Source organism: Capsicum annuum, unplaced genomic scaffold (genome assembly GCF_002878395.1).
Source record: "Capsicum annuum cultivar UCD-10X-F1 unplaced genomic scaffold, UCD10Xv1.1 ctg1184, whole genome shotgun sequence".
Taxonomy (NCBI): Eukaryota; Viridiplantae; Streptophyta; class Magnoliopsida; order Solanales; family Solanaceae; genus Capsicum; species Capsicum annuum.
This window is the reverse complement of record NW_025816951.1, coordinates 412413-484501: the sequence shown is the minus strand read 5'-3', so window position 1 is coordinate 484501 and position 72089 is coordinate 412413. Positions and strand designations below refer to the sequence as shown.

Sequence of the window (72089 nt, the reverse complement as noted above, 5' to 3'; positions counted from 1 at the left end):
CTTATAAATATTTATGATGATGATGTTTATACAACTGCATACACCCTCATATACTCGGTTCTTTTCCATGGTACTGACCCACATCTTCGGATGTGGGTTGCATTTTCTCGGAATATAGGTTTAGGTGCTCAGTTCTAGGTTCGACAGTGATTCTTCGGGCATGTTGTTCTACATCCTCTGTTGTGGTGAGTCCTTATGTTTCGAGGACGTGATGTATGATGTTGGTTTCACGGAATTGTTTACATTTGATAATTGAGTATGAGTCAGTTGGGGCATGTCTCAATGGCTCGCTGGTTTTATTGATTTTCTTAGAGGCTTGTCAGACTAGTATAGATGTTGGGAGTTGACTAATAAGTAATATTTTGTTATCTTTCTAAAAAAAAATTATTCTTGGATGATGGTTACTCTGTTGATATTTGAGGGTTATTTATGGAAACCTTGTTGATTTGGGTTGAACTGAATGAAAATGGCTCAAAGGGTTATCTTGGGGCTACTCGTAGCCTCAAGCACCATGTGACGCTCTGAGACCTATTTTCTGGGGTGTTATAGAGATAAGAGTCCTGAGATTACTATTTCATAGATGTTGAGGAGACGTGCTATCCCTATGCGAGGTATGAGTCCCGAGATTAGGCTCGAGAATCCTACTCCTATTCGTAGATGACCTAGAGTTTTAGGACAGTCTCGTGATGTGTCTCCAGCTAGGGACTAGGATAGGCCGTCTTCCCCGAGACCTATCCCTGCCCCTGAGCTAGATATTCCTCTGCCATAGCCAGTGGTGGGCCAGGGACCAGCCAAAGCTCCACCAGGTTTTATTCCTTCTTCATTGCTCAAAGATTTCCTGGTTCAGATGCTGAGTATAGTAGGTGGTGTACCGCCTGATGGTGCATATAATTTTGGGAATGGGGCACAGCCTGCAGCTGCAGCTCCTAGTGTTGAGATTCCTCTTGTGCTGGTAGTCATTCAGCCGGTAGCTGTGCCTCCAGTTGTGACCCAGCCTACTATGTCTGTCGATAAGCAGAAGATGCTTGATAGATTTTTGAGGTTGACTCCACCTAGGTTTTCTGGTGCTCCTAGGGAGGATGCATTTAAGTTTCTTACAGCTTGTGAGGATAGACTTCGTTCTTTAGGCCTTGTCAAGACTCGTGGTATGCATTACACCATATTTCAGTTGGATTTGTCTGCTCGTCACTGGTGGAGGGGTTTTGCTGATTCAAGACCAGTTGGGTCTTCTTCCTTGTCATGAACTCAGTTCTCCAAGATGTTCTTGGAGAAGTATATGTTGCGTAGTATTAGAGATCGACTGAGAGATCAGTTCTCTAGACTAGAGTAGGGCTCCATGACAATCTCCTAGTATAAGGATTGTTTTCAAGAGTGGGCCAGACATGCGACTTCTATTTTGGACACTGAGTATGAGAGAGTTCGATGCTTTATCAGAGGGTTGAGACTCCTTCTTCAGATGGCTACTCAGAGTCTAGTTGCTGCGGGTAGGACTTTTGCGGAGGTTTTTGATCATGGTAGAGTGATGGAGGAGATGCACAGAGAGAGTCATGAGGGCCGTAATAAGAGGCCTAGATTCCAGGGTATATTTGGTAAGAGTCGTGGTAGTTCCCGATTGAGGAGTGGTATTTCTTATGCTGGACATCCTCCGTATCCATCTTTTTAGCCTCAGAGTCTGTCTAGTCGATTGATTTAGGCAGCTCTCTAGATCGCTGGTGGGGATCAGTTTATTGCTAGTGGTTGCCCTAGTAAGGGCGGTGATCAGTCTTTGAGAGGTTCATCTGTGGGCCATGCTAGGCATGGTAGCTATGCCAAATCAGTCGGAGTTGTGAGTTCTAGTTTTTCTCGTGAGTCTTGTTTTACTTGTGGTATTCCTGGTCATTTATTGAGAGAGTACCCTAGTCATGGGGCTATTATTGCTTCATCCCAGGGAGCTACTCCCATTAGGGCTGTTTCTCCTTCAGGTAGAGGTAGTTCGCGAGGTCGTAGAGGTGGTTACCAGAGTGCTCGAGGTGGTACTCAGGCAAGCAGGATAAGAGGTCAGTCAGGTGCCCAGTCAGGTGGGGGGCGTGGTTAGTTATATGCAGTACCTGCTAGACCCAAGGCTCAGATTTCAGATGCTGTAGTGACAAGTTCAATTTTGGTGTGCCGTAAGTCGACTCTTATTTTATTTGATCCTAGATCCATTTATTCTTATATATCTTCTTATTATGCACCATGGTTGGATTTTACTGATGATTTATTATCTATGTCATTGCATGTATCTACTCCTGTGGGTGATTCTTTAGTTGTGGATCGAGTGTTCAGATTATGTGTCGTGATAGTTAGTAATGTTGATACTTATGCTGATTTTATTATTCTGGATATGTTGGATTTCGATGTGATACTGGGCATGGACTGGTTAGCTCACTATCATGTGTTCGTGGATTGTTTTGCAAAGATCGTTACCTTAGCCATGCCCGGCATACCCCCAGTCGTGTGGCAGGGAGCGATTAGCCGAAAGCCAACGGGGATTATTTCTTATGTTTATGCTAGGAGACTTATATCGAGAGGCTGCGAGTCTTATCTCACTTATATATGCGATACCCGTGTAGAGAGTCCAATACTTGACTCTGTTCCTATTATGTGTGAGTTTCCTGATGTATTTCCTGGCGATCTTCCTGGTATTCCCCCTGACTGTGAGATTAAGTTTGCTATTGACCTTGAGCATGGCACCCGACCTATTTCTATGGCACCTTACCATATGGCTCCTACCAAGCTTAAGGAGCTGAATTCTTAGCTTCAGGATCTTCTTGGTAAAGGTTTTATTAGACCAAGTGTGTCCCCATGGGGAGCTCCAATCTTATTTGTAAAGAAGAAGGATGGTTCGATGCGTATGTGTATTGATTACAGGTAGCTTAATAAAGTGATGGTGAAGAACCGTTATCTAATGCCTCACATTGATGATTTGTTTGACCAGCTTCAGGGTGCAGTAGTGTTTTCTAAGATTAACTTGAGATCTGGGTATCATTATTTGAGATTCAGGCTGAGAATATCCTAAAAATAGCTTTCAGGACCCATTATGGTCACTATGAGTTCTTGGTGATATCTTTTGGGCTGACTAATGCCTCTGCCGTGTTTATGGACTTGATGAACTGTGTGTTCAGACCCTATCTAGACTCTTTTTTCATTGAGTTCATTGATGATATTCTTGTGTACTCAAGGAGTAGTAAGAAGCATGCACAACACTTGAGGATTGTGCTCCAGGTTTTGCGAGAGCATGTGCTTTTTGCCAAGTTCTCTAAGTATGAGTTTTGGCTTGAGTCGGTAGCTTTTCTCAGACACGTGGTATCCAAGGCGGGTATTATAGTAGACCCAACTAAGATTTCAGCAATTTATGATTGGGCTAAGCCTACGTCTCTGACTGAGGTCCGCAGTTTTATTAGTTTGGCAGGTTACTATAGGCACTTTGTTAAGAGCTTTGCTACCATATCATCCCCTATGACTAGATTGACTCGGAAAGATGTTCCTTTTTGATAGTCCGAGGAGTGCGAGTTGAGCTTTAGGAAGCTTAAGGATTGTCTCACTTCTGCCCCTATGTTAGCTCTTCTGGTTTAGGGCGAAGGATTCTCAGTGTTTTGTGATGCTTCTGGTGTTGGTCTTGGATGTATTTTGATGCAACAAGGTTGTGTCATTGCCTATGCTTCTAGACATCTTAAGGTGCATGAGCACAACTACCCCATACATGATTTGGAGTTGGGTAGCGGTAGTTTTTGCTCTAAAGATTTGGAGGCATTACTTGTATGGTGTGCATTGTGAGATTTTCACCGATCATCGTAGTCTTCAGCATCTTATGACCCAGCGGGAGCTTAATGCTCTCCATCGTAGATGGATGGAGTTGCTAAAGAATTATGATATGTCTATCTTGTATCATCCGGGTAAGGCTAATATGATGCCGGATGCCTTGAGTCGCAAGGCAGTGAGTATGGGTAGTTTGGCATATATTTTAGTTTCTCAGAGGTCGTTGGCATGGGACATTTAATCCTTAGCCAATTTGATGGTTCGCCTTGATATTTCGGATCCAGTGAAAGTTTTGGCTTGTGTAGAGGCAAGGTCTTCCCGGATTAAGCAGATTCATGATCGTCAGTATGAAGATAGCAAATTGTGCTTTCTCCGTGACCAGGTGATTAGTGGTGAGTCTAGGAGGCACACTATGGATTTTGAGGGTATTCTAAGATTCCAGGGTCGTATTTGTGTTCCTCGACTTGATGATCTGATCTAGTGTATTCTGCATGAGGCTCACAGTTCTAGATATTTTATTCATCCCGGTACAGCTAAGATGTATAGAGATTTGAGGCAGTTGTATTAGTGGAATAGTGTGAAGAGAGATGTGGTAGACTTCATAGCTCGTAGCTTGAGTTGTCAGTAAGTTAAGGCCAAGCATCAGCGTCCCGGTGGATTGATTCAGAGATTGCCCATTCTCGAGTTGAAATGGGAAAGGATCACCATGGACTTCATTAGTTATTTGCCTCGTACTCCCCGTGGTCACGATAGTTTCTGGGTTGTTATGGATCATTTGACCAAGTCAACACATTTCATTCCTATTCAGATGACCTTCAGTGCCGAGAGATTAGCCCAGATTTATGTTCAGGAGATAGTTCATTTGCACGGGGTTCCTGTGTCTATCACATCAGATCGTGGTTCTATGTTTACTTCAAGGTTTTGGAGAGCATTCCAGGAGGAATTGGGTACTCGAGTGGATTTGAGTACAGCCTTTCATCCGCAGATGGATGGTCAGTCAGAGCGGACTATTCAGGTGCTTGATAATATGCTCTGAGCTTATGTTATAGACTTTGGAGGTCAGTGGGATCAACACTTAGCTTTGAAAAAGTTCACCTACAATAACAGTTATCATTCGAGTATTGAGATGGCCCCTTATGAGGCATTGTATGGTAGGAGGTGCCGTTCTCCTATAGGATGGTTTGAGACATCCGAGGTTAGACCCCGTGGTATGGATTTGCTTCAGGACTTGTTGGATAGAGTCAAGGTGATTCAAGATAGGTTGAGAGCAGCCCAGAGTAGGAAGAAGGCCTATGCCAACCGTAGAATTCGTGCCTTGAGATTCTAAGTAGGTAGTCGTGTGTTCCTTCGAGTTTCACCTATGAGAGGTGTGATGAGGTTTGGAAGGAGGGGTAAGCTTAGCCCTCGCTATATTGGTCCTTTTGAGATTCTTCGCATAGTTGGCGAGGTGGCCTATGAGTTGGATCTACCTCCAGACTTTTTCGTTGTCCATCCGATTTTCCATGTCTCTATGTTGTGGAAGTATATTCCGGATCCTTCTCATGTGCTTAGATGGGACTCAGATCAATTGGACGATCAGTTGACATTTGTGGAGTAGCCCATGCTTGTATTAGCTAGTGATGTGAGGCGACTGCGTACTAGAGAGATTCCTGTCGTTAAGGTTCAGTGGAGTCACCGCCCAGTGGAGGAGGCCACTTAGGAGTTAAAGAGCGAGATGCGAGCCCAGTACCCTCACCTATTCAAGACTTCAGGTACTTTCTTATCTTCAATTTTTGGGGGTGAAAGTTCCTTAGTAGTGGATGCTGTAATGACCCTTCGGTTCAGTGTCTGTGTCTTGCTTATTTTCATTGATAGAGATCCTCCATAGCTGTCCCAAGTCATTAGTGAATTGTTGGAACCGATAGTTAGGTTGCCTGACAGTTCGTTTGGTTTATAGAACCACTTTTCCAATTTAAGCCTTCGTTGATTCCACATGGTCGCCGACCAAAAAATTCTATAAAATGACTTCGAATGCAAATTTTAACTGCACCAGCAGCTATATAATATCGATTTTAGGATATATATATACCCTTGGTTCAGATCCCACAGCACCTCATTTCGACCCATTAGTCGAAAAAGGTAAAAATTTAAAATATATGGGCATGAGACCCACAAGTGGTCTAAATGACCTCGGATGGAAAATTCAACTTCACCAATGTGTCTGGAATGTCGAATTTAGTGGGGTTACATAATTTGTTTGCGGAAAACGAAGTCCGAATGAGTTTGAAAGGTCAAAAACAAATTTTGACCCTGCAGGCCCATTTAAAACTGTATAAAAGGGGTTTTTTGACAGATTTTGAGCATTCTTCACTCCTATTAGAACCCTAGCAGCCTTAAGGAGATTGGTGACAAAAAATGAGTCTCATGGGTTGATTGGAAGCTTAACAACTTGTGTAATTCACCCTTTTTACTACAAATCCTAGGTAAGAATTCTTCCAATTTGATATTAATTTCATGGTTTCTTGACTCAAAACCCTAAATTATTATGGGTCAATTGTAGCCCCAAAATTGAGTTATTGACTCAAATTACTTGAGGATTTTAACTCCCTAAACATAATTAGGCTATGAATTGGTCTTGGAAACTCCTTTCCAAGGGTGAAATCCAATTGGGGTTTTGGTGTCCATTTGAAACCCATGGCACAATGGTGCTATAATGGGTATTTTCATTCTTGTTGTGACACTTAGGTTGTATTGTTGATAGCATTGCTTGTGGAAAGAAAAGCTTCTCAGAAGGGAAAGAAAAAGCTCTTTGATTCGTGAGTTGCTTGGATTCAAGGTAGGTTAGGATTACCCGTAGTATAGATTGAGCTTGTTTGTAATGTAATCATTGATATCTTGAGAGATTGGGCGGGTAATTTAGATGATAGTTGATTAAATTATTACATGTGAGCTTCAAGGTTCCTGCTCCTTCCACTGGTTTGTTTTCCAGCAACAATGATTCAGATAAGCTGATACATTTTACCATTAATTAGCACAAAGTAATTATTAAAAACTTAGATATCTCCTTGATGAAGAACCAGATAGAAAAGCCGCATACATAAATCAACTATAAGGCTTTATATATAGGTACATTTGCTAATAAACAACGAGTAGGAGACCAAAAATTTCTCCTTAATGAAAACCAATAAATTCAGTGACAGTTTTATGAATTTGTTTGGGTTTTTCCAAGGGTTGTGATGTTGAAATGCCAATGCTCTTAGTGCTTGATAGTGCACACCTGTATGCTGTAATGTGAGTGCTTGTAATCTGCGTGGTAATGTTTGTAGAAAGAAAAAAAAGGGCATAATTTATGTGTTTCCTTGTTATAAACATCTTGTTGCTCAATTGCCTACTTCTTGGGTTATAAAATGTCTTAACTCATTTATTCTATATAAAAAAATATAAATACTTTCATTTTTGATAAATTAGATGTCACTAATTGGTGTACACGTAATTTAGATGTCACTAGTTGTTTTGTCAACCCCTCAAAAGATTAATATTCATTGCACATCAGTGAATATTGAAGCTAACCTGTAGTGGTAGTTTGTGAGATCTGATTCTCTTTTCTTGAGTGTCGAACTTGAACGTCCTAGCCTAAATAAGATTGTTCCTCAGTTTGTTGTATAAGAACTGTTAGCATACCTGCTGCGATATCAGCTATATCAATTGGTTCATAGTTTAAGACTCCTCAAAAGTAGGTCGCCTCAGCTAGTGGTTGCTGTAGATTACTACGCACATATTTAGTAGATAAGATATTGCAAAGAACAAAGTCATTCAAATGATGTTGGACTATTAAATATATATATGTATGTGAAACTTGAATTATTCTTGAAGATGCATATACAAGAACTCGTGAATGAAAGTATTGTGGTAGATATATAATATGATTCAATTCATATAGAGAAAAGCTTAGATGGACCATATTATTTATATAGAAGAAGGGAATATTTTAGTGAAAATGGCATTTGATTCACATGAACAACTTTAAGCAGACGCAATTGACACTCAACATAAACTGTTGGCATACAGTATTGATGATATACACAGACTATGTACTATGTACTTGATCCTACTGTTTAAAGTGTTGGAACTTCATGCTAGTTGTATTGTTGCATGCAAATGTTTACTATGACATCTTTTTTGAGATTCCACTAAACTTTGTCGGTTGCTCTGCCAATACTGAACTAATGTACAGTAATGTAATACCTTGATAAGAGTGAAGTAGTTTGGTTGATATCTTCTTACTGGTTTAGTGATCATGACTCGAACACCCTTGTTAAGTGATTATTGTGCATGTTTGGTAAATATTCATGCTCTTATTGATGCTTATTTTACGTGTAAAGCTTATTAGTAAGGTAAAATGGCAAGTGTTATTCCTACTTCCCTATTTCTCTATATATTGAGCTTTTGTGCATGCTTTTTGGTTTGGCTATGCATGTGTATTTATGTTGTTGTATCCAGAGGAATATGTGATATTATAATAATGTCCGATTTGAGTCTAGAGGAATATGTGATATTATGATGATGCCTGGTTCGAGTTTGGAGGAATATGTGATATTATAATAATGCCCGATTTGAGTTCGGAGGAATATATGATATTATGATGATGTCCGGTTCGAGTCCGGAGGAATATATGATATTATGATGATGCTGGTTCGAGTCCGGAGGAATATGTGGTATTATGATGATGCCCGGTTCGAGTTCAGAGGAAAATGTGATATTATGATGATGCCCGGTTCGAGTTCGGAGGAATAAGTGATATTATAATGATGCCCGATTCGAGTCCGGAGGAATATGTGATATTATGCTAATGCTCGATGAATTCGGGGGAATACATTGATATTGTGATGATGCCCAGTGAATCCGAAAGAGGTAAGGACATTATGATGCCGTGTAGGAAAAATTTACTTATATGCATTGATATTTGTAAGGTTAGGCAATGTGGGGCCAACCGCCTATTGATTTGACTTATGAGGTCTCTTTTTGGTAAATTGATAAAGAGTTGTGATTTATTTATTATTAGCTGTGTTCTTTGGTGTACTCTCCGGTGGTATGGGACGCCGTGACGAGTTCTTTGTTGTGCTCTCTTTCATGTACTTTCCGGCGGTATGGGACGTCGTGGTAAGTTCTTGTGTTTGTGCTCCAAAGGTGTTGATGACTATTATGGCAAGTATATGCCTTGCGATTGTGTATATGGCTTTACGTTTTCTAAATGATACTCAGTTGTTATGGAGATTATGAAGTATATAGAGATAGTATGTTATGTTATTGTTTTAGTAGTATAGATGTTGTTATAGTGGTATCAAAGCAGATTCAGGTTTGATCCTATCCCTTGACTTTAAGATCATTGTCTTACTTTATATCCTCTTTACATTATATTTGAGCTTAGTCGGTCGATGATGCCTACTGAGTACCCCGTGTTTTGGTACTCATACTACACTTCTGTACTTTTTTGGTATAAACCCAGGTCCTAGTTGCCGCCGTTGAGCTAGTTTGTGCGAGTTGACTATTCAGAGACAGGGTGAGCTCTTGGAGATCGAGTTTCCCCCTTTCCCTTATATCCTTATTTGTCTTTTGCTTTTGAGACAAATGTATGAGACTATTTAAGATATTTTAGGTTCTGAGATTGTAAATTCCTCTTGTCAAATTTAGAAGCTCTTGTATTAATACTATCAGGTCGTGGGATTTGTGTTTGAATATCGGTTGTCCTTAGTTGTATAAATATTATTATATATTGTATTTATACATAGAGTCCATGTTGGACGTTCTTACTGAGGTAACCCATTTTCATAGCTTCGGGGTGCAGTATCGGCTTACCTACTGGAGGGATGTGGTAGGTGCCACATGACTCTAAATGGGGTCGTGACAGGGACCTAGTAAAATCAGTTCAGTTTAGTTAGACAACATGATCAGTAACAGTTCGGTCCAGCCAGTACAGTTTAGAAATCAGTTCAGTGTTTATTCAGTTGGAGTAGGATTTAGCATCGAGTGAACCCTTGGATGGGGACTCACCTGCCAGTAGAGGGTGTGATCCTTAGAAGCAGTCATTGCATTCTAGAACTACGTAGCCAGCATAGGTTGAGACATCAAACTGCCAGTTGAGGGTTGATGGGGTGTTCTACCTGCCAGTTGAGGGTACCATCATTCTCATTCAGAGCACCTTCCAGTGAGGGTGACTCAGCATTTGTCTTTACCCATAGCACGGTACTGCTACCTTTCCAACTGGGATTACGGGTTGGACTCCAAATCAGTTCAGAAAAGGGGATGTCGGTTAGATGATTATCTCCCACAGTTTCATTTTCAGTCTCAGTATAGAACTCAGTTCATCTCTACAGAATCAGGACTGTCAGACATAGTCACCCAGCTCAGTATAGAACTCAGTTCAGTTCTAAAGAATCAGGACTGTCAGAAACAGTCACCTAGCTATCAGTAATATAGTTATCAGTAAACTCAGATATCATTCATTCAGTTATCAGAACTCAGTATTCAGTGTTACTATGATCTCAGACACAGTATATGTAGATATGTTCACAGTATTGCATAATCAGTGTTTCATTAGTTTCAGTTATACATGTACTCTTATTCAGTTGTATTCATGTTATTCAGTCAGTTATTATTCATGCGTATGAACCCTTGCATATCAGCCTACCTCACTTAGCATACCAGTATATTCAAAGTACTGACGCATACCTCTTCTTTTGCGCTATGATGTTTTATATCATAGGCTCAGATGCACAGGCTCCTGGCCGTACTTAGAAGCACGAACTATCAGCAACAGACCTAGTGGTGAGTCCTTATAGTTCGAGGATAAAGTTATCATATAATTTCAGTATTTCAATATTCAGTTTATTTCAGTAGTCAGGGTTAGTTGGGGACTTGTCCCATCAACTCTATTTTCAGACAGTTCAGTTAGAGGCTTATCAGACTAGATTATTTCAAACAGATATTTAGATTTCAATTTTTCCATTATCAGTATTTGATGTTCAAATGTTAACCTTATGGCAATATCAGCCCATTTTCCATATTTTATTATTACTATTATTCAGAAATTACAGCAAGTACCAGTCATGGGTTATCTTGTGATCCTTTGGGATTATGAGCATTGTGTGACGTTCGGGGTCAGACTCGAGGCATTACAAGCTCCCATTCCCCCAGATCAATTCATCTACGCAATGTAGGATTCTAGCCTAATTCATAACAAGTTAAGAGTCGCCTAAGTCTTGATTTTGAAGACCCCTAACTACAAGAAGACAAGTTTCATCCATCTTCATGGATTCAGATACACTTCCGCATCTAGTTTTATATTCTCAATAATTTGGCATGATAGTTCTTGACAAAAGATGATCATCTTTGTCACTAAAGTTTTGGTTCTAAACATAAACAAGTGTATTTCTTACTTATTTTTCGGTTTTTGGTTGGTAAATGGAAAAAAATTTCCCCTCTTAATAGTTTCTTGTGCTCCTCCCCCAAATCCTCACCTCAAACCTGCTAACTAGGGATTGCATTTTACAGCTTATAATTAGCAAGTATTCTTTATTATCTTTGTTGCAAAGATAGGCGAAAGAACTCACAGAGTTTTTTATTTTTGGATGACCGTGGTATCTGGACCATTCTCACACCTCAACTAATTCCAAGGGATATCTTAGACCTCCGACTAGCAACACAACAGGTACTAGGTATAACTCAGTCCACGAAGACCGATACAAATAAGAAGAAATCACCTGATATTTTTTTGTGTCTAACATATCTAGCAACGGTTGAAATCCGTCACTTATTTAATTGTTGCTACAACGTATCAAAGCAAAAAAAGAAATTATCGAAGGTATTATTAATAGCATAGGAAAACGTAACTTGAAAATTTGATAGTTAACTTGTGGAATCCAACAGTTATTTTATCGGTATCGTTAAATCTTAGTGTAAATTTAGGTGGTTAGTGAATGGGTAATTATTGTCTAGTGTAAGAAAAACAAGAATATGAATGGAAATTGAGAATACAACTTTCTGCCGGAATTTGATAAAATGGTCGGAGAATAGTAAACGCTTTTGTAAAAACAGAGAAGGGAGAGTGATCGGGTGGGGGAGAAGGCTAAAAATTGATAGTATTTGGGCTTAAGTATGTGCGTCTCATGTAGCCAGCTAACAATGAGTTAAATCCCACAACTTATATTATATATATACTTGAGATAACATTTTTTTCTTTTACTTACCAAATAGTAAAAAATAAATAAGAAAACCAACTTGTCTCACAAGAAAGCATTTTTGTTTTTCCCAGATCAATTCATCGATGCAATGTAGGATTCTAACCCTAATTCACAATAAGTTGAGAGTTTCCTAAGTCTTGATTCGGAATATTCCTAACTGCAAGACGACAAGTTTCATCCATCTTCATGGATTTAGATACACTTCTGCATCTACTTTTATATTCTCAATAATTTTTCATGATAGTTCTTGACAAAAGATGATCATCTTTGTCACTAAAGTTTTGGTTCTAAACATAAACAACTGTTTTTCTTACTTATTTTTCAGTGTTTGTTTGGTAAATAGAAAAAATCTTCCTCTCTTTGGTTGCAAAGGGAAAAACAATTTCTAGACGGTAATAGTTTCTTGTGCTTCTTACCCAAATCCTCACCCCAAACCTGATATAGCTAACTAGGGATTGCATTTTCCAGCTTGTAATTAGCAAGTATTCTTCATTATCTTTATGAAGATCATTCTGAGGAAACAATTTGTTGGACAATTTGCTAGTTGTTCTACCATATTGTTGCAAATAAACTGGACACTTACTAATCTATGACGTCAGATATCTGAAAGAAATCACAAAGTTTTTCATTTTTGGATGACCGTGGTGTCTGGACCATTCTCACACCTCAACTAATTCCACGAGATTTTTGAGACCTCCGACTAACAACAAAACAGGTACTGGGTAACTCAATCCACCAAGACCGATACAAATAAGAAGAAATCACCAAAGTATTTTCCTTCAAAAATGCTTTCTTGGGAGACAACTTGGTTTTCTTATATATTTTTTACTATTTGGAAAGTAAAAGAAAAAAATGTTATCTCAAGATATTACCAAATATAAATTTAATTCATTTATATTACCAAATCCCACCACTTACATTATATATAAATACTTGAGATTAACATTTTTTTCTTTTACTTACCAAATAGTGAAAAATAAATCAGAAAACCAAGTTGTCTCCCAAAAAAATATTTTTGTTGGAAAATATTTACTTGGTACCAAACCCACCCAAAATCTAATTAAAAATAATTTCTCACATTTAATTCATTGTTAGCGGACTCCATGAGACACACATAATTAAGCCCAAATAATATCAAATTATTGCCTCTCTCCCCCACCCGATCCCTCTCCGTTCTCTGTTTCTACAAAACGTTTACTATTCTTCGGCCATTAGCATCAAATTCCGGCAGACAGTTGTATTCTCAATTTCCATTCATATTCTTGTTTTTCTTACACTAGACAATAATTACCCAATCACTAACCACCTAAATTTACACTAAGGTTTAATGATACCGATAGAATAACTGTTGGATTCCATAAGGTAACTATCAAATTTTTAAGTTCTGTTTTCTTTTGCTATCAATACTTTCGATAATTTCTTTTTTTGCTTTGATAAATTGTAACAACAATTAAATAAGTGACAGATTTTAACTGTTGTTAGCTATGTTAGACACAACAAAACACAAGGTGATTTCTTCTTATTTGTATCGATTTTGGTGGACTGAGTTACCTGATACTTGTTATGTTGCTAGTTGGAGATCTTAGATATCCCGTGGAATTAGTTGAACTGTGGGAAACCACAAACATCCAAACATGAAAAGCTGTGATTTCTTTCAGCTATCTACTATCATAGATTAGCAAGTGTCCTGTTTCTTTACAACAATATGGTAGAACAATTAGCAAATTGTCCAACAAATTATTTCCTCGGAATGATCTTCATAAAGATAATGAAGAATACTTGCTAATTACAAGCTGTAAAATGCAATCCCTAGTTAGCTATATCAGGTTTGGGGTGAGGATTTGGGGGAGGAGCACGAGAAACTATTACCACCTAGAAACTGTTTTTCTCTTTGCAATCGCCGAAGAGGGGAATATTTTTTCTATTTACCAACCAAACACCGGTAAATAAGTAAGAAAAACACTTATTTATGTTTTGAACCAAAACTTTAGCGACAAAGATGATCATCTTTTGCCAAGAATTATCATGTCAAATTAGTGAGAATATAAAACTAGATGCGGAAGGGTATTTGAATCCATGAAGATGGATGAAACTTGTCATCTTGAAGTTAGGGCTCTTCCAAATCAAGACTTAGGCTACTCTCAACTTGTTATGAATTAGGGCTAGAATCCTACATTGCGTAGATGAATTGATCTAGGGGGAATGGGAGCTGTATTAGGGAAGTGGAGTACGCGTCACCAGAGATACGAGTGAAAGTCGGTCGCAACCACGTGAATTGTGTTATTAAATAAAAGGATGACCGAGATTAGAGAATAAAACAGTTATTCATCCAATGATTTAGATCAAATCAACTAATTTCAGCTGGTTATATAACTAATTAGACTGAGCCGGTTGGGGAAAGTAATTACTGGTATTTCTCAGATTCTCTCTCAACTTTTTATTCCACACTCGTCTTCTTCCTCTCAACACTAATTCTCTTCTCGATTCTTCCATTACTGGATTTCCATGGCGATCAAAAGGCTGAGCTAAAATCGAGTTCATTTGAATGTAACCTTTCCTTTTCTGAATTCTCAGTGAATGTAACAGTAGATTAATCAATAAATTGCCTAATTCCATTTTTCTCTTTTACGAAAATTCCAAGTACATACAACGATGGGATATCAGAAAAGAAACCTTATGTATGATTTGTGAAAAGGTGTCTTTAGTGAAAGGTTGTGTCCTTTCATCATTTGGTTATCCTATTTCTATTTAAATCCCACCACTCGTGATTTTAACGTATCTTTACTAAATGCGTTTATAGAAAAACTTTTGTATCTTCACTATCATTGAGAATAGACATCTTCTTCTCCAAAACGATCAAATTTCTAACTTCTTGCTTTCCAAAAGAATTTCTTCACTGTTTGCTTTGTGCAGAATTCAATAGGCTTGTCATATCTACTAAAACTATTTGCTTATTATATAATCCTATAGCAATCTCACAAAGGAGAGGAAACAAATATCGTTTTTAGAAAAATATTTTGTGCGTGTTTCAAGCCTTTAACTATGTGTTTATTGTTTAGATTATTAAGTCATCATCTTTGTTTTCTTTTGTATTCATGAAACATATTTTCCAACACTTCATACTTTCACTTTTAGTGAGAAACTTTTGTTGCCAAATAATTATGTCATGGAATGTTTAAGACCCTAAGTTTTAAAAGTGTTATAACTACAATTATTATGACATTGTAACAAAGGTATCGGAGAATTACTTGATGATCTTGTTTCATAAAGTGATAAGAATATATACACATACATAGACACCTAACTATGGAAAGAATCAACAAAAAGAAAATCCTATAGATCTAATCCTATTCCTATAATTATGATACAATCCTTATAATTAAGCTAACTACATATTACAAGAAATTTTCAACGCTCACTCTTAAATTGGAGCATAGATATTAATCATATCCAACTTGTTACAAAGGGAATAAACTCGAGTCCAACTCACTGCCTTTGTGAGCAAATTCACTAGTTGCTCGTCTGGCGTAGCTAGTTGAAATCAAGTTGTTGAATCTCCTCCCGAATAAAGTGACAATCAACCTCAATATGTCTAGTTCTTTCATGATAAACTGGATTTGAGGCAATATGAAGTGCAACTTGATCATCACACCAGAGTTTTGCTAGCATATGATGCTTCAACCCAATTTCAGTCACAAGATGATGTATCCATATAACCTCACACGTAGATTGTGATATAGCTCTGTACATATTCAGTACTGGATTGAGATGCAACACTTTGCTTCTTACTCCTCCATGCTACCAAGTTCCCTCCAACAAAACACAATAGCATGTAGTGATCTTCTATTAATTTTGAAACCAGCCCAGTCAGCATCTGCAAAACACTCAATACGAATATGATTGTGATTGATATACAATATGTCAAGTCCAGGAGCTCCTTTCAAAGTAACATAGAATCTATTTCAAAGTTGTCCAATGGTTGATCGTTGGTGTGGACATGAACCGACTAACAACACTTACTGCAAAAGCAATATCTGAACGAGTCACAGTGAGGTAGATTAATCTTTCAACTATCCTCTTGTATCTCTCTGGATCATCAAAAGGGTTGCCATCATCTTTCAAAAGATGCACATTGGGAACCATAGGAATACTGTAAGATTTGGTTGTCAACATCTCAATTTCTGCAAGTAGGTCAAGAATATACTTTCTCTGAGACGGAAGAATTTCCTTCTTGCTTCTATTTACCTCTACTCCCAAAAAGTATTTCAACCAGCCTAAGTCCTTTGTATGAAATATAGTATGAAGAAAAGACTTTAGGAAAGAGATCCCCTCGAAATCATCTCTTGTGATGAAAATGTCATCAACATAAACAACAAGAAGGATAGTGCCAGCTGTAGATAGTTGGTAGAAGACAATGATCGCATTTGCTCATTTTCAATCCAAATTTCTTAACAACCTCACTGAACTTGCCAAACCAATTACGGGGACTATACTCAAGCTGTACAAGGACCTTTTCAAATGACAGACTTTCCTATACTTTCTTTGAGCAATAAAATCAGGTGATTGCTCCATATAAACTTTCTCTTGAACATCATCATGAAGGAACACATTCTTGATATCCAGCTGATGTAAAGGCCAATTCTCAAAAGCAGATAAAGAAATGAACAAGCAGACAAAAGTGAGGTTGACAGTTGGAGAGAAAGTGTGAATAATCTACCCCATATGTCGAAGCATATCATTTAGCCACAAGCCTGACTTTAGGTCTTGCCACATAGCCATCTGAATCAACTTTGACTGTGAACACCTACTTACATCCCACTGATTTTTTTCCGTTAGTTAAATCCACTAAATCCCATATGTGATTGTTCTCTAATGCATGTATTTCCTCAGCATCACATTTGACCATCCGGGATGATAAGAAATATCTTTCACAGGTTTAGGTACATAAATAGAGTTTAGAGAAACAATCAATGCACAAAATAAGCGATCATAGGAAACAAATTATCAATAAAATATGTGGATTTGCAAGTCTGCATACTTTTGCAAAGAGTAATAGAGAGGTCAATATTTTCTAGAGGATCAGGTGGAGTATGGTTTGATGGCAAATAAACTGGTACTGGTAATGTATCGTTGTTCTCTCGTCTCCTCGAATAAACTTGAACAATTGGTGGTCTTGCTGGAACAGGTGTTGAAGGTGCAGTAGTTGGCCGGTGCTCACTAGAATAACTAGGAATGGAGGAATAGCATCACCTGATTGCACAACACAAGTAACTTGATAAACTAATCACTCATCTTCTTTCTCCTGACTTGTGGAACTGGGGGTATAAAAGAATGGTATAGTTTCTGAAAATATCGCATCATTTGACACCAAATATTTGTCAAGTTCTAAGGAATAACATCGATATCCCTTCTAAAGACGAAAATAACCCAAGAAAACACACTTTTATGTTTTAGGATTCAAATTGACAACAAATACTCGAGCATCTCGAACATAACACGTACTTCCAAATAGCTTTGGTTCCACTGAAAATAATGACTTGTTTTAAAAAATAATATTGTAGGCACATTACCACCAAGCACAGGTGATGACATGCGATTTCTCAGAAAACAAGTTGTAGAGACTATATCGGTCCAAAATTATTTAGGAACCTTACTTTAGAACAGAAGTGTCAGAGTTGTCTCAAAGTAAATGCCTATTCTTCCACTCAGGAACTCTATTTTGAGAAGGTGTATCAACACATAATGACTGATGGAAGATACCCTGATGTAAGACTGAAACAACTCTGACATGTATTCTTTAGCATTGTCACTCCTTAAAAAACGTATTGAAGCATTGAATTGAGCTTTACCTTAGGCACAAAAGGCACAAAAGGCACAAAATGAGTAAACAATTCAGAGTGACTTTTCATAAAATAAATACAAGTTATCCGAGAGAAATAATCTACAAAAATGACAAAAGTACTTATGTCCAATTTTAGAAACAACGGGACATAATCCCCATCAGAATGAATTAGATTGAAAGCTGGAGACAAAGCTTCTTTAAACAAGGTAAAGAAGGATGTCCCAATCAATAGTGTGCTTCAAATAGAGACAAGACACTTGAGTAGGCAACAAATCGAGGCTCAGATTCATCAAGGATATAGATCACCAATTACACGTTCTTTACCAATAACCTTATGCGTCCCAAGATCACAAAACAAACAATGATTGGGAAAGAACAAAATACAACAATTAAGATCTCTAGTAAGTTTACTTACAGAAATTAGATTGAAGGGCAATTTCGGTAAACTTAACACATGACAAGGTAATAGAAGAGGTAGCTTTGATGGTCCCAGATCCCACAACGTCACATGTTGACCCATCATCTACTGTTACCTGTGAGGGTGTTCTGTATGATTGGAAGATAGAAAATATATTAAGATTACCCGTCATGTTATCTGTAGCACCTAAATCAATCACCTAGTTGTCGACATGCCTTTTTAGAATCAGCAAGGTAGTAACTGAGGTGAATTCTTTAAGATATTCTCGATACTGAGAGAATTCTGCAAACTCATCTGCCGAAACCAAAATTGTCTTACCCTTTTGATTTGTAACTGTATTTTCCCCTTTCTAATTGTTTCTATTTTCAAACTCAAATAATCAAAATGCCGAGATAGGAGAAGCCAACAAACAATCAAGCAAAAAGACAAAAGTCAATACCGATAAAATAATTGAAACAGAGGCTGAAATTCCAAAGTTCAAACAAAGTAACAGGCAATAAAGGAACCAATAATGAAGAACCAACAATATTTATGGGATATTGAATACAAATCAATAATTGCAACAGCACAAAATAAAAAATCAGATCTAAATCGTAGAAAATAAAGGGGAAAATGAACCTAGCAGTGAGGAAAAACCCTCCAAATGGCGCCTCAACATGAAGGAAAATTTGGGGTACCTGAAACTATAGATTCAACACTAGAACAGTAAACCCTGACCAATTTTGTCGGTGCATGCGTCTCCACGTGTCGGTGCGTGAAAGACAGTAGAGAACTTCAAGTGGCGCGTGAAGGCCACTAGCTTAACACCAGACATGGACAATGGACGGTACGATCGAAAACGATGATCCGCCTCCTTCTACTATGGTGGTGACTCAAACTGATTACTTAATAGTGATCTATTAGAAGTTCGAATATACAGAAGCCGACAAACTGAAATAAAACTGATACAAGATCACGAGCATAAGCACTGATACCATGTAACAAAGACTTCTATATAGAAAGGAGAGTTAAAAGGACAACCAAGGATAGATTTAAAATTTCAAATTTATTTTAATAATTAAGAGTATTTTCTGTATTTTATATATATTTTATTATTGTAATAATTATAGAAAAATATTTTTTCATGCTTTTATTTGTCGCGGCTTATTTTTCTTTCAAAAAGCGGGATTCAATGTGACAATTCTTTTTGGGATGGATTAAAGATTGAAGAGTTGTCACCTAACAAATTAAGGTGCGTTAGGGCACAACCTATGTTGCTATTTAGTCTAGTTCACCAGAAGTTCGGGTAAGGGTTCAAATTACCACAAAAGAAAGGTGTTAAGCACCTTTCGAGGTCCACAAAGTTGGTTCCCGATCGAATTCATACTTTACGTGGGAATTTTATATGATAGACAAAGGTCACCTATTTTATAAACTTAATGTAGCTAGGTGATAAGGTAATGAATTAAAAAAAAAATGTATTTAATTATTTCTAATTGCTAATTACCTAAGTGAAGATAGAAACAAAACAAACAATACAAATCAAATGAGCGAGGAGATAGAAATGACACAATTAATATAGCAAAAGGGTTGTCTATATAAGGAACCTAACTAGCCCAAACCAATAAACATATAAAGTAAATAGACGAGAAAAAACAAGTTCAAAAGATCGGACAAAGAATTTATTTTGTTTTATTCGAATCAGTACCCAACTTATTAATCATTACCCGGCCCATCAACCAGCAGCCGGATTATAAACAGATGACAGTGTTGTATGTCGCATTGACGAATTATACTTGGGTAATCATCATCTCCGAATGTCTACCCACCCCCACTTAGGTTGGTTGTTAAATTTAAGAGTGTTCTAAAAAGAAAAGACAAAACTAATGTCTCTAAAATGTCTACTGTCCCAGCCTATCGTCCAAGAGGCATTGGACTTTTCTATTTTAATTTTGGGGTCTAGACAAATAAAACTAGGTATCCTAGTTAGACTCGAAGCGCGTAAAACACGTTGGACACCAAGTAGCACATAATAATCTCGATTAAGCCTCTTGATTAATTAAGAAATTGGTTAAAGTGATTAGCATGCTAAAGCAAATAATTATTTATTTTTTGTAATTAAACCTGTAGGCATGATATCTAGGTGACACAATTGTTTATATGATGAAAGTTAATTGTTATTCATTTCAAGACAACGTCGTAATTTTGTTAAAACAAAAATATGCCAAAGTTAAATAAATATGTTGGGAAATGATAACCGTTAATTCTGTTATGCAAAAAATAATCAAACATGTTATAAATTAGTAAAAATGCTGGAAATTAATTTTAGAATACTAAAAAACGAATTCACATGCTGAAAATAATTAACATGTTGCAGCCTACCATTTTTTGTTACTGAAAACATTTATTACTTCGGAAAATTAACAAAAAAATTACTGAAAATTTATCAAACATGCTGAACATTATTTTAATATAATTGAAAATTCATTTTATATGCTGAAAATTCATTTTAATATACTGAAAATTAATATTGGTATGCTGGAAATTACTGAAAATTAATTTTAGTTTGCTGGAAAAATAGTTTTATATGCTGGAAATTAATTTAAATATACTGAAAATTAATAAAAGACCTAAAAACGTTGAACATTAATCTTTTATACTATCGACTGAATTAGCATGCTTGAACCCAAATTAACATGTCAGAATGTTAATTAAAGTCCTAAAAACAGGATTTCTAGGTGACCAAGTAATTTTGTTATTGATCCTAAATTAAAAGTTTTACCATGATCAAACAAATAAATAAAGAGATCTGTCCAAACTTAAAATGGGTAAGAGAATCAGCAAATAGACACAAGATTTTACCCATATAATATGAGTAAATTAGTATAGAGAAAAATCCTAACTTATCATAACTTTCCCAAAATCAAGCAATCAAACCAATTAGCTGTGAAGCTAGTTCAAATCATACCATAATTAGTTACCAAAGCAGTTCAAATACACATAAGAAGGCCATCACAATTGGAATTTAGAAAGACGGGAATAAACATGTCAAAATTACTTAGATTTGAGAAAAACTGTAATCAAAAGTAAAATTAGGGCTCAAAGACGGTTCACGAAATTACGGTTTTTCAAATATGTAGGTTCATAAACAAGCATTCAATTGCGGTAACTGAGTCAACATTCAAAGTCGAATCTCACAAATTGTAAATCAAAGAATTCAATTCGGGTAATTCACAAACAAGACGAATAAAATATGTAATTAGGGTATTATGAGATCAAACCCGATAATAATCACAACTTTCCGGCAAAATTTTGGTTGGGAATAGTATCGGCATCGACTGGTGAGTCTCTTCGGCGACTGGTCAGTTCGTTGGAGCGTACGATGCGGCGGCAGCGCGGCTGGGGGAGGCTGACGAAGGTCTTTCCGGCTGAGACGGGGCAGCGGCGAAGTTGGATTGCTGGTTGGAGGCGCAACGCTGATTTGGGGTTTCGCCGGTGTTGATGGTGGTGCGGTTGAGTTTGTGGTCGTCCGCGGGAGTAAGCCGGTGGTCGCAGTGTTTTTGGTTTTAGAGAGTGGGAGAGAGAGAAAGGGAGGGTGGCGGCTGAATGAGGGAATGGTTTGGTTTCGAGTCTTGTGTGTATAAAAGGGAAGAGGGGAAAACTTGGTCTCAGCCGTTGGATCAGTTTTGATCAACGACTAAGATTTAAAGTTATGAAAGATTTAAAATTGAGTCAAAATATATAATAATAATAATAATAATAATAATAATAATAGATAATGTATTTGTAAATTGTAAGCCTGCATATTTATGAAAATGATTTAATAAATATTAATAAAATTATGTAAACTATTATATTTGAATTAATAAATTATAAAAAAAATAATAAAAATTAATAAAATAATTTGTATATTTATCAATCATGAATGTGACACGCCAATATCTATTTAATACAAGAATAATGTGTGAAAAATATTAATATTTGAAATTAAATAATTTTAATAAATAGCAGCCTAAGAATACATCGGTAGGTTAAAATTGTGTGACAACACTACTTCTCTACCACATGTGAATATTTATTCATACAAAAACATCTTTTCAAGTTTCTATTTTTCTACCACATGTGAATATCTATTAACATGTCTATTTTATTTTTATTACATCCCACTTAGTAAAAAAATATTTAAAAAATAAATATAAAAATGTTTTTAAAAGAAAGAATTTTGTAAATCTTATTAATTCATTATTTTTATTGATACTTAATGTCTAAATAAATAACGATACATAAAATAGGATGGAAGAATTATTGCTCTATCATATAAATATTTATATCCATGTGGCTATTGTTTTCGCCACATGGACATTAAAAGACATTTCAAGATGATGTTTCTAAAATTAAATTAACTAAAAAATAATAATAATTGTTCTATCACACAAATATATATCAAGGCCGTTATTGTTTTCACCGCAAAATTAATGACACCAACTTTTAGAATTGATATTTCTTCTCTAAACTAGACTAAAAAATAGATGACTCATGGAATAAAAAGCCAAAAGACTCTTCATATTACCCAAAATAAACCCTTCTCTCATCACTGTTCTCAATTCTCACATATCTGTGTGTATGTAAATTTTTTGTACATTCTCATTCAATTTTTTTGGATATTTATTTATTTATTCAATAAGGATAATTTTTATGTTTTTTTTAAGTAGACGTTTTTTGGTTGAATGGATAACTTTTATTTAATTTCAGCATGTGTTTTTGTAAAAATTTACCTGTATTATGTAATTGGCTTTTGAAACTGTAAAACGCAGATAATGTGATACATCCTAAGTCTTGTTTCTCAAAACATTCACAGCTACTGTCTAAGTTTTTTCGCGTTCATAGTGCTTTAGATTAATATATGATGCTTTTTTTCCTTCTTCATCTGAGGCTTTATAACTAAGTTTATTTTTTAGCTAAGTTAGATTTTTTTTAAAAAATATATATATTCCAGTGATACCAAACTTAGATATGCTCATCTTTTAAAAGAAGATTCTAAAATATCACAATAATACCTAACTTTAAGATCTAGTCATTTTTTCTTTACAATATTTTACATATTTATTTCAAAGTTAATTTAATATATACATCTTGAAACTGTCTGTTTTGCAGTTTCATCTCTTCGGTGGTAGTTATTTATACGTCCGAGTATATATTTGACTGTGTGGTAAGTACGACTTATTGAATTTTTTTATTTAATTATAAATATTTTTCTTCATTATTTAATTATAATATAAAACATGAAATGATTATTTTTCTCTGTTAATGAGTGTCTCTTATATTTTGTTAAAGCCACATGTGTCGCATAAATATGCATAAGTATAATTATTACTTGATATGGACGTGTAATGAACTTTTACTTTTATTGTTCTTTTTTTCAAGAATTCATAAAAATATTTGAGCCACAAAAATGTCATGTAATAGAGATTCTAAAACTGATCAAACTATCGAAAAAACAAATGTTGACAAAAATACTAAAAGTCATGAATTATATAGATTGATGTCTCTTGAGAAAAAAAAAGTCTTTTTGCACATCGACGAGCAAGAAGAGCAGAGCTGAAAAGACAACGAGTGTCTGAAAGTTCAATGAACAAAGATTCGACTTCTGCATCAACATTCAGTTGTATTAATGTTTCTGCTGAACAAAGATATCTTTTTAAAAAGGAATCAACAATTCCATCAGAAACAGGTAGAGATAAATAGAGTCATTATTAAATATTACACAAAAGCTATTTAATAATTTTATTAATAATAATATTATACCCTAAAATTAGTATGTCCTCATTTTGGATTTTTTAGTTGCAGGGTATGGTTACATAGAACCTACTTACTTAACTATTGTGCCATTAGAAATGAGTTATATTAAACTAAAAGATGTTCCAAAATGTCAATTCTGTAAAGCAAAAAGATTTGAATTTGAGTCGCCTGCATTTTGTTGTAGCAATGATTCTATTCAATTAACTTCACATGAAATTTAAATAGAATTGAAAAAACTTTCTAAAAAAAAAACAGAGGAATCAAAATATTTTCGAACTTATATTAGAACATACAATAACATATTTGCGTTCACGTCTCTCGGGGTATCTTATGGAAAAAAAAAGTTAGTAAAAAAATAAAGGTATTTATATTTTTCGGGTTCAAGGACAAATGTATCATTTCATTAATGACCTGATTCCTGCAGATCAAAAAGGCAAAAATTTGCAGCTATATTTCTTTAATAGTGAAAATGAAGTAAGAAATCTAATGACATGTACAAATAAATTAAATGAGTTTATCGTTAAAAATTTGATGGATATACTAAAAAATAATTCATACTCAATGTTTATAAAATCTTTGATTGATGTTTCATGACTATCTAATTTTTATATTGCACTTAAGTGTGATTCTGATTTAGATCAACGAATATATAACTTACCGACTGTAACAGAAGTTTAAGGCATATAGGTTGAACAAGATATTAATAATTCTATTACTACGCCACATATCCAAATATATACAAAAAGTGATTAAAGTCAATTGGTAAGTTATTATTATGGTTGTTATGATCCATTATAATATCCTTTATTATATTCATATGCTCAAAATGATTGTCATTGTGGTATTAAAAAAATTAAGCATTCCTCTAACACATTTATACAAATATATTGTGAGCAAGAACAATTACTAAATGTAATGCATATGTCTTCAATTGATAGACTTCTTAATATGGAAGCTGAAGTAATGCAAAAAGAAAAACGAAAAAAAGACACTGTCTTTTGTCGTGAATATTATTGTTACAAATTATAAATAAGAGAAGATGTAAATATAATCTTACATTCAGGAAGATTATTTCAACAATACATAGTAGATGAATGGATAAAAATTGAAAGTCAAAGATTAGACTTTGCTTCTTTTAATTAAGATTTATTTAGAGTAGATATATTAGAAATTTTTTTAGATATTTTATGTCGTAGAGAAGGAGAAGCGTCAAAAAAGGGAAAACAATGCATACTTCATTTAAGCTTTATCTGAGGCCCATGGAATATGAGAGGCGGTATATGGATGCTATTGCATTAGTACAAGATTTTGAAAAACCTGATATATTCCCGCAACTCTTCAAAACGTATGCCAATTGTATTAAAAATAGGACAAAGTCCCAACCGTTTCGGCAAAGGACTTGAAATTTGGCCATGCATGTACACCCCATCGCGTTGGTGGTAGTATTGACAAGAGCAACACTATGCGTCGAGATCGCGTCGACTCACTGGAATTAGCCTCCAAAATTTTGGTTAAGCGTTGAACGTCCCTTTTTTTTCTCATATTTTTTGTAGTGTATTTTCAATGAATTGCAAGCCTTTTTATCATTAATATATTACCATATTCAGCTCACAAAGCTTCCTACATAATTGCACACCACATATTAAAAATCAAAACAACACAATATCCTCAACGATGAATCAAAACAAGAGCTAAAATAAGGCTAATTCACAATGATCATCACTTATTATTCCACCTCTTAACTTAATCAAGTTGCACTTTGCACATTAGAAACAAGTTATTCCACTCATAATTACACATTTAAAATATTTGGAACAAGTTAAACACATTAGAATCCAACGAAACCAACTAGGCACACATCTAGCTCAAGCTAGTAACACTAGTCTTTCGGGTTGAACTCTAAATAACTTAATTAAGTACAAATTTATTTAAAAAATACGTTGAATATTATAAACACACACTTGGATACTTATATACTTATTTATATTATATTAACACATAAATCAAATGAATTATTCTCAAAACAAGGCTAAATAGGTTAGAATAGTGACGCTAGAATGTATAAATACACCCAACATCACCCGGCCTCCTTGGATGTCCTGGTCGATTTTCAACCCACAACACGCTCGGACCCTGGTCCCACCCCCAGAACCATGGGTTATAACACACTGATTTGGCATCAAAATGCCCCATTCGTGCTGTTTTACCCGTTTGACCAACCTAATGGCCTGGCCGACTCCAACGGCCCAAACTACGCCGCTCCCTAGCTTCTCTGTCAAGTCCTGATTGATTTTTGGCCCACAGCACTTCCGAACCTCAGGTCCACCCCTAGAACCGTGGGCTATATAACACCGATTTGGCCCAAAAATGTCCCATTTATGCTGTTTTACCCGTTTGACCACCCAAATGGACTCCCCGACCGCAATAACCCACACTAGGCTACTCCCCAGCCTCTCTGTTATGCCCTGATCAATTTTTGCCCTACAGCATGCCAGACACCGGGCCTACCCCTAGAACTGTGGGTTATAGCAATATCGATTTTGCCCGAAAATGACCCATTTAGGCAATTTTGCTCATTTGATGACTCAAATAGCCCCGCCGACCCCAACGACCCTTACTAGGCTGTTCTTCATCCTCCCTGTCATGCCCTGGTTGATTTTTGGCTCACAGATCACTTAAAAATCGTGCCGAACTTCGAAACTGTGGTCTATAACACATTGATTTGGTCCAAAAATGCCCCGTTAGTGCTATTTTGCCCGTTTAGCCACCCAAATGGCCCTGCCAACCCCAACGGCCTCTAAAAGGCCACTCCCCAGCCTCCCTATCATGTCCAGGTTGATTATCGACCCACAACACATGCGGACCCCAAACGCACCCCTGGAACTGTGGGCTATAGCATACCAATTTGGCTGAAAAATGCCACGTTCGCACTATTTCACCTATTTGATCATCCAAATGACCCAACCGACCCAATCAACCCATACTATGCCACTTCTCATCCTCTCTGGCACGCCTCGTTTGATTTTTATCCCACAACACGCTCGTAACCCTGAGCCCCACCCCTAAAATCGTGGGCTACAACACATTAATTTGACCCAAAAATGTCCTGTTCATGCCGTTTCACCCATTTGATAAGCCAAATGGCCCCGCCGACCCCAATGTCCCATACTAGGCCTCTTCCCAACCTCCCTGGCATGCCCCAGTTTATTTTTAGCCCACAGAATGCTTCGACCTCGGACCCACCCCAGAATCGTGGGCTATAGCATATCAATGTAGCCCAAAAATGCCCTGTTTGCATCGTTTTGCCCGTTTGATTGCCCAAATGGCTCCGCCAATCTAAAAATCCCATACTAGGCTGCTCTAAAGTCTCCCAAGTATGCCCTGATCTATTTTTGGCCAACAACATACACAGAACCCGGTCGCACCTTCAGAACCGTAGGCTATAGCATATCGATTTGGCCTAAAAATGGCCTATTCGCTCTATTTCGCTCCACCGACCCCAACGACCCATACTAGGCCACTTCCCCGCCTACCTATCATGCTCCAGTCAATTTTTAACCAATAACATGCCTGGATCCTGGGCCCACCCTCGAAACCGTGAATTATAGCACACCAATTTGACCCAAAAATACCCCATTTATGTCGTTTTGCCCGTTTGGCCACCCAAATAGCGCATCGACCCCAACGGCCTACACAAGGCTTCTCCCCAGCCTCCCTGTCATGCACCGATTGAGTTTTGACCTACAACACACTCGAGCCCTGGGCCCACCTGTGGAACCGTGGGCTATAGTACACCGATTTAGCCCAAAAAATGTTCCATTTATGCCGTTTTGCCTATTTGACCTCCCAAATATCCCTGAAGATCCCAACGACCCACACTAGGCTGCTCCCAAGCCTCTCTAGCATACCTCAGGTTATTTTTGTCCTATAGTATGCCCGAACCTCGGGTCCACTGATCTGAGGTGATTTTATGCACCTTAGTGTTATTATCCTAGCTGATTTGGCCTTGTTTTGAGGACTAATTGTGTTCTTAATATGTTAATAATAATCTAATTGTGCATCTAAGTTTTTAAATATGTGATTACATTGTTTAAAGTGCTTTCAAAATAAGTTTATACTTAATTTGGTCACTTAGAGTTCAAACGAGAAAACTAGTGTTACTAGCTTGAGCTAGGTGTTGTTCTAGCTGATATCATTTGATTCTAATGTATTGCATGAGTTACTAAAGTTATTATTGTGTAATTATGTGTGGATCAACTTGTTTATAATGTTTAAAGTGTAATTGAAACAAGCCAAGAGTCAAAACAATAAGAGGGAGATTAATTGGGCAAGACTAGTCTTAGCTTGAGTTTCTCGTTCGCCATTATGGATGTTGTGTTTGTTTTGAGCTCTAATACATGGTATTTGATGTTATAGTATGCTTTCTGAGTTGATTTAGATGATATACGAAGGATATACAAGCTGTAAATGAAGTGTAAATAACACCACAAAACTTGGGATGAAAGACAAATGCACAAAGTAAAGTTGGACGTCAAAAATAGAATTCCAGTGAAGCCTTGCGATGGAGGCGTGTCGCGCCCCACACTCTAGTGGAATAAGTGGCGTGTCGCAAGCCTCATTATAGTGGTGAATTTCGACCTCTAGTCCTTAGAAATGGGTGGTGCATCGCGAGGCATATGCTCGAGCCAGCAAAATTCCCCTGCTATTAATATAACACTTTAACACATTATTAGACTCTTTTGGGCGTCTTGGAGCTTGGAGAGGGGCTTCTCAACACTTTAAATAGGGTTTATTGCTTTTACTTTAGATTATTTGTGGATTATATCATGTATTCATTGATCTTGATTATGATTATGTCCATTAGTGGCTAAACGCCCCCTTTCCGATGTTAAGGCCAAGAACATGTTTACTTTCGCTTTGAATTGAGTTTGTTTGGATTGATTATCATACTTAGATTTTTGTTTATCCTTGTTATCATTATTTTAAGGATTTGCAACCCTTAGAATACATATATTGTCGACCTTGTGAGCTCCGGAGGGGAACAGAAAGATAAAATGTGGGGATAAATAGAGATAGGTTCTTATTCTTTTATGGAATAAGGAATTTGAATTAGCGACTAGTATAGGGATATACCTAGAATCCTTGCTTGGTTCACATGTAGGATGACATCTTAATGCATATAAATGGATTATTACATCCCCTCTCAATGTTTTAGTTATAATTTCTAGTTAGGTAGAAGGTTAGAGGTCGGGAGACCATGATCATATGATAAACCCTACGAATCAACAACCAAGATAAGTAATCTAACGAATGATGTTCAATAGCAAAGTATGATTGTTCGTAGTGATTTAGCCCTAATTTCTTATCCATTGATTGTCCAAAGTCTTTACTTTTCTACATAATTTTAGTTTACTTTTAGTTTATAAACTTCTAAAACTCTTTTGGTTATGTTTGTACCAATTTCATCTCAATAGTTAAACTAGAATTGGTTAATTGCTTAACATAAGTCTCTGAGGGATCGATATTCGGCTTTATTTAAGGCCACTGTATTACTTGTTGAGACCACGTACACTTGCATGTGCGCTTCGACGCTTCACCTAGCCCTAGAACTGTGGGCTATAGCACACCGATTTGGCCCAAAAATACTCCGTTCATGCCATTTCACCCGTTTGACCACCCCAATGGCCCCGCCGATCCCAACGTCCCATAATAGGTTGGTACCCATCCTCTTTGTCATGCCTCAGTTGATTTTTGGCCCACAGCAGGCCCGAACCCCAAGCCCACCCCCGAAATCGAGAACTATAGAACACCGATTTGGCCTAAAAATGCCCTTGTAGCGCCGTTTTGCCAGTTTGACCATCCAAATGGATTCGTCAACCCCAACGAATAGACTATGCCATTTCTCAGCCTCCCTGGAACATCCCGATTGATATTTGGCCCACAACACACCTAGAACACTGGCCCACCCCCAAAACTGTGGGCTATAGCACCCCGATTTAGCCCGAAAATACTCCGTTCGCACCATTTTGGTCGTTTGACCACCCAAATGGCCCCGCCAGATCCAATGGCCCATACTAAGATGCTTTCCATCCTCCTTGGCATGCTCCAATATATTTTTGGCCCACAACACACCTGGAACCTTGGACCACTCCAGGAACCGTGGTCTATAGCACATTAATTTGGCTTGAAACTGCCCCGTTCATACCGTTTCGCCTGTTTAACCAACCAAATGGCCCGCTGACACTAACAGGCCATACTAGGCTACTCCTCGGCCTTGCTGGCATGCCCCAAATAGTTTTTGGTCCACAACACTGATATAGTATGGCAACACGATACTTTCGATGCTTAAAACTACAAATTTCTGTGTGAACTTAGGATATATTATTAGATATGAGACACTTTGGTATATATATCAGGTAAAATAGGTTTACAATAGTGTTTGAACAAAAAAAGAGGAAAAAAACCTGAAAAAGACCTATTTTGATCAGGATACGAGTCAGCTCTTGAGTCATAAATATTTGATACGACTCATAAGTTGAATCATATGCACAACAGAACCAACAACCAATCTAAGGAACCAAGTATGAAGAAGATACAACTCAAGTATCCAAGTTGTAAGTTGGGATACGAGATGTACAGAGCAGTCGTAAGCATAATAGAACCTAAGCTACCATCCAGGAGTTAAAGTCTCAGAAGTATACAAGTCGAACGTCTGAGTACGACTCGTATAGGGAAGTCGTACACAAACTAGTGTCCAGAACTTGGAAATACTAAAGTCACAGGTGGATATGAGCAAAGTACACGAGTCATACACTCAGGTACGACTCGTAAGCTAAATTCATATGCTTAACAGGAAGTTGAAGCCATGGGAGAACAGACACTGGAACAGATATGAGAAGGCTGGGTACGACTCGTATGATGTCGATATGAGTGAAGATCGAGTCGTACCTACTGCCGACATAACTTTACCTTTCTTATTTTTAATAAGATTTTAATGATGTTTTGAGATACTATAAATACCCCAGGGTTTATATTTTATTAGGTTACGCTCTTTTATATTATTTCACATATTATTACATACTTTAAAATTATTCTTGAGATTTTGGGTATTTATTCAGTACAAGACTTTGGAGTTTAATCATCTTATTCTTGTGTAATTGATTTTATGTATTCTTTATTGATGATCATGGTTTCTTGAACAAACATAAGTGGCTAATATCCTTGACTAAGGTTGTAGGAACCCTAACGGATTAACTATGTAGAGGAAGTGTGATACTCATCTGTTCTAGGGCTATGCATGTATCTTAATATTCTTCATGATAATTAATCTCAAGTTGCTGCAGTATCTTGAGATGCTTGTATTCGTTTCCATCCTCACAAGGGAGTTTGCAATTGGGAAAAGAAGTTAAGACTGTGATTTGAGATTTCTACCTCCACCTTTTAGTCCCCATGTCTTATCTAATCACATTATCCCAAAAGGAGTAGTGAACTGAGGTCGTAGCAAGTAGCAACAAGGCGACGCCCTGAGATTTAACTAGTAAAGGGTGAGATTTATCTTTGTACCCATAAGGCGGCTGATAATACCTATCTTGTAGACATTGTATGCAAAACAATAGAATAGTTGGGTTGATCATGAGAAATTTAAGTAGTTGAGAGACCAGGGGGAACATAATCCTAGTGTTCGTTTATTATTGTCTACAACTCAAAAGCACTCAATATTTTGTTACTACTTGCGATTGATACTAAAATCCCCCATTTACTTTCCTATACTACTCATGGATTACATCAAGTCAAACAACTGTTCACATTTTCCTTGTCGGTTCGACCCCAACCTAGTTAGGTTATTATATTTGCAATCGACCGCAATATACTTCAATTCGAAGTATAGTTTTAGGTAACATAAATCACTCCCAAACCCTGAGCCCACCCCTAGAATCGTGGGCCTATAGCACACTAATTTGGCCCGAAAGTGCCCCGTTCGCGTTGTTTCGCTCGCTTGATCACCCAAATGGCCTCGCTGCCCCAACAACACACATTAAGATGCTTCCCAGCCTCCCTATCATGCCTCAATTAATTTTCGTCCCACAACATAACCGAATTCAGGGCCCACCCCTAGAACCGTGGGCTAAAGCACACCGATTTAGCCCAAAAATGCCCTATTTCTGCCGTTTTACCTGTTTGACCACCCAAATGGCCCTGATAACCCCAACGGACCATACTAGGCCACTCTCCAGCCTCCCTGACATGCCTTGATTGATTTTTGATCTATAAAGTCTCTAAACCCCAATCCCACCCCTAAAATTGTTGGCTATAGCAAATCGATTTGGCCCAAAAATGTCCCGTTCATGCTGTTTCACCCTTTAGACCACCCAAATGGCCCTGCCAACCCCAACGACCCATACTAGGTTACTTTATATCCTCTTTAGCATGTTCCAGTTAATTTTTAGCCTATAAAATGCTGGACCTCGAGCCCACCCCTAGATTCATGGGCTATAGCACATCGATTTGGTTCGAAAATACCCATTTGCGCCATTTCACCCGTTTGACCACCTAAATGGACCCGTTGACTCCAACGACCCATACTAGGTCACTTCTCAGCCTCTATAGCATGACTTGGTCTATGTTTAGCCCATCGTATTCCCGAACCCCGGGCTCACCCCCAGAACCGTGGGCTATAATATATTAATTTGGCCTGAAAATATCTCGTTCATGCTATTTTTCCTGTTTGACCCATACTAGGCCACTTTCTAGCCTCCATAGCATACTCGGTCAATTTTTGGCACACAACATGCTCGAACCCTGGGCTTACACCCAGAATCCTGGGCTATAGCACACCGATTTGGCCCAAAAATATCCCGTTTGACCATCCAAATGGCCTCTCCGAGCCTAACTTCCCACACTATGCCGCTCCCCATCCTCTCTAGCACACATCGGTCAATTTTTGACCCACAAAACGCCTGTATCCCTAGCCCATCCTCAGAACTGTGAGTTATAAAAATTAATTTGGCCCTTAAAATGCCCTATTCGCGCTGTTTCTCCTATTTGACCAGGAAAATCACCCCGCCGACCCCAACGACCCATATTTAGAAGCTCCCCAGCCTCGTTGGGAATATTTATGCATTCTAGCATTGCTATTCTAGCCTTTTTAGCCTTATTTTGAGGATAATTTGTTTGCTACATGTGTTGATAATGATATAAATATGCATCTAAGTGTCCAAGTATGTACTTACAATGTTTAATAGTGTTTTCACACAAGTTTGTAATCAATTTGATCATTTAAAAGTCAACCAAGAAAACTTGTGTTACTAGCTTGAGTTATGTGTTTGTTTAGTCTATTGCGTTAGAGTCTTTTATGCTAATGAGTTCCTAAGGTCCTTAGAGTGTAATTATATGGGAAAAATTTATTTGTAATGTTATAAGTTCAATTAGATTAAGTCCTGAGTCAAAACAATAAGTTGAAGATCAATGTGAATTTGTCTAGTCTTAGCTCGTTTTTTAGTCCACCGTTGTGGCTATTGTGTTGTTAAAATATCTAATATGTGGTATGTGGTTATGTAGGATGTTTGGTGAGATGAATATGGTGATATATTGATAAGGTAAAAGCTGGAAATTATGTGAAAACATCACACAAAGGCTTGGAGTAAACCACGAAAGCATGAGATGAATCATGACGAAAGACGATGTAGTGGAGCATGTCACCGCGATTGGGTGATTATAGCAATGGCATGGACAGCGCATTGCGATAATAGAATAATTAGAATTTGTCAATTCTAGTAACTCACTGCGATTACACTGCATCACGAGCTAGTAGCACACTCTAGCGCGATGCAATGACGATTAAAAGCAAAAAACTATGCCCAGCTGGAAAATAACAATGTGGAAACCTAATCCCATTCGGTTTATGAGTTGTCTACTATAAATATAACGTGTTATATTCCATTTTGGACAACTTGGAATGGCTAGGAGTATTGAGAAGGCTACTACAACTTTATCTTAGGTTTTATTCTTTAATTTAGTTACTTTATGGTTTTAACCATTTGTACAATTATTTGGATGTTGATTATGGCTATGAGTGGCTAAAAACTCCCTTTCTGGGGTTAAAGCCAAGAACTTGAGTACTATTATTTTGAATTAATTTCATTTGATTTGCTTATCAATATTGGTTGTTTGTTTATTCTTGATTTAACTATTTGATGGATTGATCACCTGAAAAATACATATATTATCGACCTTGTGATCATGGGAGAGGGAATAGGGAGATCGAATGTAGGGATTTACTGGGGTTCTTATTTCTTTATAAAATAAGAAATTTGAATTAGCATCTAGGAAAGAGATGTATCTAGAAGCCTGACTTGATTCACATGTAGGATGATAGCTTAAAGAACTTAATTGGATTATTACATCCCTGTTCAACGATGTAGTTGTAATGTCCAAATTAGGTAAATGATTAGAGGTCGGGAGACCATGATCATGCAAATAACCTTACAAATCAACAACAAAGATAAGCAAGTTAAAGAATGAAGTTCAACAACATAGTATGATTGTTCAAAGTGCTTTAACCATGGGATTTACTCCATTGATTGTTTCAAGATCTTTACTTTATGCATTGCTTACTTTACTTTAGTTTACACTATTCCAAACTCTTTTTGGTTACCTTTGCATCAAATTAATCTTAGAGGTTAAACTAAAGTTGGATAGTTGTTGAAGCAAGTCCCTGTAGGATCGATACTTAGCTTTTTTTAAGGCCGCTCTACTACTTGGTAGACCGCGTATACTTGTGTGTGTGCTAGGACGTTGTCAAGTTTTTGGCGCTGTTGCCGGGGACTTGAAATTTGGAAACTATTTTATTTTTAGTTTTGATTTTTTTGATTACTTTGGTGCTTTACACTTAGTCTTGGTTTTGTTATTGTAGGAAGCAGGTTTTTAGGTTAATAAGCTGGCAAGGGATCAGGAGTTGGTTCAACCCAGCCCTGAGCCTGAGCAACACTTTTACTAAAGAAGGAGAGAAGCAATCCCTCTCCCTCAAATTCCTTAAATCCAAGAAGTCCAAGAGAATCCTGCTTAAATGGCTCAGGAATAACAAGCCCGCAGGACAGTTTGTGAAGTGGCAGTCCCATTTTTCATAAACTTGACTTTCCTAATTCAAATACTGGCTGTTGGAGGGAACTTCAAGTTAAAGAACAACATGGTGAATCTTCTAATCAATAGTGGATAGTTTGCAAGACTTGTACACGAGGATCCATAAGTCCACTTGTAGAATTTCATCGAGCTCACTGACACATTCATCCCGATAGGTGTGGCTAGAGATTTCGTAAGGCTGACACTCTTTTCCTATACACTGTTGGAGGAAGCAAAGAGGTAATTGAATGAGGAGCCAACGAATTCAATCATGACATGGGATGATTTAGCCCAAAAATTCCTAATCTGTTTTTTTCCATCTGGCAAGACTACGAGACTTCGTAGTAAGATAGTGAGCTCCAAACAGAGGCTAGATAAAAATCTATATCATGCTTAGGAATGCTTCAAGGCTTTTCTTGGGGACTATCCACTTCACCAATAGTACAATGAGGTACTTGCTCATACTTTTGTAGAAGTACTTGATCATAATACAAAGATTTTTCAAGATTCAGCCACAGGTGGTCAAGTATTAGAGTTGACTTATATTGATTTATATATATTATTGAACCGCATAGCACAAGGAAATCCTGAGTGGAATTCATATTCTAAAAGTTCCACGAAAAGAATTATAGGTATATTAGAGGTTGACCAATCCACTGTCATATCTACTTAGATCTCTGCATTGCAAAACCAAATAGGCAGTCTAAAATTAAGAGTAGCATAACCTGCAGCCACAGTCAATACAATCTAACAAGCTATAGGTTGGTGTGAAATTTACGGTAATAGTGCCATTCAGTGGCTACGTGTGCTTCCAATCCAGAGTCGATAATGTATGTGGGCAATGCTCAAAGGCCAAATTATGGTAATGCCTACAACATGAAGTGGCAGACTCAACCATTGAATAAGCCTTGGAACACTCAATCATAGCAAATTCAAAAACTACAAGCACAAGAAAGCCAGTCAACTAACAACTTGGAAGAGATGTTGAAGCAGGTTCTAGCTAATCAGACACAGTTGGAAGTAGATTTAAAGAACCAGAAAGTGCCCCAGAGAATCTTAGAGTTGCAGTTGGGACAGTTACAATAAGCATTAAATACCAGGCCTCAAGGTGGATTGCCAGGAGATACAGAAAATACAAAACAAGTCATGGCAATCACTTTAAAGAGTGGTAAAGATCTTCATAGAGAACCATCAAAGACAACTAAGGAGGTAGATGCAGATTTGATCCCCCACAAGTTTCCAAAAAAGTTGCTGAAAATTTGAGAAAGTTTGAGTACTCGAAAGAAAAAGTTGCTAAAGAAGTGAAAAAGATACCACAACTTTCTTTCCCTCACAAGAACAAAAAATCAAAGGAGGACACATATTTTTAGAAGTTCTTTGACACGTTAAGAGAGCTTTATATTAACCTTCCTTTTTTAGATATTTTGTAGGGTATGCCCAAGTATGCTAAGTACTTGAGGGATATGGTGGCTAATAAGGTAAAGTGGTAGGAAGTTGAAACGGTAGCACTCACTGAGGAGTGCAATTTTTTGGTTATTCAAAAGATGCCAAAAAGGCTTAAGGAACCTGGGAAGTTTACTCTCCCCATTCGGATTGGAAACAGCGAGGTAGTTCAGGCACTTAGTGATTTAGGGAAAAGTATCAACTTGATGCCCCTATCTTTGTTCGACATATTTGGTTTGGGGAATCCTAGACCGAGCTTTGTACTTCTGCAGCTGGCAAATGAGATCATAGTCTATCTTGAAGGAGTGATAGAGGATGTCCTCATAAAGGTTGGTAAATTTATTATTCCTATTGACTTTGTTATTCTAGATTTTTAGGCAGATGAATAGGTACCAATTATCTTAGGACATCCATTTTTAGCGATGGGTGGAGCTTTAATTAATGTGAGAGAGGGTATGATCACAATAAGGTTAGAGGATGAAGAAGTGGTTTTCAAAGTTTACAAGCCACTTAACACACTATCCCACTATAAAGACTTATGCATGATTACTATTATTGAAGGGGATAAGTATGGGATGGTTAGTTCGCCAAAGACCTCTTCGGATACCCTCATTAAGCACCTTAATCCACAACCACCTAAACTAGACATGATGCAAGTTGATGAGCCTGAAAGTCTAAAGTTAAAGAAATAGATGAACTTGAGAGGGCACACTATGAATTAGAAGATAGCCTCCAAGGGTGAGGAAAAGGATGAAGGATTTTGGTTAAGTTGAGTTGGGTCGTGCCGCAACACTAAATCAGGCGCTGCTTGGAAGGCAACCCAAGTTAAGTAGGTAGGTTTTGTTTTTAGTTTTTTTGTAGTTTTTACTTCACGTAGTTTTTGTTTTGTTAAGTCACAGGTTGATGGGAAGTCTGAGTACAAGAAATCTGAGCTAAGGAGCATGGCGAAGACTGAGTGTGGGGTCATCGGACCTTCTTGATGCAAAAAAATGCATTTAGCTAAACCTAGAGGCCTCAAGGAGTATTTCTATCTCTTACTTTAAAAGTACACTTTGGGGACAAAGTAGATTTTAACTGAGAGGGGAGGAATTCCCATTTTTGTGCTCAATTTAAATTTTTTTATGTAAGATATTCTTGTTGGTACTATAAGTGACTACATGATGCAAGTATTTTAGCTGTATAAGTATGTTGAGTTGTGCGAACTACTACTTTTGAGACTCCTAGGCTCAAGTTTGTGACATGTGTACTTATTGGCTTAAATTTGAATTCATGCTATTATTTGGTTGTGTATAGGTTTTCTTGATTTTTAGGAGCTGCTACTGGTAGTGTTTTGCACTATTCTTGTTGAGATTCCTATTTCTTAGCGTCTTAGCTGATTATCTGGGTGTGGGTGTCAAATTTCTTGTTGATTGGTTACTATGTAATAGTGTTTTACGTGTGAATATTTTTATTGTTCTTAGTGGGTATTGTTCTTAGTGATTTTGGAGTGTGTTACCTTGTCTGATTACTATTACTTGATTGACTAGCATATCCCTTAACTGTGATAGTATTAGCTCCCAATATTGACTACTGTTTATTAAAATTTGTGTTATATTATTGGTTTTGTTGCTCTCTATCTATTATAGATTGTGTCTGCATCCCTAGCTCCTTTATTGACTTCATTTTAACTAGTGTGCCCTTTTTACCTTATCTTGATCCCCCTTTGTTGCATAGTGGTTGTGATTGAAGATGGTAGAATAGGGTCATGTCATAAGTCGGGGTCAGGGTCAGGAGGTATTGGGTCTGGGTCGGGTCTAGGATCGAGTTTCGGGTTAGGGGATAGGGGTAGTAAGGTTAGGTAGGATAAGAGAACTTTTAGGTTGTGAGTTGGGTCTTAGAACATCGTTACTTTATAGGGTAAGTCTATAGAGCTGGTGAAGATTCTTAGAAAGAGAAGGGTTAGTGTAGCGTGTGTCCAGGAAACTAAATGGGTAGGCACTAAAGTGAGAGATGTGGATGGATATAAGTTGTGGTACTCGGGTAGCGTGAGATATAGAAATGGGGTAGGTATCTTAGTAGATAAATATCTTAGAGAGCAGGTGGTAGAGATAAAGAGAGTTAGTGATAGACTGATGTCTATTAAGTTGTTCATGGGAGGGTTTTCGGTGAACGTTATTAGTGCCTACACCCCGCAAGTAGGTTTGGATGAAGAGGAGAAGAAGGAATTCTAGGAGGTTTTAGATGAGGTGGTGAGGAGCATCCCAAACACTGAGAAGTTTTTCATAGGAGGGGATTTCAATGGGCATATTGGCTCTTTGTCGAGAGGGTATGATGATGTGCATGGCGATTTTAGTTTTGGTGAGCGAAATGAAAGAGGAGCTTCTCTATTGGATTTTTCTAAGGCTTTTGGGTTGTGGATAGCAAATTTGAGCTTTTCAAAGAAGGAGGATCACCTTATTATGTTTTGTAGTTCAGTGGTCAAGACTCAGATAAACTTTTTGCTGCTTAGAAAAGGGGATAGGGCGCAATGTAAAGACTATAAAGTCATACCTAGTGAGAATCTCTCGACTCAATATAGGTTGGTGGTGATGGACTTGGTTATCAATAAGGGCCAAAAAAAAGTGGGGAGGCACGACCCAGGATTAAGTGGGGTAGCTTGACTTTGGCTAGTGCTTTAGAGATGGAAGAGAAGTTGAAGAGTATGGGGGCTTGAGAGAGTAGAGGGGGTGTGGATAATATATGGGAGACGACTGCTAGTTGCATTAGAGAAACTGCTAGAGAGGTGTAAGGATGACGAGGAAAGGCAGAAGAATAAGAAGGAGTATAAGGTAGCTAGAAGAGAGGCTAAGTTAGCGGTTACAATGGTTAAGACAACAACTTTTGAGAGTTTATATATAGCTTTAGAGGAGAAAGACAGAGATAAGAAGTTGTATAGGATGGCCAAGGCCAGGGAGCGGAGGGCTTATGACCTTGACCAAGTAAAGTGCATCAAAGGAGAGGATAGTATAGCGTTGGTTGAGGATGTCCTCATTAGAGAAAAGTGGCAGTTCTATTTTCATAAACTTTTGAACAACGAGGGGACAAAGGTTCTGTGTTGGGAGAATTGGAGATATCTGAGGAGGGTCGCAATTATAGCTGTTGTAGGCGTATCGTAGTTGAGGAGGTCAAGGGAGCTATTCGCAGGATGCAGAAGGGTAGGGCGATGGGGCCAGATGAGATTCCAGTTGATTTTTGGAAGAGCACTAGCGGGGCAGGTCTAGAGTAGTTTACAAGGTTGTTTAACATTATCTTTAGAGCTACTAAGATACCTGAAGCGTGGAGGTAGAACACGATGATTCCAGTGTATAAGAACAAGGGAGACATTCGGAGTTGTAACAACTATAGAGGTATTAACTTGTTGAGTCATACTATAAAGGTTTGGAAAAGGGTGGTAGAGTTGAGGATAAGGAGAATCGTGAATATCTCTGAAAAATCAATTTGGTTTCATGTCTGGTCGCTCGACCACTGAGGCCATTCACCTTGTGAGAAGATTAGTGGAGTAGTTTCGAGAGAGAAAGAAGGACTTACACATGGTATTTATTGGTCTAGAGAAGGCATATGACAAAGTTCCCAGGAAGATTTTGTGGAGATGCTTGGAAGCTAGAGGGGTGCTCGTGGCATACGCTAGGTCAATTCAGGATATGTATGATAGTGCAAAGACTCGTGTGAGGACGGTAGGTGGAGATTCAAAGAACTTCACAATTTTGATAGGGTTGCATCAGGGATCGACTCTTAGCCCATTTCTTTTTGCCTTGGTGATGGATGTTTTGACTCGACATATTCAAGGGGGGTGCCTTGATATATGTTATTTGTAGATGGTGTGGTTTTGATCGACGAGACTCAGAGTGGAGTTAATGATAAGTTGGATATTTAGAGATAAACACTTGAATCTAAAGGTTTTTGGTTAAGTAGAACCAAAAAGGAGTACTTAGAGTGTAAGTTCAGTGTTATGTCGCAAGAAGATGGAGTATTTGTGAATCTAGACTCTCCGGTTATCTAGAAGAGGGAGAGTTTCAAGTATCTGGGCTCTATAATTTAGGGTAATGGTGAGATTGATGAGGATGTCATGCATCGTATTGGGGCAGAGTCGTTGAAATGGAGGCTCACTTCGGGAGTCCTTTATGATAAGAAGGTGCCCCCGAAGCTTAAAGGTAAGTTCTACAGAGTGGTAGTCCAGACGGCTATGTTGTATGGAGTGGAGTGTTGTCCAGTTAAGAACTCCCATATCCAAAAGGTGAAGGTAACGAATATGGGAATGTTGCGATGGATGTGTGGACATACCAGGAAAGATAGGGTAAGGAATAATATTATTCGGGAGAAGGTGGGAGTTGTCTCGGTGGAGGATAAGTTGTGAGAAGTAAGGCTACGTTGGTTTGGGAATATGATGAGGAGGGGCCCTGATGCTCCAGTGCAAAGTATGAGACTCTGGCTATGAATGGTTTTAGGCGGGCTAGAGGTAGACCGAAAAAATATTGGAAGGAGGTGATTAGGCATGATATGGAGCTATTACAGCCTACAGAGGATATGACCCTTGATAAGAAGGTGTGGAGAATGCGGATTAGGATAGAGGGTTAGGGGTGGGAGCGCGGTGGTAGTAAAATGGGAGTTTCTGGTTCGTAGTGTTGTGGCTGTAGTTTTTGGGGCTAGTGGTGTTGGCTTTTTTGCATCCCGTATTAGTTTATTATGCACTTATCTTTTGTGTTTGTTATACTGTTAGTTTCTTTTGTGTACCATACTAGTTTATATGCGCTTACTTTTTGTATTTGTTATACTGTTATTGGTCCTAATTCAGGGGTCTATCGGAAACAACCTCTCTACTTCTCGTGAAGTAGTGGTATGGTCTGCATACACTCTACCCTCCCTAGACCCCACTAGGTGGGAATACACTGGGTATGTTGTTGTTATTATTGTGTTTGGTTGAGAGTCTATGATGATCATATGGGAGTTGAGCATGTACCATGTGCGTGTAAAGTATTTGTATGTTCCTTGTTGCATATGATGTCTAGAACTTTCCCGATGTATGTGCAAAGGGAAATAAAGAATGTGAGTTTAGGAGATGATATAGGCATTTCTTTGATAGCCTTGTTTTATATCGTCTTTTTGACCTACCTTTGTGCATGATCCTAGAAAACCCCATTGAGCCTTTAGCTTTTTCTTTGGCAGCCTCATATGTAGCCTAATCCATTCTTTGTTAGACCTCGATTTGATTCAAAGTGGGCACTTTAATAAAAAATTAATTGAGTAAGGAGTTTGAGAAATAAGAGGAGAAAGGGCAAATTGAAGCCCCTAAAGAAATAGTTATTGGTGTTCAAAAGAATTGTTATGTGTTATGGTGGAGAGTTGAGTAATTAAAAGAATAAAAAATTGTTTAAATTGAAGGAGTTGTGTATAGAATATTCCCATCATAATATCTATAAATGAGCTTAATAAGATGGGGTGAAAAACAAAAGAATGGGGTAGACAAAAATGGTGAAATTTGGTTGTTGGAGATTGGTTTTAATAGTAAAAAGTGATGTGTTAAAGTGCTCAGGGAAGCTAGTCACTATTATTCCAAAATAGTTCCTACCTATCTCTTAGCCTACATTACAACCCGAAAAAGACCTATTTGATCTTAAGCTTCATTATTCTGATATTAGTAGAGCACTACACTAAGGGCAAACCTATGGTTCATTATGTGTAACTTGTAAATTCTTTGTGAGAGTGAGAGTAATTTGATTCTTATACCCATTGTTGTGAATTGCATTATTGTTAGTGGTTATCGGTAACTCTCTTTTGTGAGGGCATATGTTTGATGAATATGGGTGATTCTAGTGATGTCTTTGTTTGATGAAGTAGCATGATTTTGTCAACTTGTGGAGTCAATTCTAGAGTCTAGGATGTTTCAGAGTAGGATTCTTGATCTTTAAACTGTGTATAACATGCTTAGTTTAGAAACTTGTATTCCGTGTAGTCATTGTAGTACTAACTTGAGTGTCCTGCTTGTAGTAGAAGTGTGGAGTCTCTTCATCTCATTATGCTTATATTTAAGGGTAGTTCGAGGATGAACAAGGATTTAAGTGTGAGGTGGTGATATTGGGTGTATTTATTCATTCTAGCATTGCTATTATAGCTTTTTAGCCTTGTTTTGAGGACAATTCATATGCTACATGTGTTGATAATGATATAAATGTGCATCTAAGTGTCCAAGTATGTACTTACAATGTTTAATGGTTTTTTCGCACAAGTTTGTAATCAGTTTTATCACTTAAAGGTCAACCAAGAAAACTAGTGTTACTAGCTTGAGCTATGTGTTTGTCTAGTCTATCGCGTTGGATTCTTTTTTGCTAATGAGTTCCTAAGGTACTTAGTGTGTAATTATATGGAAAAAACTTATTTGTAATGTTCCAAGTTCAATTGGATTAATTCCTGAGTCGAAACAATGAGTTGAAGATCAATCTGAATTTGCCTAGTCTTAACTCTCTTTCTAGTCCATCGTTGTGGCTATTATGTTGTTGAAATCTCTAATATGTGGTTTGTGGTTATGTAGGATATTTGATGAACTGAATATGGTGATATATTGATAAGGTAAAAGCTGGAAATCATGTGGAAACATCACACAAAGGCTTGAAGTGAACCACGAAAGCATGAGACGAAACATGACAAAGGAAGATGCCGTGGAGCATGTCACCGCGATTGGGTGATTATAAAGATGGCATGGGAAGAACGTCGCGCCAATGGACTAATCAGCATTCGTCAATTCCAGTAACTCACCGAGATTATGCCGCGTCGTGAGCTAATAGCTATGGACACTCTAGCGCGACGTGATGACAATTAAAAGCAGAAAAACTGTGCCCTGCTGGAAAATAACAACATGGAAACCTAATCCCATTCGGTTTATGACTTGTCTACTATAAATCTAACGTGTTAAATACCATTTTGGACATCTTGGAACGGATGGGAGCATTGAGGAAGCTACTGCAACTTTATCTTAGGTTCTATTCTTTAATTTTGTTTCTTTATGGTTTCAATGATTCATACAATTATTTGAATGTTGATTATGGCTATGAGTGGCTCAAAACTCCCTTTCCAGGGTTAAATCCAAGAACATGAATACTATTGTTTTGAATTAATTTTGTTTGATTTGCTTATCATTATTGGTTGTTTGTTTATTCTTGATTTAACTATTTGATGGATTGATCACCCGAAAAATACATATATTGTCGACCTTGTGATCTCGGGAGAAGGAATAGGGAGATAGAACGTGGGAATAAACAAAGTTAGGTTCTTATTTCCTTATAAAATAAGGAATTTGAATTAGCATCTAGGACAGGGATGTATCTAGAAGCCTTACTTGATTCACATGTAGAATGATAGCTTAAAGAGCTTAATTGGATTATTACATCCCCGCTCAACGATGTAGTTGTAATGTCCAAATTAGGTGAACGATTAGAGGTCGGGAGACCATGATCATGAAAATAACCCTACGAATCAACAACCAAGATAAGCAAGTTAACCAATAAAGTTCAATAACATAGCATGATTGTTCAAATTGCTTTAACCCTGGGCTTTACTCCATTGATTGTTTCAAGATCTTTACTTTACGCATTATTTACTTTACTTTAGTTTACAATATTCCAAATTCTTTTTGATTACCTTTGCATCAAATTAATCTTAAAAGTTAAACTACTATTGGATAGTTGTTGAAATAAGTCATTATGGGATTGATACTTGGCTTTCTTTAAGGCCATTTTACTACTTGGTAGACTACATACACTTGCGTAAGTGCTTGGTCGTTGTCACCTGGAATGCCCCAGTTGATTTTCATCCCACATCACTCTCGAACCCCAGTCCCACCCTCGAAATCATGGGCTATAGCACACCTATTTGTCCTGAAAATGCCTCGTCGCGCCGTTCCAGCCGTTTGACTACCCAAATGGCCCTGCCGACCCCAATAACCCACACAAGGTTGCTCCCTAGCCTCCATGGTATACCCCAATTGATTTTTTCCCACATCAGTCCTGGAACTCACCTCCTGAAATTGTAGGCTATAGCACTCCGATTTGGCTCCAAAATGCCCCGTTCGCACTGTTTCGCCTGTTTGACCACCCAAATGGCCCCACCTATCCCAAAGACCCACACTAGGCCACTACCCTGCCTCCTTAGTATGCCTCAATTTATTTTTAGCCCATATCATGCCCGACCCTAGTCCCACCCTTGGAACTGTGGGCTATATATAACACACCGATTTGGTTCAAAAATGCCCCGTTCACGCCGTTCGCCCATTTTACTACCCAAACAGTCCCGCTGACCCCAACGACTCATAGTAGGATCCTTCATTGCCTTCCTAGAATGCATCTGTTAATTTTTTCACACAACACACCCGGACCCTAGGCTCACAGCATACTGATTTGGCCCAAAAATTCGTCGTTTGCACTATATCGCCCGTTTGACCATCCAAATGGCCACGCCGACCACAACGACCCATAATAGGCTGCTCCCCAATGTCCTTGGAATTCCTCAGTATATTTTAAGCCTACAGCACACCCGAGACCACCCTAGAATCGTGGGCTATAGCACACTAATTTGGCCCCAAAGTACCTCGTTCGTGTTGTTTTGCTCGTTTGACCACCAAATGGCCTCGCCGACCCCAAGGACCTAAACTAGGACATTCCCCAGCCTCCCTTGCATACCCCAATTAATTTTTAGCCCACAAAATGCTTGGACCCTAGCCCATCCTTGGAACCGTGGGCTATAGCATACCAATTTGGCCCCAAAATGCTCCGTTGGCGCCGTATCTCCTATTTGACCACCAAAATAGCCCCGCCGAGCCCAACGACCCACTCTAGGTCATACCTTAACCTCCTCGGTATGCCTAGGTTGATTTTTGGCTCATAGGATTTCCATACCCTGGGCCCACCCTAGAATCGTGGGCTAAAGCACAATGATTTGGCCAAAAAATAACTTGTTTGCACCATTTCACCCATTTGACAACTTAAATGGACCTGCCGGCCCCAAGGATTTATATTAGGCTACTGCCCATCCTTCCTAGCATGCCTCGATTAATTTTTGACATACAAAATGCTTAGACATCGGGCCCACCCTCAGAACTGTGGGCTATAGCATACCGATTTAGCCCAAAAATGACCCGTTCACCCAGTTTTGCTCGTTTGACCACTCAAATATACCTGCTGACCCCAATGGCCCATACTAGGCTGCTTTCTATCCTCCCTGGCATGCTCCAATCAAGTTTTAGCCCACAACATGATTGGACCTCGAGCCCACCCTGGGAACCATGGGCTATAGCATACCGATTTGGCCAGAAAATGCCTCGTTTGCGTTGTTTTGCTCGTTTGACCACCCAAATAGCCCACCAACCCCAATGGATTAGACTAGGCCGCTCCCCAACCTCCCTCTTCTCTAAACACCCAATCCACGACTTAAAACCCAAGAGGGACATTATTTTCCGCATTCATCATAAGTTAACGACATTCCATCGCCTCCCACTCTCAAGAACACAAAGAAATCAAAAGATTCCTCCCGGAATTCACCTATCCAAGTCTCAATTCCAAGTTTTCTTCAAGAATTCAAGCAAACTTAGGTATGTGGTATATTCATTAATGGGTTTCTTCCACCCATTGAGTCCCAAGAATCTCTTATTTTTCAAGTATAAACCATTTTCCCTCTCTTTATGAAATTTCAATGTCAAGTATGAATTTACTAAATTTTCTCTTAATAGTTTTGAATACAAATCATGACAATGCATTTTCCCATATGAATTATGTTCTTACATGCGTTATAATCTCAGTCCCCTATATCATGTTCAGATGACATCATGTTAATTATTAATATATGACGTAAACCATGTGAGCATGTTGTCCTCATAAGTTTAATATCTTTCCATACTCATAATCATAGATTTCATCAGTTTAGTGAGTTATGCTATGTTTAGGTCTACGAACCATGAATTTCCTTATGGTATTGTGATGATGTTATTATAGTTAGTGTATTATTCGGTGTTGGTGGGTTATGAACACCTGATACTTATATGTTTATGCATGTTACCTGTTTCGAGCAACAAGTTAGTCAGATCATGCTTTTATCATCATATTCAGATTATTCTATTCATATTGAGCAAATATCATTTATAAGTACTGTTAACTTTAATTAGTATCAGTGTCAGTTCAATTGGGAGTAGGATTTAGCACTGAGCAAATCTAGGGATGAAGGCTCACCCGCTAGTAGAGGATTGAGACCTTTAGTAGCAGTCCCTAAGTTCTAGAACTACGTAGCCAGTGTAGGTTATGAGATGTCACTTGCCAGCAGAGGACTGACACGCTCTTAGGGGTCACCCACCAGTATAGGATTGACACCCTAGTCCTTCAGGACACTAGTTTAGTGTATCCATATAACAAGTGTTAGTACTCGTGGCAAGGTATTGACACCCTTCCAACTAGGGTTACGAGTTGGACCCCAATTAGCTCATATTGAGGCATGTTAATTACATGACAACTCCCACAGTTTTAGTTTAGTATTTAGATTATATCAGTTCAGGTTTACATAACCAAATATACAGCTTACCAGTTATTCAATCAGTCAGTTTTACAGATTATTTGAGTTTATATTTTACTTAATCTTGCATTTATTTTACATGTTCATGCATTCATGCTCAGTATCTATTTGTACTTTATTTTATCCTTATCTTACCTACCAGTACATTCAAAATACTGACTGTATACTCTCTTTTGCACTATGTTGTCTTATAATATTATTTCAAATGCTCATTTCCCCAATCACTCTTAGTCAACTCAGTGTTACTCAACAACAGCTGTGGTGTGTTCTCATCTATCGAGGACAACTTATTTGAAGTTATTTTCTGTACTTCCTTTATTTCAACCAGTCAGAGTTAGTTGGGGTTTTGTCCCATCAACTCCTCATGTTTTAGAGGCTTTCAAATAGTTAGACTTGTTTTCAGTTTTATCAGCAGTTCAGACATATTGGGTATTGTTTTAGTATTACATCTTAATAGAATATCTCATCATTTTAGCTTTCATATATGATGTTTTATTATTACTTTACTCAGTGCTCATAGCAGATACTAGATCATGGGTTAGCTTGGGGTCACTTGTGGCCTTAAGCATCGTGTTACGACTAGGGATAGTCTTGGGTCATGACAAGTGACCTTTACCAGACTTTATTTCTGCTCTCGAGCCAGAGATTCCTCCACCCCAGCCAGTAGTAGGGCAGGGACTAGCCCAAGCTTCACCTGGTTTTATCTATTCTTTATTTCTCAGGGATGCATTAGTTCAGAACTTAAGATTAGTTGGTGGTGTACCTTCTGATCAGAGTAATACTGATGAGGGGGTGCAATATATAGCTACAGCTCTTAGAGTTGAGGTCTCTCATGCACTGGTGGTTTCTCAGTTGGTAGTTGCTCAACTGGTAATTTTCCAGCCTGCTATATCTGTTAAAGAGCGAAAGATACTGGGTAGATTATTTTGATTAACTCCACCTAAGTTTTCTGGTGCACTATGCGAGAAAACTTATAAGTTCTTGGTTACTTGTAAGGATGGATCTATAATTTAGCTTAGTTGAGACTCGCAGTGTGGATTAAAATACTTTTCAGTTGGATTCGATAGCTCGACACTAGTGGAGAGGTCATCTTAATTTTAGGCTAGTGTGATCTCCCCCTTTGACATGGACTCAGTTATCCTAGGTCTTCTTGGAGAAGTATATGCCTTGTAGACTTAGAGATTGTTTGAGGGATAAGTTCTCAAGGTTGGAGTAGAGATTTATGACTATTGTAGAGCATGAGGATCGATTTTATGTGTTGTCTAGGCATGATACATCTATTTATTTGACTGAGTATGAGTAAGTTTGGTATTTTTTGGGGGGATTGAGACTTCTTATCTGTATGACTACATAGAGTTTGGTTGTAGCTGGTAAATCTTTTATTGAGGTTTCTGATCATGCACAAGTTATGGAGGATATGCATTGTGAGGCCCAAAGGGGTAGCAATAAGAGGCCGCGATATCAGGGTAGTTTTAGTGGGAGCCATAGTTGCTCATGACTAGAAGGCATAGGTTCTCGGGGTAGGTACCCTCTACATCAGCCTTATCAGCATTAGGGTTAGTTTGGTAGGCCTATTCATGTTGCACTTTAGATTAACAACGGAGGTCAGTCCAATTACAGCGATCATCCTGGACAAAGTAGTGGTTAACATATAAGGGTTCATATTTTGAGCATTTTAGTCGCGATGGTTATTCTATGTCAGTTGAATCTTTTGGTTTTAGTAAAACTCCAAGGACGTGTTACAATTTTAAGGGATCTTAGCCATTTTTTTAGAGAGTGCCCCATTCGTGGAGCTATTACTTCTATAGCTTAGAGTGTTCGACTAATTAAGGCAATACCTCCCCAGCAAAAGGTGGTATGGATGTTATCGAGGTGGTCCTAGGGTGCTTGTGGAGGTCCTCATGTAAGTAGGATAAGAGATCGGTCAAGAGCCCATCCAGGTGGAAGGGGCAGCCAGTTGTATGTCAAACCTGCTAGCCCCGAGCCAGAGTCTTAAAATGTTCTATTGAATTTACGATTTCAGTATTCCATCACTCGGCTTTTGCTTTATGTGATCCGGGATCCACTTATTCTTATGTGTCTACATATTACGCCTCACAATTATAGTTATCTTGGGATTCTTTATCTGTTTCATTATGTGTATCTACTCCCGCTGGTGATTCTTTAGTAGTGGATCAGGTTTATAAATTATATTTTGTCACTGTTCGAGAGTTTAATACTCAGACTCATCTTATTATACTAGACATGGTGGATTTTTATATGATTTTGGGCAAGGCCTGGTTATCCCCCTATCATGTAGTCTTGGATTATTTTGCTAAGACCATTACCTTAGTCATGCCCGACATACCCCCGATTGTGTGGCAGGTGTCCTACGCCCTATTTTGAATCGATTGAAACAACACATGACGTATGGTGGCATTTAATGGCTCTTGGGATTTGAAAATTTATTTTTTAGAGCTGCTACCTAACTTTTTAGGAAAATTAGGAAAAAACCATTTTTTATGTCGAAAACTTTGTTTTGGTCTTTTGAGAATATTTAAAGATTCTGAGTAAGGATTTTGGTTACTTGAGGGGAAGGTGTTAGGCACCCCTCAGAGCCTATTTGAAGATAGTCATTACACTTAGTTTAGAAAAATATTAGGAAAAAATTTTATTTTTACTTAAAACAGTGATAAGAAATGTAAATAATAATGGCAATAATAAACAATAATAGTAATAATAATGTTATAATGACAATTAATAGTACTAATGGAGTATAAATAATAATGACAATGATAAGGGACGGTAATAATGATAAAAATAATTACTATAATAATATTGAAAATAATATACCTCGTATGTGGTAGCAAATGAATATGTATACCTCACGTTTACTTAAACCTGAAAACTCGAATAAGGGTTGAAAAGATAGAATGTAGCGTAACTAAATAAAATGGCTAATTTTGCAAAGTCTTGATTTTATATAAAGATAAAACCTTTGAAAAAATGTAAAAAAAAAAAAAAAAAGAGTGTTGAAAAAGCCTTTATTAATTATGCAAACTTGAAATTTATAAGAAAATTTAGTTTCTTGAGTTTAAAGAAAGTTATTTTAATTCTAATAGACTATTTAGTTATATGAATATAATGAATGTCATGTTCAATGAAATACTTGATGATTTCTTTTAAGCTTAGTTTTAAAGAGGAAAATCAAAAATAACCGTTTAATTCATTTAGAAGAAATACACTAGGTTAGGAATCACGAATCGACAAAAATACGTGATAAAATAAAATGGTAATGACTTAGGGGATTTATCTAAATTAATTAGTTTGGGTGTTCAAGTAAATACAAATAAACAAGAATATGAAATAAAGGAAGAGTTAGAATTGGGCCCTTTTGGCCCATTTTATGGGCTGCCCAGATTTTGGGCCTGAATCCCATGAACTTCAATCCATTATTTTAGTGTATATCATCTGTATACAGAAACTATTCTTTCCCAGCGTTTTTGTATATTTGATGTATATCTTATGTATACACGCATCGACAGCCTTGCTTTTTGTCTCTCAATCCGTTTTTGGCACTTGGTTGAGGCTCGGACACGACGAAGTTCGAATGCGAGGATAAATGGAATTCAAGTGGACTCGAATTCATGTCGCATGCATCAAAGGAAAGAGAAGAATTAAAAATCAAATCTGAATAGAGTAAATGAACAACAAAGTATAATTCGTAACCAAAGGAGTTGAGCGACACATAAGGAAATTGAATACTATGAAGTTTGAACCAGATTGAAATAATGAAATATGGTTCAAGGGTATTACTGAAGATAACTCCAAAAACAAAATGCATGAGATTCAAGTACTTAATAAGGCTTCAAACTAGAACAATTCGAAAGTCAAGCACATTTTGTCATAAACTAACTAAGCATCAGTACAAATAAGATTAAGTTGATAGTCCATCACCATGCAACATGATTTAACTGGGCTATTCTCAATTGAGTTATAAGAAACAGAGGGACAAAGGGGCACTGTACAGCTATCCCATGTCACACATTACTTGCAACTCAACAGCTATGTCGTATTTCGAATGTATGAGCGCATAATAAATAAGTAAACTATCAGATTTCTAATGATTTCTAAACTACCAGATTTCTAATGATTTCAATCTAGTTTGCGAGAGAGAGAGCAAAATTATATTAGAACCTTATCAATGAACACATACGTAGACAAAATAAAGCTTTAAGAAATCCACACCAAGGAAATGAAGGAAAAGTTTCTGCAATATACCAATTTTACAAGTAAGGCAATTTCACGAATGATTAAAACCTATACAAAATATCAAGGATAATTTTACAAATATCAAACAAAGTGATGCAGCTTTATAGATGTAAAAAAAATTCGCGTAAAAGTGCACTTAACTGTGTAAAAGTACCATCTTAAAAGACATAACATGTTAAGCATAAAAACTTGTGCAAGGCTGTGACATTTTCGAGTCACTACTACCTTGAGAATACTCATACTCTCACATGAATGTCAAACAAATAAGAGAGGGAAACAAACTGCCGATTTGAGATCTAACCATATTATGGCCAGGCTAGAAAGTTTCTTACAAAACTTTATTCGTCCCAAATCCAAAACAACATGTAAACACAAAGCAACCAAGGTTCTTATTTCAGGAATAATAGAAAAATAGAGTTTCAAAACCGCCACATATCTTAATATCTATACCGCCACACACTTGTAGATAATCCTGACAAAGATATAATGCTAATACAACATAACAACAAAGTCAAGACGGAGTACAAAGTTAAGATGGAAAAGATAACAATAGAGTCGAGAAGCGATGGAAATCGCTCTCACATACTCAAAACAGCCATGTACTTTAAGACAAACACATGATCTGATTCACTAATAAACACATATGCAATGCCCAAAACAAGATGAATGAAAACATACACATATCCACATATACACATCCAAACAGGGAAACATAGGAAACAAGGTGATTTTCATACTTTTCGCTTCCACCAGTTCCAAATCCGAATCAAGAGGAAATAAAATTGAATGACACCATCACAACCTAATTTGAAGCCAAAAATATCATATTTTCACCTATTTACAGACTTGGTGTTATATTTACACACGGGCTAAATTCACAAAAAGTCAATAGTTTTTTTTTATTCGCAAAGACAATGAAAAACCAACAACCGAATTTAAGAATAAAATAGAACTACACGTTTTAAACAAAACGAGATGAAGAAAAGATGAACAAAAAAAACAAAGGCGAGATTCGCACCTTTTCCAGGGCAGTAAAACTGGAGCTCGACGTTAAGACTTCAACTCCGAACTCGAGCAACCCCAAAACTCAAACTCAGATCAAAGTGAGAAGAAAAACTAGCGACTAGTGACGAAATTTGTAATTCTTGTTTGTAAAAATGTTTGCTCGTTTTTTCTTTTTTTTTTTTCAAGAATTTCTCATTTTCACTTCTGTTTTTGTTGCCCCCTTTTTTTTTACTTGTTTTTCTCTCTCCCTTCTCTCTTTTTGATTTTTTCAGCTGTTTTTTTTGAATTCTCTCTGTGTTTTTCCCTTTTCCTAGACCCGTTTGGTTTCTTTTTCTCTCACGAATTTTTTTTCTCCCCTCTCCGTCTTGAACCTCTCCTCATGGAGATGGAGAGTTGTCTATTTATAGGTACAAATTCGGACTTGAAAGTCTGAATTTGAAACCTCAAAAATTAAAAACAGGAAGAAAAATGCGGAGATTTGAAATTCAAATAGAGATCTCCTCCAAATCGACTTTTCAGAGCCATTAATGATGGATTTGAAATTTACAATAGGTTCTTGTATTGCTTTGGGACCTGTTTCTGTCTGATTTCACCCGTTCACGGGCTGATGATTGATGATAAATGGAGATTCCGCGTGTAAAGGTGGCAGGCGGTGATGATGCGGCCTAGACTCTAGGGTTTCCAATCCGGTGGTGGTGAAGAAGAAAGTGGTGAGTGAGGGAGGAGAAGGTCGATGGTTTGGCTGTCTTTTTGGGAAAACTGATTGAGACTATTCGCTGATTTTCTTTTGAAAAGTGGGGAGGCATGTGTATGATTTTTTGGAAAGGGAAACCATATAAAAGGGTGTGCATTTGTTGGATTTTTTGATTAATTTAGGTCCGTCCGATATCTTGATCGAACGGTCCAAAAAAAATATTTAAATAAAATATATATAGTAAAAGCTGATCAAAACTGATTATTTTTATCTGTCTGATCATTTAATCGAGCGGATTAAATTTAATAATAATAAAATAAATAACTATACAAATAAAGTAGTTAAATATAAAAAGTGTATATATAAACATAAATTATAAGGTTTAAATTTTGGATCTTTGGGTTTAAAATAAATTGACGGACTAGATTGATCGGTGTCGGTTGGATGAAAAAGGTGAAGCGGACGTGGAAATGGTACTAAAATTTTGGCTAATTTTTGAGCCTTTGTTTGAAATTTATAAAATAAGAGTTGGGTTCGAAAACTAAAATTTGATTATTGTTGGCCCGAATACCCTTTCCTACTTAAATTAATCTTATCGATGTTTTCCCATATTCTAAAATTATTTTTAATTTAACGTATATAAATTTCAGACATAATTTGTATATATATGTAGAGATAAGAATATAATAAAATATAAAATATATATTTTATATAACAAAAGTATAAATATATATGGTCACAATATCACCTAAAGAATAAAATTAGAAAAAAAATGCGAATGCGATCACTAAAGATATTTTATTTTATTTGTTAAACTATTTAATTATATTAAATATTTTATAAAATGATAGAAAGCTAGAAAACTTATAAAAATAGAGATAAAAATACGAGTTTTATTTCTTATTTAATTTTAAAATTAGTTAGGGCCAATAACATCGATAAAATTAATTAGAGAGAAAGAGAGAGCCAAAATTGGGTGTCAACTGCAGGGATCTATTAACCGTGAGCCAATGGGAATTATTTCTTATGCTTGAACTAGGAGACTTATTTCAAGGGGTTGCAAGTCTTATCCCTCTTATATTCGTGATGTTAGTATAGAGAGTCCCTTTCCTGACTCTGTTTCTATAGTTCGTGAGTTTCCTGATTTTTTCCTTTGATCAACTTGGTTTTTCTCCTGAACGCAATATTGAGTTTGTTATTGATTTTGAGCCAGGAACCCAACCTATTTCTATGACAGCTTACCATATGTCTCATGTTGAGCTTAAAGCGCTGAATTCTCAACTTTAGGATTTTCTGGGTAAGGGTCTCATGAGATCGAGTGTGTCACCTTTGGGTGCTCATGTCTTGTTCACGAAGAAGAAGGATAACTCCTTGCGAATGTGTATTGAATAAAAGTATCTTAATAAGGTGACAGTGAAGAATAGGCATATTATGCCTCACATTGATGATTTATTCGACCAGCTCTAGGGAGCACCTGTGCTCTCTAAGATTGACTTAAGGTCCGGTTACCATTAGTTAAGGATTCAGGTTGAGGACATAATAGTTTTCAGGACTAATTATGGTCATTATGAGTTTCTATTTATGTCTTTTGGGTTGACCAATGCCCCAACAATATTCATGGATTTGATGAACCACGTGTTCAGACCTTACTTGAATTTCTTCGTAATTATGTTCATCGATAATAGTTTTGTGTATTCAACGAGTAGAGAGGATCATGTGTAGCATTTGGGGATTCTGCTCTAGACTTTGAGAGATCATAGGTTTTTTGCCAAAATATCTAAGTGTGTGTTCTGGATGGAGTCGATGGCATTCTCGGTGTCTAAGGATGAGATTATGATGGATCCAGCAGAGATTGAGGCTATTTGCGATTGGGCTAGGCCTACATCTCTGTCAGCAGTTTGTAGCTTTATTTATTAGCTAGTTATCATAGGTAGTTTGTTGAGGGTTTTGCAACTATTGCAACATTGATGACCAAATAGACCCAGAATGAGGTCCTTTTCTAATGGTCCGAGGATTGTGAGTCAAGATTTTAGAAGCCCAAGGGATTTCTCACTTCATCTTCTATATTGGCTCTTCTTATTAAGTGTAATACCCTATATTTTAGACTAGAATGAAAATCTGTCATTCCTATGCATGGATGTTTCAAAAGCCTCAAATCCTATATAAATTTAGTGTGTTAATCAATTATGTAGTGTGGAAATCTATTTGAGCATGAATTTAGCTCATAGAGGTCCCCTAACTCAAGTACAAGTTAAAAGCTTTCCTACCGTTCAAGTTTTAGTGAGCGTCAAAACTTGGGTCAACTTCAATCGATCATAACTCGTTGTATATGACGAACTAGGTAGTTTACTATATATCAAATAAAATCTCTTTGAATTAGCTTTCCAACGATACCAATTTTGCCTAAATCTGATATCGGAGCAAAGAGTTATGCCTATTTTAATCCATCATTTCAGGCTAGAAATAGTGTGACGACATTCGTGATAGCTTATCAAATTTGTGACGCCCTATCACGAAGGTCGTCAGCCTTACGCAGAAACCAGCCGCTAAGTAATGACATTCATGATAGCTTATCACATTTGTGACGCCCTATCACGAAGGTCGTCAGCCTTAGGCAGAAACCAACCCCTAAGTGACGACATTCGTGATAGCTTACCACATTTGTGACGCCCTATCATGAAGGTCGTTAGCTATGATTTTCAGCAACTGGAAAATTATTTTGTAAGGGTATTTTGGTCTTTTCCTTCACCTTCCACGACTTATAACCCTAAAGAGGCATAATTTTTCCTATTTTTCTTCAGTTAAGCATCTCAAAAACCCTCTCTTATACTCTCAACCACAAGATTAGGGTTTCGATCAAACTCATCTCTCAAAAGTAAGATTCAAGCCTTTTTCCAAGATAATCGAGAATTAAGTTTTCCAATTCAAGAACTCTCCAACAAATCTTCAAAGTTTCCTTTCTAAGCTATGCGTGTGTTCATTCATGGACTCCTTTTGTGCATAAAGTTCAAGAAACCTTTATTTTTTTTTCTAAAACTATATATTATGATTTTCATGTTATGAATGGATTGTTGATCATGTTTATGTGTTGAATGATGCCAAGATAGAATCTTTATGTGTTATTATGAATCTATGACATCATATGAGTTAAAAATATGTAAGTTTGATTATTTATGATGAGTAATTGTCTGATTTACACCTATGCCTAAATTGTCCATGTAAGGTGTTTGATAAAATACCTAAGAGACTAGAAATCATGCATTATAGCTAAATTGTGACTAAGTGAAGGATTCATGATAGGTCTCTATGATTCAATGTCATCCATGTTGATAATGTGTTTTGTGAACACTGTTGGATTACTCATGAACTAGTCTTATAGAATTATGCTATGCTTACTTGCAAAACCCACTCATGTACAAGATGTAGAATACCCATGTAGTTCATGAAATTCCCCAAGTTATGATATTATGGATTGTGGTTGTAATACGTAATGAGCATGATATTGAAAGTTATACAAGTATATACATGTTGTATGAAACTCCCTTCCATGAAATAGATTGTTGAGAACCATGCTTAGTATGAAATCCCTTATTTATGATATTATGGATTATGGACTCTACTCTTATGATCAAGTCAGTCATGTGTGTCAGTTTCCTTCCATCGAGTCATGGGGGTACTTGTACCCGAAAAATATAGTTGTGTGCCTAGAGCCATGTTATGTTTTCACGATACTCTTAGTCAACCCATGATCTATAGAAATCAGTCAGTCATGTGACTCAGGAAAACTCAGTAATCTCAGTAGTTCAGTATTCTTAGTAATCTCAGTGCTCAGTAAACTCATTAATCACAGTAAATCTCAGTAACTTCAGTACTCTTAATAAGTCCTCAAAACTCATTATATTCCATCCATCATCAGAATCCAGTAAACTCAATTTTAGCTCTGCTAAGAAATACCACTATTTTCAGTTCAGTTAATTAGTATCAGTTCAGCAAATTAGTTCAGTTAAGTTATTTAGTTCATCCTAGTTATTCAGTTCAGTGTCTTTTAGATGGGAGTAGGATTCAACACCGAGTGAACCTAGGGATGAGGGCTCACCCGCTAGAATAGGACTGAGATCCCTAGAAGCAATCCCTAAGTTCCAGACCTACGTTTCCAGTATAGGTACGTGATGTCACCTGTTAGATAAGACTGACATACTCAGGGGTCACCCGTTAGCACATTTATATGTATAGGACTGATCCCAGGAGTCACCCGCTGGATTAGGACTAACTCCATAGCAGATGTCTTTACTGGTGGCGATACTGACACCCTTTCAGTTAAGGCAGAATTGGACCCCAGTCAGCTTAGCTTAGGACATGTCGGTTAGATTAACACATCCCATAGTTTTAGTTACAGATTCAGGACTATCAGATACAGTCAACTCAGTTCAGTAGTATAGATTTAGTACTGTTAGAGAAAATCAATCCTTATCATTATAAATAGACTTCAAGATCACCCATTAGACAGGACTAATATCAACAATAGTTAAACAGTATTAGAATCATCATATTTAAAGATCACCCGCTAGATAGGACTGATCTCATATTCAGTTACTCCATATAAAACAGAACTCAGATAGTTCCATCAGAACTTAGACTGTCAGATACAGTCACTCAGTATCAGTTACATCGATTAGGCCGATCATCATAGTTCTATCAGTTTTTTAAACTCATGTATCAGTCATATCAGTTATCAAAATTGATGATATCAGTATTCAGCTTCAGGACTGTCAGACACAGTTAACCAGACCAGTTTTTCATAATTCGAACTGTCAGAAATAGTCATTCATCTATTCAGTATCTCAGTATCAGTACACTCATGTTGTCAGTATTCAGACTCAGTAGTCAGCATCTCCACGAGTTCAATTACAGTTATGTATGCATGTATGTATTCTCACGTTCATATTAGTCAGTATTGTTCATGCATATAACCCTTTGCATTTAGCCTAACTTACTCATATACTCATTATATTCCCTTGTACTGATGCATTTGCACTATGGTGATTTCTCTTATGTTACAGCATAGGTTCAGAGGCACGAGCTCCAGATCAGCAGTAGCATTTCCAGTCATAGATATTCAGTGAGTCCTCTTCATTCGAGGATAATATGATTTAATTTATTCACTGTTATTTTAGCCCGTTATCAGTTTACGAAGTTAGTTGGAGACATGTTCCTTTAACTCCTTATTCAGACAGTACTTAGAGGCTTTCAGATTCAGTATTCAGACTTATGTTCAAATTTGATTCAGTTTTCAGCTGTTTTGGGTATCTTTCACCCATATGGATATTATATTTTGATAGATTCTTTATTCAGTTGAACCTTATGGCCTACATGTTTATATTTTCTGCATTATTACATTATATATTGCAGTGTGTAGCTACAGATATCAGTCATGGGTTAGCTTGTGATCCTTCGAGGTCATAAGCACCGTGTACCATTCTAGTTCAAAAAAATTGGGGCGTTATAAACTTGGTATCAGAGCCTAAGGTTCAATAAAGTCCTAGGAAGTCTGAAAGCCGCATCTAGTAGAGTCTTGTACATACATGTGTTGTGCACCACACCTATGTATTCATGTCATGTCAGTGAGCAGTCAGATTTGTAGAGCTTGTTTTCTCATCCTTGCATCTATTCATGCTATCCAAAATCTCAGAGAATGTAACTATTTCAAGGTAGAACCTCCTAGTCGTTGCAAGTTCAGTCCATCTCATGCATTAGTTTCAGACCCCCAAAGTTTAGTTATAATCTAGTTCGTAGATGCCCTGTGCATCACCCAGTATCTTTGTAAGGTAAGCATTCTTAGAGGGACATAGCGTCCCAAGGAGAAGGTACCCCACCTTTTCTTAAGGTTCTCATGCCTTAGATACTTCAATTTCTCCTTGCATAATGAATTTAGTCAAGAATAGAGGGTACTCATAAGTTGACCTTCAAGTTAGACCTCAGCTGTAAGTGAAGTATTCAGAGGTTCAGTTCAGTTCATGATGTTCAGTCCATATGTCACGTAGAAGAATCAGTCATGTTCTTATGTTTCAGTTCAATCTTAGTGCCTTTACCATTGCATGTTCAGTCACATGTTCGTGAGTCAGTTCAGTCATGTATTCACTCATCAGATATACGTGGTCAGCTTATCAGTACTTTCAGTCATGCATTCACGTATTATGTCAGTCATATAATCATGCATCAGATATACATAGATTCAACTTATCAGTTAAGCATCAGATATGCATTCTCAGTTTGAGAAACTCAGTTTATTGGAACACTCAGTCCTACATTCATAAATCAGCTGCCCATGCATCAGATATGCTTGTACAGTATGATATGCTCAGTTTTCAGTCATGTCAGCCATGAAATAATGATCAGTCATTCATGTTATATATTCGTGTAAGTTGTATTTTCTCTTATCTCAGCTAGTATCATTCGAGGATGAATGTTCCTAAGGGGGAGATATTGTAATACCTCACATTTTGGAATAGAATAAAAACCATCATTCCTATGCGTGGATGTTTCAAAAGCCTCAAATCCTATATAAATTTAGTGTGTTAATCAATTATGTAGTGTGGGAATCTATTTGAGCATGAATTTAGATCATAGAGGTCCCCTAACTCAAGTACAAGTTGAAAGATTTCCTATCATTCAAGTTTTAGTGAGAGTCAAAACTTGGATCAAATCCAATCGACCATAACTAATTATATATGATGAACTGGGTGGTTTACTATATATCAAATAAAATCTCTTTGAATTATGTTTTCAACGATACCAATTTTGCCTAAATCCGATATCAGAGCAAAGAGTTATGCCTATTTTAATCCAGCATGTCAGGATGGAAACAGTGTGACGACATTCGTGATAGCTTATCATATTTGTGACGCTCTATCATGAAGGTCGTCAGCCTTAGGCAGAAACCAGCCCCTAAGTGATGACATTCATGATAGCTTATCACATTTGTGATGCCCTATCACGAAGGTCGTCAGTCTTAGGCAAAAACCAGCCCCTAAGTGACGATATTCGTGATAGCTTATCACATTTATGATGCCCTATCACGAAGGTCATCAGCTATGATTTTCAGCAACTAGGAAATTATTTCGTAAGGGTATTTTGGTCTTTTCCTTCACCTTCCATGATTTATAACCCTAAAGAGGCATAATTTTTTCCATTTTTCTTCAGTTAAGCATCTCAAAAACCCTCTCTTATACTCTCAACCACAAGATTAGGGTTTCCATCAAACTCATCTCTCAAAAGCAAGATTCAAGCCTTTTTCCAAGATAATCGAGAATTAAGTTTTCCAATTCAAGAACTCTCCAACAAATCTTCAAAGTTTCCTTTCTAAGGTATGCGTGTGTTTATTCATGGACTCCTTTCGTCCATGAAGTTCAAGAACCCTTTTTTTTTTCTAAAACTATATATTATGGTTTTCATGTTATGAATGGATTGTTGATCATGTTTATGTGTTGAATGATGCCAAGATAGAATCTTTACATGTTATTATGATTCTATGACATCATATGAGTTGAAAACATGTAATTTTGATTATTTATGATGAGTAATTGTATGATTTACACCTATGCCTAAGTTGTGCATGTAAGGTGTTTGATAAAATACCTAAGAGACTAGAAATCATGCATTATAGCTAAATTATGACTAAGTGAAGGATTCATGATAGGCCTCATGAACTAGTCTTATGGAATTATGCTATGCTTACTTGCAAAACCCACTCATGTACAAGATGTAGAATACCCATGTACTTCATGAAATTCCCCAAGTTATGATATTATGGATTGTGGTTGTAATATGTAATGAGCATGATATTGAAAGTTATGCAAGTATATACATGTTGTATGAAATTCCCTTCCATGAAATAGATTGTTGAGAACCATGCTTAGTATGAAATCCCTTATTTATGATATTGTGGATTATGGACTCTCATCTTATGATCAAGTCAGTCATGTGTATCAGTTTCCTTCCATCGAGTCCTGGGGGTACTTGTATCCGAAAAATATAGTTGTGAGCCTAGAGCCATGTCATGTTTTCACGATACTCTCAGTCAAGCCATGATCTATAGAAATCAGTCAGTCATGTGACTCAGGAAAACTCAGTAATCTCAGTCGTTCAGTATTCTCAGTAATCTCAGTGCTCAGTAAACTCATTAATCATAGTAAATCTCAGTAACTTCAGTACTCTTAATCAGTCCTCAGAACTCATTATATTCTATCCGTCATCAGAATCCAGTAAACTCAATTTTAGCTCCGCTAAGCAATACCATTATTTTCAGTTCAGTTAATCAGTATCAGTTCAGCCAATCAGTTCAATTAAGTTATTTAGTTCAGCTCAGTTATTTAGTTTAGAGTATTTCATATGGGACTAGGATTCAGTACCTAGTAAACCTAGTGTTGGGGTCTCACTCGCTAGAATAGGACTGAGATCCCTAGTAGCAATCCCTAAGTTACAGAACTACGTTGCCAGTGTAGGTACATGATGTCACCTGTTATGAATGACTGATATACTCAAGGGTCACCCGTTAGCACATTTATATGTATAGGATTGATCCCAGGAGTCACCCGCTAGATTATGACTGACTTCATAGCAGATGTCTTTACTGGTTGTGCGGTACTGACACCCTTCCATTCAGGGAAGATATTGGACCCCAGTCAGCTTAGCTTGGGGCATGTCGGTTAGATGAAAACATCCCATAATTTCAATTACAGATTCAGGACTGTCAGATACAGTCAACTCAGTTCAGTAGTATAGATTCAGTACTGTTAGAGACAATCAATCCTTATCATTATAAATATACTTCAAGATCACCTATTAGACTAGACTGATCTTAACTATAGTTAAACAATATCAAAATCATCAGATTTAAAAATTACCTGCTAGATAGGACTGATCTTAAATTTAGTTAATCCATATAAAATAGAACTCAGATAGTTCCATCAGAACTTAGACTGTCAGATACAGTCGTTCAGTATTAGTTATATTGGTTAGGTTGATCATCATAGTTATATCAGTTATATCAGTTTTCTGAACTCATGTATTAGTCATATCAGTTATCAGAATTGATAATATCAGTATTCAGCTTCAGGACTGTCAGACACAGTCAACCAAACCAGTTCTTCATAATTTGAACTGTCAGAAATAGTTATTCAACTATTCAGTATCTCAGTATTAGTACACTCATGTTATCAGTATTCAGACTCAGTAGTCAGTATCTCCACGAGTTTAGTTACAGTTATGTATGCATGTATGTATTCTCATATTCATATTAGTCAGCATTGTTCATGCATATAACCCTTCGTATTTAGCCTACCTCACTCGTATACTTAGTACATTTCCTCGTACTGACACATTTGTGCTATGGTGCTTTCTCTTATGTTACACCATAGGTTCAGAGGCACGAGCTCCAGATTAGTAGTAGCATTTCCAATCGCAGAAATTCAGTGAGTCCTCTTCATTCAAGGACAATATGATTTGATTTATTTATTATTATTTTAGCTCGTTATCAGTTTATGAAGTTAGTTGGAGACATGTTCCTTCAACTCCTTATTTAGACAGTACTTATAGGCTTTCAAATTTAGTATTCAGACTTATGTTTAGATTTGATTCAGTTTTTAGCTGTTTTGGGTATCTTTTACCCATATGGATATTATGTTTTGACAGATTCTTTATTCAGTTGAACCTTATGGCCTACATGTTCATATTTTCCGCATTATTACATTATATATTGTAGTATACAGGTACATATATCAGTCATAGGTTAGCTTGTGATCCTTCGAGATCATAAGCATCATATAGCATTCCGATTCAGAAAAATTAGGGTATTACATTAAGGGTGAGGGATTTACTGTATATTGTGATGATTTTGGTATTGGTTTGGGTTGTGGGATAATGCAGTAGGGTTTAGTTATCATTTATGCGTCGAGGTAGCTGAAGGTACACAAGTACAACTATCTCACTTATGAATTAGAGTTAGCGATGATAGCTTTTGCATTTACGATTTGGAGGCATTATCTTTATGGTGTTCATTGTGAGATCTACATGGATTATCGTAGTCTTTGGTATCTTATGACCCAGAGAGAGTTTAAATATAGGAAGTATAGATGGACGAAGTTGGTTAAGAATTATGACATGTCTATCCTATACTATTCAAGTAAGGCGAACATAGTAACAGATGCCTTAAGCCAGAAGGCAGTAAATATGGGTAGCTTGGCTTCCATTTTAGTTTCTCAGAGGCCGTCGGTATGGTACATATAGTCCTGATCCAATTTAATGGTGTGACTTGATATTTTAAACTACAGGAGTATTTTTTCCAATGTTAAGGTGAGGTTTACCTTATTTGAGCAGATTTAGAGTTTCTAGTTCGCAGATATGAGATTTTATGTCATTCGTGATCAGGTGTTAAATGGTGAGTCCAAGAGAGTTATCATAACTTTTAAGGGTGTTTTGAGATTTGTTGGCCATATTTGTGTTTTGAGGGTTGGAGACTTGATAAAGTCAATATTTTGTGAGGCTCATATCTCCAAATATTCTATTCAGCTTGGTACAACTAAGATGTATAGGGATTTTTGGTCATATTATTTATGGGGTGGCATGAAGAGACATATGGCGACTTTGTAGTTCATTGCCTGTGTTGTCAGCAAGCGAAAACTGAGCATCAGAGGCATAGTGTCTTGATTCAGACATTGCCCATTCACGAGTAGAAGTGGGAACAGATCACCATGGACTTTATTAGTGGTCTGTCTCACACTTTTCGTGGTTCCAATTGTATTTGGGTCATTGTAGATTAGTTGACCAAATCAACATATTTTATTCCTATTCAGATATCCTTTAGTGTTGAGAGGTTAGCTTATATTGATGTCACCTAAGATTGCACCTCCAAAAGTATAACACGGTCGTTGTTAAATATATAACCCAACAAAGGTTGGGGACGAACCCACAGGGAATAGGATGAATCTTTATCATGAACTTGCTGAAGTAGCCAAAAATATATAGAAAAGTAAATAGGGGGATTTGCTGAAAATAGTAATAGTAATAATAGATCATGCTCTCTTTAGGTAGAAACCAATATGAGATGAATACTAGGACTGTGTTCTCCATGAATTCCTAACTTCGTAGACTTATCGTGCTCCATCAACCTATCTTAATGCACTGCAGGTCAAATTTGACAAAATATGTATTACCAACCGTCTTGTGAATGCCTTTGGTGAATTTTACTCGTCACCTTTTGAGTTTCGAAGTGTCTCCTTACTAACCCTTGTCCTGGATCCCAGATTAACTATTACCTTTTGAGTGTCAAGTTAATTAGATAAAGGTTGATAGCTTAAATTACTGTTGTGATCATCTTTTCCTAATCTCTACCTCTATTTTGGAGTAAGTAATGAGTAAAGGCTAGTCCTTAACATCTGCAGTTGTTAAGGAAAATAATTAAATTAATTCATCACAACCCTATTTAGGTGGTTTAGCCACTCATGTTTCCAAGAACATCCATTGAATTCATGAAGGAAAACATATGAATAATCTTACAATAATTGAAAAATAGAAATCAAAATCTCAAATTAATATGCAACCATAAAAACAAAGAACAAAGGATTCCAAGATCAAAAGTCGAATCTCAAAATCAATATCGTGTTGTAAGTATAAAGAGTGCATAACCTAATACCAAAACATCAAAGGAGTATTTATAGAATACATCAAAGCCCTGAAAATTCTAGCCAAAATGTAAAAGGAAAACCTAGTCAGCAACTACCTACAGACCCACTTACAGGTTGTAGGTACTACCTACGGACCTTATTTAAGTCCGTAAGTTTAAGAGAAATTAGCAGCTTTTAGGTTTTCCACCTAAGATGGTACTTACGAGGGGCGTAAGTGTTATTTACACCTCGCAAGTAGGGTTCATAACTCTCAGAACAAATCTTCTGACTTTCAAAACTTGGCTCTATCATCTACCATTCTACTTACGAGGGGCGTAAGTCATACTTATGGCCCATAAGTGGGTGTCTCTGCCCTACTTTACCCTTTTTCTCCCCCCTTTTCACCTAACCCTACTTCCCTTTTAAAATCACAAGCACACATCACATCTAACAAAAAACCTAAGTACTTAAACACTTTCCAGTTTGAAGCATCGAAAGTGCTATGAAACCATGACACATCATATATCTATGTTCGTGAGATAGTTTGTTTGCATGGAGTGCTTATATCTATCATCTCAGACTGAAGCTCAGTATTCATTTCTAGATTTTTAAGAGCTTTTTAGGAGGATTTGGGTACTTAGGTAGATCTTAGCCCAACCTTCTACCCTCAGACTGGAGGGTAGTCAGAGCAGACTATTCAAAATTCTTGAGGACATGCTCTGAGCCTGCGTTATGGATTTTAGAGGTCAGTGGGAGCAACACTTAGCTTTGGTGGATTTTACGTATTATAATAGCTACCATCCTAGTACTGAGATGGCACCATTTGAGGCTTTATATGCTAGACGATGTCATTCTTTGATTGAATTGTTTGAGACTTTCAAGATTAAACCCTGTGGCACTGACTTGCTTTAGGAGTCGTTGGATATAGTTAAGGTGATCCAGGATAGGCTGAGGGTAGCTCAGAGTAGGAAAAAGGCTTATGTAGATCATAGACTTTGTGCCTTGAGATTTGGAGTTGGTGATCTGGTATTCCTCTGAGTATTTCTCATAAAGGGTGTGATAAGGTTCGAAGGAAAGGTAAACTTAGCCCTAGATATATTGGACCTTTTGAGATCCCTCGCACAGTTAGTTAAAAAGGTGGCTTGTGTGTTGTCCTTACCCCCAAATTTTGTTATTGTTCATTACGTTTCCCATGTTTCTACGTTGTGATGGTACATTTACATTGAGTCTCATATGCTTTGGTGGGACTCGATTTAGTTGGATGAGTAGTTGACCTTCATGGAGGAGTCTATGTTCATATTAGCCGGGGATATCTGGCAGTTGCGCTTTAGAGAGATTCTAGTAGTTAAGTTTCAGTGGAGACACCACCCTGTAGAGAAGTCTACTTTAGAGATTGAGAGCGAGATGTGAGACCAATATCTTTGCATGTTCGAAGCTTCAGCTATATCCAAACCCTTTACTTTTATGGATGAAATTTTTCTTAGTAGTGGATATTGTAATAACCCTCTAGGTTATTTTCTAATTTTTTTTATCATTTTCACTATTTAGATATTTCCTATAGCTGCCCCAAATTATTTATGAATTGTTCGAGGTGACAATTTGGTTACTGGATAATTCATTTATTTTTTAGAGCCAATTTCTTATTTTGAAGTCTTCGCTAGTATGAATTGGCTACCAAACAAAAAATTTAGTTAAACGACCTCATATACCAATTCTGATAGTTCCATCAACTCCGAAACATCGATTTTATGTTAGGAGGACCTTTGGTTTAGGTCCTAAGGCTTTCAAACTCATTTCGGACTATTGGCCAAAAATTGATAAAAATTGCACTTGGGTGTAGGACTCACTTTTCATCGAAACAACCTCGGATGGAAATTTTAACTGTGTCATTAAGTCTAGAATGTCAAATTCAGTAGGGTAGCATAGTTCATTTGCATTTATAGGATTACAGATGAATTCCAAGAGGTCGGTGGAGTTTCAAGTCTTCAGCTGGTGCATCCACTTATCCTTGGGTAGCTTAAGCAGCTAGCGGGGTCACTTAAGAGACCAAACTTGACTAGCTGAGAGCTGCTTAATAAAAGGCCGCTTATGCTGCAAATGGTCTGCTTAAGCGAAGGGGGTGCAGGCAGCGGTGACCGCCTAAGAGGTCCAATATCTGCTTAAGTGGCATCGTGGTGGCACTAAATGCCCCTTTGCCCAATTTTTTTCTCATTTCACACAAGTTCAAAGAGTGAAAAACCCTAGAGAGTGTGGAAACCTGCGAAAAATATTAATAGGTGATTTTGGGGTGTTTGTAATCTTGGATTTCTCATTTCTTCTCTGAATTCTTGGCAAGTTTCCTTTAAATTCATGGTAAATTTCTCTATTATTTCCCATATTCCTAGATTATTGGTGTCTTGATTTTAGCACCATTTGGCCTTAAAATTTATCCATTTTTGAAGGTAAATATTTCTTGAGAATAGAAGGACGTGGTGGTGGTTTCAAAAGTGCAATTCTGCTAGCGGGCCCCACATGAGATTTTTACGTAATTTTGGACCCGAAGCATAAAAATACAATATCGCTACCATTTTTATCGTATTGATGAATAGATTATCATTTTGATGGTGTGACATCATGCAGAAGCTTTTTGTAAGAGGAAATCGACAATTTAGCAAATTTCATCGGACTTTCTTCTATCTCTAGATAGGCTAGGTTTACCTTTCTCATAGGTTGGGGTTAATTATAGTATATTTATAATAATTTTCTAGATATGGGTTGAAAATTAGGTCTTGGAGGCATGATTAGTATAACTTGAATTATTTAGCCTATTAAGGAACTGTAAATTAGGCATAATTGACTTAGTTACTCATGCTTTAGGTAAAATTGATATCTTAGGACTAAATATGGATTATTTAATATCTAGTAGTGAATGTAGATACCTTAGCCTAGTCTGGGATAGAATTTGCCTTAGAATGAATTTTGAAAATTAGAAGTGGGTCACTCTGGCCCACCTTAGTCCAAGACTATTATTAGCTCTTTATAGACTTTTAGGCATGTTACTTTATTTGAATGCATAATGTAGAGCTTGCGGAGGCTAGATAAATGATGCTTACTTCTAGATTGGTACTTGAAAGTGATACTAGTTTCGATTCGAGTCTGGTGATTTATTACTTTGAGTTTCAGTTCAAGTGCAAATGATGATTTTGAGTTTCGATTAAAGTCCGATAAATGATGATATGAGTTTCAGTTCAAGTCCGACATTGAGAGGTCATTTATGACAATTATGGAAGCGGTCAAGTCCAGTGATAACAATATGGAAGAATTCATGGTTATGATTTTGAGATGCAGTTGATTAGCATAATTTCGATTATTACTTTTCTTGATTGCATCTTCCGAGCTTATGGGGGCCCGGGTTGGGTTATTTAAATTTTTGCATTTACTGGCTTATAGGGGAAGTTTTGTAGTAATATTTATACATTCTTTTATGTTATTATTTCATATTATTCATTTATTTACAGTATTCAAAGCATTATTCTAGGTTGCTCTCTTCCTTCACTTAGCTTATTTATCTCGCATTTTTATTATATTTATATTATGGTTTAGCTCAGTCAGCCGATGATGCCTACTGAGTGTCCGTAGCTTTGGTACTCATACTATACTTTTATACCTTTTTGGTGCAGATTCGAGTACTGGTTGCCGCCGTTGCGATTGTGCTTACTGGAGTTCGGAGACAAGGTGAGCTCTTGGAGTCGGAGTTGCCCTTTTCTCCTTCTTCAACTTTTGCTTAGTCTTTCCGTTTTGAGACTAAAGTATATTTGACAAGTATATCACTCTTATTTTTTTATTACCGGCTCTTGTACCGACACTACTAGGTTGTGGAATATTGATATTTCTCTTATTTATGTTCTGTATTATTATCATTATTTCATGTTTTATTTCTTATAAGCTTTTACTTATATGTTTCCGGCTTTGATGCTATTTTTCTATCAGATTTGCCCATTGCTTTTAACTACGGGCTATGATTTGGATTAACTGCTAGTGGAATAAAGTAGGTGCCATCATGACTAATAAATTGGGCCACGACAGTTATTAAACATCTCATAAATAAAAACACAATATGGTAGTGTCAGTTGATGCCCATATAGCGTAACTTGTTGTTTGAAAGGAATTGAAGAAAAGAAAAATATTCAAAGTTGAGGAAAAAGAAAAAATGAAGAAAAAACATTTTTTAAAAAGTAAAAATCAAAGAAAAAGAAAAAAGAAAAAAAATAAAAGTTTAGAGGAGAAAATAAAAAAAAAAGATTGACAAAAAAACGAAGAAAAAAAGTCAAAATAAAAAATAAAAGAAAAATAAAAGTTGAGAATTTTATTTTTTAAAAGAAAAAAAAGAAAAATAAAAAAGAGAAAAAACTTTAAAATAGTAGTTGAGAGGAGAAAAGGAAAAAATTGAAGACTGGATAAAAAAAATTTACAAAAGAAAAAAATAGAAAAAAATTAAAATCATAGCAAAATTAAAAAAAGAAAAAAAATAGAAGTTGAAAGATAAATAAACATGGAGAATTGTTTAAAAATATTTGAGGTATAGAAATGCAAATAGGCATTTATTCTATTATCTATATATAAAAATGGAGGAAAACTAGTTTCATACAATTTTTCTTACGGAGGATAAAAAAAAGGGGGGAAAGTCATGGTTTCTATTTCAAACTATACACGACAAGTGTAGATCACACCTAAACTATTATAGTGACCTATTACACACCTATACTATATAAAAGTGAAGCTATTTTCACCGTAGAAGGTGACGTGGCAGAAGTTGTATTCACCATCCTAAGGTGCGTGACAGGAAGGAAAAAAATCTTAAAAAGACAGCTTCCATACACGTGTCGCTATTTCGTTTGTCATTATATCATTAACTACTCCTATTCTTCTTCTTAATATATACAATTAGATTAATTATTTTTCAATTAAAAAATGTTAATAAAATTAATTTTTTTTATTTTTTCAATTGAAAAAATGTTAATAAAATTACATTTTCTTATTATTCATTTTAATATGTGGGTCCTGTTTTCTTCAATTGCTTCTTCTTCACCAAAATCACCATTAAAATACCACCATTGACACCATCATCATCAAATTCAAATCTTCACCACAATAATTTTAAGAATCCACCATAGACTTTATTATCGAAATCACAATACAACCATTAGTATCATAAAAATCACAAACAACCACCATAAAATTCAACATCCACTACTAAAATTGCCATCGAAATCACAATATCACCATCATTAACATCCAAAATTACAAAAATCACCACAAATTTGCACGACTGTTAAAAATATTGCAGTTACAAACACAAAAATAAATAACAATGAGTTTCCTTCCCTTGACGCAGTGCTCCAATAGAAGCACAACCTGAAAGCACAAAAACAAGAGTGATGACATTTGGCTCTGCCCTAGAAAGCATCATCTCCTTAAATATATTGAGCGCTTCATAACCTAAATCCCTCTGTACATACCCCAAAATCACAACACTCCATGTTACAACATTTAATTCAATCTCCTCCTCTCTCATCCTCTCAAACAGTCCCAAAGTCTCGTCAAATCGTCCAATCTGAGAATACCCAGTTACCAATGCGTTCCAAGAAACCACATCTTTCACCTCCATTAACTCAAAAACCTTATTAGCATCATCCAAACGCTTGCATTTCGGGTGTGCGTTCCAAGAGTTCATTGTTCAATCCATAATGAAGCTAATTGCAGTTGAAAAAGAAATTGTACCACAAGATAACCATAAGCTATAAAATCGAGAGAAATAAATTCTTAAACATAAAAATAAAAAATAAATTTATCAAAAGCTACAAAATCAAATAAATTTATCATCCAAACATTTGCATTTCAGGTCTGCTGAAGTTTAGCTTTGATACAAGATTTTCATTGTTTGATTAAGTGAGTAAAAGAAGGAGAAGTTGATGAAGAAAAGAAAGTGAAGGAAGTGGATTTGAAGGGAAAGTGAAGCTGAAAATATGGGAATTTTCTTGGTTATTTATTTTTGTGTTTGGTGGGTAAAGGGCTATTTATTAATTAAATAAAAAATTAAATTAAATACGTGGCATCACCATAGGGCGAGTGGAGTACACTCCACTCATTAAACTTGCACATGAGTGTTGCGGGGAGGTAATTATTTCACTTTTTTATAGTATAGGCGTGTAATAGATCACTATGATAGTTTGGGTGTGACCTGAACTTTTCGTGTAGAGTTTGAGGTGAAAACCATTACTTTACCCTAAAAAAAATAAAGTCACCGATAATGGGGTTCATTTCTATAAGTTTACCTATAGACGTGCGTGTATTTTTCCCAGTTCTTTTGCATAACTTCCCTTCTCCATTACACATGCATGTCTTCTTCCTTTTCCCTCTTTCTTTTATTCTTTTGCAGTTTCATTTTTCTTCAATTTTTTATGTCAATTGTGTTCAAATTCTTAGAAGATCTATTATTTATTAGTTGATCACAATACAATTCTCATAACATTTTTCTTCTCATAATATATTTGAATGGCTTATTCGTAGGTGTTATGTATTATAACTCACTCTAATATATTTTAGTGATTCATTTGTACGCATAATTATTAGAACTCCGTCTAAGGTATTTTAGTGGTTCATTAATATGCGTAATATATTACAACTCACTCTAATGTATTTTAGTGATTCATTTGTACGTACATGGAATGTATGACGACTCAAACAATGTATTTAAATGGTTCATTTGTATGTGTAATGTATCAAAACAAAATCTAATGTATTTTAGTAGTTCATTTGTATGTGTAGTGTATCAACTCACTCAAGTATTATAGTAGTTCATTTGTGGGTATAATGTATTAAAACTCACTCAAATGTATTTTAGTACTGTAGTTCATTTGTATGTGTAGTGTATCAAGACTCACTCCAATGTATTTTTAATGTTTAAATTGTATGTGTTGTGTATCACAACTAAATCTAATGTATTTTCTTGTATGAAACAATTTGTATGTATTATCTTTTACTATAGATTTTATTACATTTAAACTTCACTATACTTAATAGTATTCTATTAGAATTGGTATTTAAAACATTATCATGAGGTAAAATGTATAAAGCATACAAAACATATATACCAAAAATAATGTTCTTTTAAAAATAAAAAATAGAGAAATTAAATTTGAAAGAAAAAGTAGGAAAGAGAATTAAATAGAAAAAAAAGCACGAACGAGAATTTTTTTTGTTCTGTCAACGAAAAGACAATAAAAGAGAGAGAGAAAGAAAAAAAGTAGGAAAGATAATGTGAATCTTATATTTATTG

General features: G+C 36.7%; 1 protein-coding gene across 1 annotated transcript; it reads right to left on the bottom strand.

The window, feature by feature from the left end:
* Nucleotides 1-15232: 15232 nt before the first annotated feature.
* LOC124890094 lies at nucleotides 15233-35151 on the bottom strand. Its single transcript, XM_047401963.1, has 4 exons — nucleotides 34999-35151; nucleotides 21517-21932; nucleotides 18254-18384; nucleotides 15233-17246 (listed from the first exon to the last, which is right to left on the bottom strand). The coding sequence occupies exons 1-4, from the start codon at nucleotides 35149-35151 to the stop codon at nucleotides 17068-17070; spliced, it is 879 nt and encodes a 292-aa protein (XP_047257919.1). The 3' UTR covers nucleotides 15233-17067.
* Between the last annotated feature and the right edge of the window lie 36938 nt (nucleotides 35152-72089).

Excerpts from the sequence above, each read along its gene's own strand:
- LOC124890094 (XM_047401963.1), bottom strand. The coding sequence starts at position 35,151 with ATGGGACTGCCACTTCACAAACTGTCCTGCGGGCTTGTTATTCCTGAG. Across the intron at positions 21,933-34,998 it reads TTGCTCAGGCTCAGGGCTGG|TCGTTGATCAAAACTGATCC; the intron begins GTTGAACCAACT and ends TTTAAATCTTAG. Across the intron at positions 17,247-18,253 it reads TGCCCTTCAATCTAATTTCT|GTGATGCTATTCCTCCATTC; the intron begins GTAAGTAAACTT and ends TTGTGCAATCAG.